Source organism: Rana temporaria, chromosome 11, assembly GCF_905171775.1.
Source record: "Rana temporaria chromosome 11, aRanTem1.1, whole genome shotgun sequence".
Lineage (NCBI taxonomy): Eukaryota > Metazoa > Chordata > Amphibia > Anura > Ranidae > Rana > Rana temporaria.
Window position 1 is genome coordinate 21,275,614 of NC_053499.1, and position 72,089 is coordinate 21,347,702.

The window sequence follows — 72,089 nt, forward strand, 5'->3', positions numbered from 1 at the left end:
GGAACGAATCATTTGAGTTTCCATTATTTCTTATGGAGAAACTTGCTTTGATATACAAGTGCTTTGGATTACAAGCATGTTTCTGGAACGAATTATGCTCGCAATCCAATGTTTTACTGTATTTGCATACTGAGAGCCATTTACACCATTGAAAAAAAAACTAGCTAACTTTTTCTTGTGGACATTAACTTCACTTTTTTTTTTTTTTAATCCGTCCTGCAATATAACGGAATGTGTATTGATTTAGTGACTGGTTTGTGATTTCAGGGCAATCTACAAACTTCACCCCAGTTTCCCTTGTCATTGGCCACCTGGCTGTGTGGGACTTGCAGGAAGTCCACATCTATTCACTTGTTAAATGAAGATTCCTGTATGCTTAGTAATTGAATTACTGACATCAGTAGCATAAACAAACAGAACTCACAGTTGGGATAGTTGCCGACATTCACACATGATTTGTTTTTGACACTTTAGTAGAACAGTAGCAGACTACAGTAAGTAGCAAACAAACAAGCCATCCCTCTAAACAGGCAAACAATTGTGAGCTCCATTAGGTTTTTTATGCCTCTGAACAGGCTGTTTTATCTACAGTTAAAGCCACTCCACCAAATTTAAAGGAGAAGTGTGGTATTTAAAAAAAAATATACCACCATGCTCACCTATGTACTGTAGATGCAGGCTCATCCCAATGCTGTAGCTGCCCCCCACTGCCTCTACAACAAAAACTGAGTAGTCAAAGACTGCTGATCGCTCTGTTCTCAGGTCCACTCTGAGCAGAGAGCGGTGACTGTCAGTCACTGCTCTTCCTCTCCAGTGCTCACTGGAGCACCGCACTATGGTGGGGGTGGGAGCAGCTGGCACAAGCTCTTAGAAGTACGCTGAGAGGCTGAGCCAGCTGCCAGTCAGGCTTCAGGGCAGATCTTGAAATTATTGTTGGGATCCCTGCAGAGCCTGGACTGCCTCTGTGATGTAAGCTGACAGCAGGTTTTAGCCCACTGTCGGCTGAATCTGGGTCACAGGAATACAAACTAAGTGCACTCCTGTGACCCACAGGAGAAGTATGGGCAAAAGAGATTTGGCCATATTTTTCCTTTATTGACACGCCATTTTTAGCCGTATCAGTTGGCAATCTCATGTTGCAGAGAAATGTCGACTATACAGGTAAAATAAAAATTAAAAACGATTGCGACTCTTAAAGTGTTACTAAACCCAGGACCCTGCATTCACTACATCTGGTCTCCCACAGTACACAGAACATGGACATATAATTATTTTACTAACTATAAACTGCTAAATACCTTTTCTCATCAGCAGTATATAGCAGTCTTGTGACTTCTATGAGTGTCTGGTTAAAGCTTGTAGGATGAGTTTCTATTCTCCTCTGATTGTCCTATGATACCACCCGTGATGCCGCCCATTGTGATGGGAACCAGAGAAGTTTCCTGCGCTGCAAGTTGTGGATAATGCGCATGCACGAGATCTGGCGGTCCATGCTGGTTATTTATCAGCACGGTATCCGGAAAAGTATCCTAGTGGGCTTCACCTGACCACAAGCAAGATGGAACAGCACTACAGAGAGAAATATAAGGATAGTATTATAAATTAAATAAGAAATATAGCGGGGCTATTAATGAGATTAGTGATTGCAGTATTACATTAAGATGATACTAATAGATGCCTTTAGAAAAAAAATATGTAATATGCCAGTGGAACTCCGCTTTAATAAAACATGAATATAAACAAACAAAAAAAACTCTTTTGCTATCACTATTGATCCCCCAAAGATAACAGTCGCTGCCCTAAAGCTGGTCATACACTGAATTGTTCAATTAAAGTTTGTTCACCACCCAGCTCAACACACTGCCAGGGGGGACAGTTGTCAGCCAGGTATTATATACACAACAAACAGAGGAGATTCCTTCTTCCACGCTGTTTAGCATGTGTAGGGATTTGCTGCCCTCTACTGTCTGTATTTGTAAATAATGGAGGTGCTTGTTACAGAATTATGTATAGCACTTCCCGTCTCTGCTTCATATATATATATATACATATTAGGGCTGCGGAAATTAACGGTTGATTAATCGTTAATTTTTTTAATCGATCAAAATTCTTTTGATTGGTACTCACCTCTCCGCCAGCTTCCGGGTCTTTAAGGAGTTCCGTCGGAGATCCGGTGACGTCACGGACACCGGCGGGGCTTGCCGTGTCCATCTGAAGGGCTCCTTTGCTGTGCCTTCATATCTGCATGCCGGCGGGACCTTACTATCTGCCACACGCAAGGGCTGTTACACTTCCCTCTATCACTTCCCTCTATCAACCTGGGATTCTACAGCCATCCACTGGGAGTTGTGATAGTTCCCTTCACGGAACATCTACATACCGACGGACTGATGTTAACCCCTCCTCATCTGGATTCAGCAGTGGTATCATTGTACACATTTTTATACCAGTATCATACTTAGCTACATGTTTTTATGACTGCTTTTGCTACCGTTTGGTATTACTCGCACCATTTTTACAGTTTTACGTCGATTTTATCTCCAGTGCAATATTTATTTTGTTACCTACTTGAAAAATAAAAAAGTTTTAATGCTATTCCCATCGAGCGCTGTCTTTGTGTGTTTTTTGTATCCCGCTATCCATTTTTCCATTGGTTGGTAGCTGCACTGGGAATCGGCCTGCAAGGAGATCAGCTAAAAGTAGTTGGATCTGTATGTGCGTTATAATTAATTGAAATTAGTCGATTAATCGATTTAAAAAAAATTAATTAATCGAACACGAAAATTGTAATCAGTAACAGCCCTAATACATATATATATATATATATATATATATATTTTTTTTTTTTTTTTTTCATTTGATCAATACAGTTAACATCCGAAAACACAATACAAATACATTACATCACTGCCAAATGCTTATTCTGTCATATGAGAATTATCAGAACTTTAGTAACCTCTTAATTTGTGATATGGAAACATAGGGCTATATTCAGATAGCCCGGCGTAACGTATCTCAGATACGTTACGCCGCCGTAACTTAGGGCAAGTTCCGTATTCATAAAGAACTTGCGCCCTAAGTTACGGCGGCGTAGCGTATGTGGTTTGGCGTAAGCCCGCCTAATTCAAATGTGGATGATGTGGGCGTGTTTTATTCAAATTACTTATGACCCCACGTATTTGACTTTTTTTGCGAACGGCGCATGCGTCGTCCGTGAAAGAATCCCAGTGCGCATGCTCGAAATTACGCTGCAAATCGTCAATGCTTTAGACGTGAACGTAACTTACGTACAGCCCTATTCGCAAACAACTTACGCAAACAACGTAATCTACGGAAAATTAGACGCTGGCCCGACTCCATACTTAACATAGGATACGCCTCATATAGCAGGGGTAACTTTACGCCGGAAAAAGCCTAACGTAAACGACGTAAAAAAAATGCGTCGGGGGGATGTACGTTTCTGAATCGGCATATCTACCTAATTAGCATATTCCTTGCGTAAATCGACGGAAGCGCCACCTAGCGGCCAGCGTAAATATGCAACTAAGATACGACGGCGTAAGAGACTTACGCCAGTCGGATCTTAGCCTAATTTCGGCGTATCTTGCTTTCTGAATACAGAAAGAAGATACGCCGGCGCAGCTTTGAATTTACGCGGCGTATCAATAGATACGCCAACGTAAATTCTTTCTGAATCTAGCCCTCGGTATGCAAAAAAAATCAGACGACCATTCATCCGATAATCTCATTGCGTCTACCAGGCTTTGGACAGTTGTCATTAGATAAGGTGTTTCCATTGGAACATTACCTAAGATTTTTTCTTGGATTTCCCATCACTGTACTGTGTCACATTCTGTACTGGTGAAAATGAATACCAGGTAATATAGAGAGGGTGAATTTACCCGGCAAGGACAAAAACTTGACAGAGGTTCTAATCCTTCCCTACTCCATACAAACTAAAAAGAAAATTTAGCTATACATACACTTAATGAAGACAAACAAGACAATGTGCTATATAAATAATTCTCCATTTATTGTACATGTTGTATTTGTATATTTACCAACTGTTTGTCACACTACTCAATAAAATATAATGTCGCATTTTACCCTTTCTTCAACCGCTAGCGGGGGTTAAAAGCGACCCCCCACGTTAAAATGTAAAAACACCCCACTGTGTCCCCTGCATCTTTCAATATCTCTTTGTCACTACTGTGTACCCCCTCTCCACAACTGCATCACTGAACCCCTTTACATTACACAGCACCTCTTTCCCTTGACTGAAACACTACACTATATGGACAGTATATTTATTGCAGGTCTAAAAGAGGAACCTTTCAGAATGAGGGACAAATGTATTTGATTCCAGAAGAGGGACAGGCACTCTTAATAAGGGACAACTAGAGGGGAGGGGAGCGCTGCAGTCACCGCTTAAATCGTCCCCAGGGCCAGTTCAGCCCTGCTCCTGGCTCTCCCTGGCAATTTCAGGGGGGGGGGTAAACGACCCTCCTTGCCCTATGTAGCGGACGCCCATATACAGAAATACTTACCGGCGACCCCAAAACAATGACTATTTTATGGTATAAGGAAGTATATTAGAACTCATCTAATGAGGGCAGACAGTAAAACAAACACTCAGATTGCAAAAATGCAAACTACACTTTGTACTAATAGTACATTTCTTGTTGTTTGGAGGGCAATCATTTGCTCTCACATCCTGCAGCCAACTCTTGCAAATCCAAAGGACAAGTTTCTCAATGGTCTGATTCATCGGTTTTTGACACTTATTTAGCACATCAGTTTCATTGACAATGACATAATCAGAATACATTGCCATAACAGGGACATCTCACTTATATCCTTCATTCATTAAAAAGTTTTATAGAGATAAGTTGGGCTGGTTCCTTGGTTATACATGTCTAGGATAACATACAGTATTTATAAAAGTAAAAACAGTTTCACTAAAATATCTGCAAGCGAAAAAAAATATCAAAACCTAGAAACAAAAATGTTATGCAGTATATTGCAGATTACTAGTCTGTAGATGTGGTGGCTACATTAGTTTTCTCTTTCAAGCTTTTTTCCTTTTACTTTTACCTTTTATTGCTGAGAATAACACACTTCATGTCCTTGGTAGTTCAGTATTTTTTTTTTTTTTACGGATACCTTTAAAAAGCAGGTACCCCCCCGAAATGTGCCCAATGTGGCACCGGAGGGGAAGGGGGAGGCAGACCTGTCCCTAGAATGCCACAAGAGATGCACAGCAGCTAGATACCCCCCTTTTGCAAGGGGCCTAACGAGTATGGCCCCGTACACACGACCAGTTTCCTCGGCAGAATTCAGCTTCCGACCGAGTTTCTGGCTGAATTCTGCCGAGAAACCCGGCCGTGTGTACACTTTCGGCCGAGGAAGCCGACGAGGACCTCGGCGAGGAAATAGAGAACATGTTCTCTATTTCCTCGTTGTTCTATGGGAGAACTCGGCCCGCCGAGGTCCTCGGCGGCTCCAGGACTGAACTGGCCGAGGAACTCGATGTGTTTGGCACGTCGAGTTCCTCGGCCGTGTGTACGAGGCCTATGTTGTATTTGTGATTCAAGAAATTCTGGCCAAGAAAACCATGGCCCAGATTCTCAAAGGCGTTACGACGGTGCAACACCATTTGCGCCGTCGTAACTCCTCATCTGGCCCCGGGTATCTATGCGACTGATTCTTAGAATCAGTCACGCATAGATACCCATTAGATCTGACAGGCGTAAGGCTCTTACGCTGTCAGATCTTAAAAGCAATTTTTTTTCCCGCCGCTAGGTGTCGCATAGTCGTTTTCCCCGTCGTCTATGCAAATGAGGTAAGTACGCGAGATTCCCGAACATACGCGCGGTCGACGCTGAGAATTTACGTCGTTTCCGTAGCGTACGCGACGCGTAAGGTTGCCCCTGCTATTATGAAGGGCAACCAATGTTAAGTATGGCCGTCGTTCCCGCGTCAAATTTAAAAAAAATTACGTCGTTTGCGTAAGACGTCCGTGAATGGCGCTGGACACCATTTACGTAAACGTCTAAGCAAATGCCGTTGGGGTGACGTCATTTAGCGCAATGCACGTCGGGTAATTTACCCGACGGAGCATGCGCAGTACGCTCGGCGCGGGAGCGCGCCTAATTTAAATGATGCCCGCCCCATTTGAATTGGGCGGGCTTGCGCCGAGCGATTTAACGATACACCGCCGCAAGTTTACAGGTAAGTGTTCTGAGAATCAGGATGTAAACCTGTAAACCTGCGGCGGTGTAACGTAAATGTATGAGAATCTGGCCCCATGTCTTGTAAAAAAAAAATGTCCTCATTAGTTTTAGCACTACTACTACATCACACCTTAAATACAATACATTTTAAATAGGCTCGATCTACACTTTCCCAATTAAATAAATGTTTTGAGATGGGTTTTAGATGCTTTTGGAGTAAGGCTACAGTATAGCATTACCAATAGTTTTGTTGTCTGTGCGAGTCACTGAATTCATTATTTATCTGGCAAAAAAAAAACTGCTGGTTTCCCCTGCTAGCGATGCAGCTCTGCTTTCATGCTATTATTAGGTGACCTTGTGCTCCACAAATAAAAACTCCTTAAAATATAAATAGTTGTCATCTGTCTGATTTCAAGGGCAAACCTAAGCTCCTTAAGCAATATATTTTATTTTATTCCTTAGAGTTTTTGCAGTTCAAATTTTCATGTTCTCCATAAAGTATTACAAATATTTTACATATAGAAATAGCAGTGTCTGCAACGTGTATATTTCGGCATTTTTTTTTTTTATTGAGCAAACTTCATTGTTCGTACAGCTACAGATAGTTAAAATATAAATATTACTTTCTGGAGTTTTCTTTCAGTAACTATAAAATGCATTTCATCTGCCTGGTTCACACTGCCATGACCTAAATGGCGCGTACACACGATCGGACATTCCGACAACAAAATCTTGGATTTTCTTCTGATGGATGTTGGCTCAAACTTGTCTTGCATACACACGGTCACACAAATGTTGTTGGAAATTCCGAACGTCAAGAACGCGGTGACGTACAACACGTACAACGGCACTAAAAAAGGAAAGTTCAATACCAGTCGTGTTAGTAGAAGTTTGGTGAGACGATTCGCGCTTTTCAGCCTCATGCTTTTCAGTCTGATACAGCATGACGAATGTGCTATCTCCATTACGAACGCTAGTTTTAACCAGACTGAGCGCTTCAGTCGCATACTTTATTTAGAGCATGCGTGGAATTTTGTGCGTCGGAATTGTCTACACACTATCGGAATTTACAAGAACGGATTTTGTTGTTGGAAAATTTGAGAACCAGCTCTCAAATTTTTGTTGTTGGAAATGCTGGCTTCAAAGTCACGCGCCTTTATGACGCATACACACGGTCGGAATTTCTGACAACAAATGTCTGATGGGGCCTACACACTGTCAGAATTTCCATCCAAAAGCTCCCATCGAACTTTTGTTGTCGGAAATTCCGAGCGTGTGTACGCGGCATAAAGGAGCGTGACTTTGAAGCCAGCATTCCAGCACGACTTCAATGCAATGCAATAGCCGCATTTGATGAGCACAATATCGGCAATTGATAGGCACAGTGTCAGCAGTTGATGGGCACAGTATCAGCAATTGATGGGTACAGTAGTGGCAATTGATGAGCACACTGGCAGCAATTGTTGGACGCAGTAGCGGCAATTGATAGGCACACTGGCAGCAATTGGTTGGAACAGTGTCAGCAATTTATGGGTATAGTGGCTGTGTTTGATGGGCATAGTGGCTGCATTTGATGGCACAGTGGCGGCAATTGATGGCACAGTGGCTGCGTTTGATGGGCACAGTGGCTGTGTTTGATGGGCACAGTGGTTGCTTTTGATGGGCACAGTGGCTGCAATTGATGTTTTATTTTTTTCAGTTTGTTTGCGCCCCCCCCCCCCCCCCAAGAAAAAATTGAGCACCAGCCGCCACTGATGGGGACCCATTATGGTGTTTTGCTCGCATAGTTAGTATGAATTACATTTGGTTTATGTTATACAGTAGATTTGGTGCAATTAAGACGCAGTTCGTATTTATCAGTTTTTAAAACGAATGTGTATAATAAAGGATTGTAACTACAGTACATCTGTGTTCTATGAATATAACTATCCCAGTAAAAAAAACAAAAAAGCATAAACAAAAAGAACAGACAGGTGTATCTTTTAGAAATTGCAGAGAACATCCACCAAAATTGTTATCACTCACCTGCTAACGAAACATTTGAACATAAACATAATGCATGGTAATATAAGTTGTCAACGACTTTGTAATTGCTACAACACAACTTCCGGGTTCATTTAACAGTGGCTCATTGGTAAAGCTATGTAAATTAGGTCTTTAGGAAGACAGACCTTGCAAGACAGTGTTAATTGCCAGAAACAGCCCTCACTCTTATTAGTGGGTGACAGAAAGTCTCTTGGGAGATAATATTTATAGTCTTTCTTTCTCTGATGTTTAAACTATTAAAAAAGCTAAACTTTGTAAGCTTTGTTATATGGTTTGTCCCAGCCCCTATAACTGTCACCTTTGCTGCACAGCTTGTTTGCCCTGTAGGTAAATATAAATAAATAAAAGCAGTATACTCATATACTAAATAATACTGGAATACAATAGTTTTCACAATAGCGGTGCTTTTAAAAATATTGCATAGAGCTGTATTCTTCTGATAGAATTGTGTATCTTCATATTATAATTATTATTAATATACAGGATTTGTGAGTTTGTGAAGAATTTTACTACATGAAGACAGTACAGTTTCAATACAATTCAATCAGAGGGCATTGCAATAGATGCTAATAGAATATTTTAGGGATGCATCGATACTTTTTTTTTAGTACTCACTGATGCCAATTATCGATACCTACCGCAACTGTTGAAAAGTTTTTACAAATGAAATAAATAGATTATTTTTTTTAATGTTGCGCTTATATGTTAATATGTTAATATATATGTGTACAAATGTTCACTAACAAAGCAAGCAAAAATGTGTTTTAATTGTTTATCATTTATAAAAATAGACGTGAACAAAAAGAAAAAAAAAAAAAGGAAAATAATAATTAAATGGAGGAGATCAGGGAGTTAATTAGGGCTTATTACAGTAAATCAAGGGTTAATAATGGGTTAAACAGAGAAACATTTGTTTTTCCCTTTGATCTGCAGATGAAGAAACAGAAAGATACAAAAAGAAACAATGTTTATTTTTATTTTAGTGTTTCAGCAGCTGAGCAATGTTGTTAATAAACACTGCCGGACTTCTTTTACACTTCAGCTGTCAACTCACTAACAGCTCAAGAATTTAAGCCTGAAAGTATCGGTTTCGGGTATCGGTGCAATTGCACGAGTACCGATACTTGTGCAAATACTACCGATACTTGTATCGGTGCAACCCTAGAATTTTTGTGTGCTAAAAAGCTGCTGAAAGTCTAACGGTGTCAAATAAACTTTAGTTATTACATTTTGCAAACCAAGAGTGTTCGATTGACTCGGGTGCTGCCTTTTCACCTCTTAAGCCTCGTACACACGATAGGTTAAACCTATGAAAACGGTCTGATTTACGTTTTCATCAGTCCAAACCGATCGTGTGTAGGCCCCATAGGTTATTTAAACTTAGGTTAAAAAAATGAGAACTTGCTTTAAAATTTAACCTATGGATTGCTAACCGATAGGTCAAAACTGATCGTTAGTATGCAAAAGCATCGGTTAAAAACCTGCTCAGAATCAAGTCGACGCATGCTTGGAAGCATTGAACTTCGTTTTTTTCAGCACGTCGTTGTGTTTTACGTCACCGCGTTCTGACACGATCGTTTTTTTAACTGATGGTGTGTACGCACGAAGGACCATCAGTCAGCTTCATCGGTTAACCTAGGACAACTGTCCTTCAGACCATTTTTATCGGATGGACTGATCGTGTGTACGAGGCTTTAGTGTTGTTGTGTGAGGGAGTAAAGGAGGCTCATATTAAAAAGATCTATCATTATAATTTTTATGGTACACTTCTGTCCCCCATAAGGACATGTCCCATGGTGCGTGCCTTCCTGCCCTAGATATGAGGTCTGTCCTGCCTCCTTCCCTTCCTGCTGCAGCTGATCTGACATTACCTGTGAAGGAAATGGCTGATTTAAAGCTACAACTTGTCTTGCCCTGTGAGCACTTTCCTGAGAAAAGGAACAGCAAGATGAATGCAGAGGGAGGGGGATGTGTCAGCCTCTGCATTCCTCTTGCCATTGTTTGTAACTGGAAAGTGCTCACAGGTGAAACAAGCTGCAGCTATTAACCATCCATCTCCTTCAAATCTGTTTTTGGATTGAACAAGGCAGGAGAGTAGGAGGCAGGTCAGAGATCATAACTAGGGCTAGAAAGCACTTAGTCAGTTCAAATTCCAGGGGTTGGAAACCAGCAAGACCGGATATGACGTCAGTGAAAGACGGATATGCAACCTCTTTACGCATTTATGCATTTCCCTCTTTACACACATCATCGGGGAAGCTTCCTGATGATGTGTGTAACACAAAATGAATAGAGGCTGCGTGTCTGTCTTTCACTGACGTCCTATCCGGTCTTGCTGGTTTCCAACCCCTGGGATTTGAACGCATGTCCTGGCTGATAGAACGGCGTGCACACTCATTTCAAGCTGTACATGTTGGTGTTAACACACAGCACATCTAAATGTAAGTGGGCATTTGACATTTATCTGCTTGTATCCACTTTGAAAAGCTTGTTGCACTAAGATCTTCCCTATGTTTTCTCCGAGTTATATTGCCAAAGATAAAGGGAACCATCTTCATCTATGCTGTTGGTTGCACGAAACCTACCATTGCTCTGAGTTATAATTTTTAGCTTTGGTAAGTTTGCATTTCTCACGCACAATTTGTGGTGGAGCATCACCTGAAGGGCAACATTTATATACAAATATTTTTTTTTCTTTTGTATCACAGTGATTGGACTTCTTTTTCTTGTGAAGATTTTTTAGGAATTTATTTATTGATCTATCATCACTACATTTATTGTATTTTTGTTTGTTTGTTGATTTTGAAAGTTTCATTAAAGGTGGTTACACACGTTGATATTTTTTAAATTGATATATGAGTCAGCGCCACACCTTTTTATTATCAATCAATTTAATCTGAGTGGTTTATTCCCCTTTAAAGGGACAGCTTCACTCAACACTATTTACTAATTCCCTGGTGCCATTTGTTCTTGTCACTTTAAACACATATTTATCATGCCTAATTCCTCAAATGTTCAGAATGTTCTTGTATACAAAAGCGTTAAAATGTATCCAACTGTCTTCACCGCACCCCATTCATAAAGATTCTGGGACCCCCCAGCACCGACATCCACACCATGTCTCCAAGGAAGTTCTTTGTGGGGGGGAACTTGAAGATAAACGGGATAAGAAAAGCGTGGGAGAGATTATCAATACCCCGAATACCGGTAGGATCACCTCTGAGACAGACATGGTCTGTGGAGCTCTTTCCATCTATCTGGACTTTGCATGACAGAAGTTGGATGCCAGGTTTCGGGGTAGCCGCCCAGAACTAAAAAAAAAAAAAAAAAGCGCAGAGGTGATCAAAAGCCACCAAAAGAAAGCTGTTTGTGGGAAAAAAAGGACGCCAATTTTGTTTGGGAGCCACGTCGCACGACCGCGCAATTGTTAGTTAAAGCGATGCAGTGCCGAATCGCAAAAACTGTCCGGGTCCTTTAGCTGCCTAAGGGTCCGGGTCTTAAGTGGTTAATGGCTGCATTATCTTTATTTTTCCGGTATTTCTAAATGATTTTACACCTGGTACTCCTGCTAGTAACACATTTTCTATCTAGACTGGCAACGCTCTATACTGTATCTATAGAGGAGCAGCATTATCACCCTAGGCTGCTTGATCCTTATTTGGACTACAGAACATCTTCTTTTCTCTGTTACATGGGTGGAAGTGATTACTAATTCACACATAAGTAGCATAAGAATCCTTGGGATGTCAGTGGAGCAGAGGCGCTCTGGATTCCTGTATTTTTTTTTTGCCCTTATTAAACAGGTTTTTCAAAACATGTTCATTAACATATTTAACAGACCAAAAATAAGAAAATAAGAGACCTTTGAATATAAAAAGTAACATAACTGAAGTGACTCAAAGCTACCATACGTAAAACTAAGTATTATTACAAATTAATTGTATGTGTTCAATGACTACCTCCTCTATACACAATCTATATGAATGTTGTCATTAGTCTTGCCTCACATACAACTACGCTTCCATTCTGAAATACCTGGATGCAATTATTGCAAATCTTATCTTTTGGCACAAAGTGCAGACTTCCTTTAAAACATGAAGTCATGCTTCTCACATTTTTTACACACCTTTCTGCTTTGACGTGAGCTATGGACACTTGGTACCAGGTACTGTTTCAGCTCCGTGAACGAGTACAAATTAGGATGATGTACCTATTAGGTATGCAGTGTCTCTGAAGCCCTTGCCTTTTTTTCCATTGCAACTAATATCAAAATTAGTCACTAACAATTAAAGTACATGAACAAGTACAAATCCGGATATCTGCACTCCCTTTATCTTCAAAGCAACTCTTTATTAAATCAAAAACTGTCCAAAAAAAAACAGCAAACATGAACAAAAGTACACACGGCGGAGAGAGAGGTAATGCATTTCACACTTACTGTGCTTCTACAAAACCCTGTGGCTGTATGTAACTATAAGGCAGGCTTGAGCTGGCTTGTACACAATTTTTGGGCAATATTTAGCTATTTTACCTGGACACCCTGGTTGAAAACAGCTGCTCTAAACCAAACAAACACTGGGACACCTAAATGCTGGGACGAATGCTGGGATACTAAAGGGTTGATATACTATAACTGATACAACTCTGCATAGAAACCAATCAGCCTACAGCATTTAAAGCCTAACCACCTCCCGTCTGCCATATAGAAAAATGACAGGCCCAAGGTGACTCTCTTGTTCTGGGAGGGGTGGCTCCCCTTCAGTCCACCTGCCCCTATCTATCCATTAGAATGCATGTGCGGGACGCTCATTGTTTAGTGTTAGGACCACAGATTACAGGGTGCCTTGGTGCGGCTCTGTGACTCACGCATGCGTTTGCAAATGTGTGCGGACAAAACCCCTGTTTTTAACGCATACTGTTAGACAGGTTAATTGGTTGTTCTGCAGGCTGGTCGGTAAGGAGGCTTGGTTTTTCCCTGGGCATTCCCCAGGTTTTGTTGTTATCTGCTTTAGCCTTCCAATGCCACTTACTGCGATTGCCAGCTATAGATGGGGGCGGTGGACATGTTTATGTTTCACCTGTGGTGCTTATTTTGGTCCAGCAGTGCACCAACACCTTTGCAGCCATTGGGCTACATGCTGGGTGTTTGGTGTGCTCCTGTACCTTTAAGGAGGGGTGGCTCCCCTTCAGTCCACCTGCCCCTATCTATCCATTAGAATGCATGTGCCTCCACTGTGGGGACGCTCATTGTTTAGTGTTAGGACCACAGATTACAGGGTGCCTTGGCGCGGCTCTGTGGCTCACGCATTCGTTTGCAAATGTGTGCGGACAAAACCCCTGTTTTTAACGCATACTGTTAGACAGGTTAATTGGTTGTTCTGCAGGCTGGTCGGTAAGGAGGCTTGGTTTTTCCCTGGGCATTCTCCAGGTTTTGTTGTTATCTGTTTTAGCCTTCCAATGCCACTTACTGCGATTGCCAGCTATAGATGGGGGCAGTGGACACGTTTATGTTTCACCTGTGGTGCTTATATTGGTCCAGCAGTGCACCAACACCTTTGCAGCCATTGTGCTACATGCTGGGTGTTTGGTGTGCTCCTGTACCTTTAAGGAGGGGGTGGCTCCCCTTCAGTCCACCTGCCCCTATCTATCCATTAGAATGCATGTGCCTCCACTGTGGGGACGCTCATTGTTTAGTGTTAAGACCACAAATTACAGGGTGCCTTGGCACGGCTCTGTGGCTCACGCATGCATTTGCAAATGTGGAAATAAGGTGGGGTGGTGGCGCTGCCTGGTGCACGTACTCACTAAACCCAATATGTGGTGTCTAGGTGCAACCTGTAAGGCTATGAGTTGCTGAAACCCAGCTATATAATAGGGCTGGGAGTCAGGTCAGGAAAGATGTATAAAATAAGTGCTGAATCAATGCACAAATGCTAAAATGAACTGTGCTATAGTATACAGGTAAACACCATATATCATAGGCTACACATACAACACATGCATATGGCAATACAGATGATATATTAAGCAATAAGCAGCAGTGCAATAATGTAAATGTCCAATGGGATCCTGCAGCAATATAAACGGCAAAGTAAGAGGCTTTTACACAGCTAGTGTGTAAGATATTCAATCCATATCCGGAAAGCCAAACAAAACATAGAAATCAATAAACAATGGTAGAGCTGCAATATATATAGAGTCCAGGGAGGCTGTTAGCGTGTAGAGGGAGTGATCCTAGGTCTATTGATACAAGGTGGTCCCGGTGCTCCCCTCAGGGTTCCCCACTCACTAGATGATACTCCCCGCTTGGGGTAACAGGCATATACCACAAAATCCCTCGTTTGCTACTCCTCTCCTCTGCTCACATGTGCTGCTCCCTTCCAGGTGGTTCTCCAGGTGTTGGCTATCCAGCAAACCATGTGTGCCACTCAGTACCTCCGTATCTCAAAAAATAGAGAGGGGGACTACAATAGTGCAGTACCGTAGTGTAAAATGTATTAAAAGTAAATAAAAAATATAGTAGCCAGTATATTATACTCCCAAGGAGTGGCTATATATAAAAACAAATAAGAACAAAACACAACAAACAGAAATGAATTGCGTCGGAAAATACTGGGTACGAAGCGTTTGAGCAGCGGTGTGTAGCGTGCGCTCCAGCTACAACCACCTAGACGCTAACCCGGAAATGACGTGTGTATGCGTACGCCTGAGATACGTTTCGATTGGTGATCGTCTTCTGAGGCGTGCGGCGTGCGGACAAAACCCCTGTTTTTAACGCATACTGTTAGACAGGTTAATTGGTTGTTCTGCAGGCTGGTCAGTAAGGAGGCTTGGTTTTTCCATGGGCATTCCCCAGGTTTTGTTGTTACCTTAGATTTAATGGCTGCATTATCTTTCTTTTTCCGGTATTTCTAAATTACTTTACACCTGGTACTCCTGCTAGTAACACATTTTCTATCTAGAGTGGCAACGCTCCATACTGTATCTTTAGAGGAGCAGCATTATCACCCTAGGCTGCTTGATCCTTATTTGGACTACAGAACATCTTCTTTTCTCTGTTACATGGGTGGAAGTGATTACTAAATCACACATAAGTAGCATAAGAATCCTTGGGATGTCAGTGGAGCAGAGGCGCTCTGGATTTCTGTATTTTTTTTGTCCTTATTAAACAGGTTGTTCAAAACATGTTCATTAACATATTTAACAGATCAAAAATAAGAAAATAAGAGACCTTTGAATATAAAAAGTAACATAACTGAAGTGACTCAAAGCTACCATACGTAAAACTAAGTATTATTACAAATGAATTGTATGTGTTCAATGACTATCTCCTCTATACACAATCTATATGAATGTTGTCATCAGTCTTGCCTCACATACAACTACGTTAATATTCTGAAATACCTGGATGCAATTATTGCAAATCTTATCTTTTTGCACAAAGTGCAGACTTCTTTTAAAACATGAAGTCATGCTTTTCACATTTTTTACACACCTTTCTGCTTTGACGTGAGCTATGGACACTTGGTACCAGGTACTGTTTCAGCTCCTTGTACGAGTACAAATAAGGATGATGTACCTATTAGGCCGCATACACACGGTCGGTCAAAACCGATGGAAACGGACTGAAGGTCCGTTTCATTGGTCCAAACCGACCGTGTGTGGGCCCCATCGGTCAGTTATCCTTCGGTCCAAAAATTTAGAACTTGCTTTAAAATTCAACCGATGGACGCCTAACCGATAGGTCAAAACCAATGGTTAGTACGCAAAAGCATTGGTTAAAAACCCGCGCATGCTCAGAATCAAGTCGACGCATGCTTGGAAGCATTGAACTTAATTTTTCTCTGCACGTCGTTGTGTTTTACGTCACCGCGTTGGACTTGATCGTTTTTTTAACTGATGGTGTGTAGGCACATCAGACCATCAGTCAGCTTCATCGGTTAACTGATAAGAACGGTCCTTCGGGTATGCAGTGTCTCTGAAGCCCTTGCCTTTTTTCCATTGCAACTAATATCAAAATTAGTCACTAACAATTAAAGTACATGAACAAGTACAAATCCGGATATCTGCACTCCCTTTATCTTCAAAGCAACTCTTTATTAAATCAAAAACTGTCCAAAAAAAAACAGCAAACATGAACAAAAGTACACACGGCGGAGAGAGGGGTAATGCATTTCACACTTACTGTGCTTCTACAAAACCCTGTGGCTGTATGTAACTATAAGGCAGGCTTGAGCTGGCTTGTACAACATTTTTGGGCAATATTTAGCTATTTTGCCTGGGCACCCTGGTTGAAAACAGCTGCTCTAAACCAAACAAACACTGGGACACCTAAATGCTGGGACGAATGCTGGGATACTAAAGGGTTGATATACTATAACTGATGCAGCTCCACATAGAAACCAATCAGCCTACAGCATTTAAAGCCTAACCACCTCCCGCCTGCCATATAGAAAAATGACAGGCCCAAGGTGACTCTCTTGTTCTGGGACAACGTCATATGATGTCAAGATTTTGCACTCTCCAGCTTTAATAAACCAACTCATAAACATGATCAGATTTTCGGACAAGCGGTCGTTCGTTTTATGTTTCATACTAGTGTCATGCCGAAAGTGAAGAGGTTAATCACCATACGAAAATTCTTGTACGACAGAATTCAACTTTAGAAGTGACGTAATGTGTTGACTAGTTTTGTATGTGTTCTTTTGTTTCTGAGCATGCATAATCTTGCTCTTATGATTTTTTTCGGACGAAAACCATACTAATAAAAGAAAATCGTACGTTGTGTTCACATCCAACAAAAATTTTAGATTCTGCACATCCAGTTCTTGTCGTACAAAAAATCGTAATCGTAGTCGAAAGCAACATACCAACGGTCCGAAAATCTGCAGATCGTTCGTTGGACGAAATTTTACTTCCGATTTTCGTATTGTGTGTACGAGCCTTAAAAGTATGTGAATAATTTATTGTCCACAGTCTGGGTACAGGTGCACACTAATTTTTCATAAGAAAGAAAGAAAGAAAGAAAGAAAGAAAGAAAGAAAGAAAGAAAGAAAGAAAGAAAGAAAGAAAGAAAGAAAGAAAGAAAGAAAGAAAGAAAAACATGCCCTGTGGGGGGTTATTTACTAAAACTGGAGAGTGCAAAACCAGGTGCAGCTCTGCATAGAAACTAATCAGCTTCAAAGTTTTATTGCCAAAGCCTAATTGAAAAAACTAAAGCTAGAAGCTGATTGGCTACCATACACAGCTTCACCAGATTCTGAGTGCACCCGTTTTAGTAAATAAACCCCCTTGTTACAGTCTTATATACATATTACAACAAAATATACTGTTTCGTTTTTCATCATACATGATTGACCTTTTTTTTTTTTTGAAGCGGGAGCTCCCTATAAATATTATTTACATATAAATAAGTATGAGGCCCTTTTTCAATTGTAAAATGACTACATAGATGCTCAAAAATACTTGCCCAGTGACTGATTTCTACATTGCTTTAAATGCTTGCTGAAAATACTTGTTGGTGTTTTGTTATTCCATTCTTCATTGTTATGCAAATCATATACCTGTTGGAAACCTGCAACTGGGATTCAGCACTTAATCTAGTAAACAAAATTCTATTGCATCTGTTGCAATCAACCTCTTGTAGTGACACCCCCACTGCTCATGTTAGAGAAATTTCTATATTGCAGTGTTGTCACTACAAAAATACTTTTGGAGAAGATGCGTCTATTTTTATGCCCATGTAGAAGGGACCCAAAGAGGTCAAAAAACAAAAGTAACTTGTTCCCATAGTAGTGGGTCAGGTCACTGTGCACAAAGGAAGCTAAAGCTTTTTTTGTTTCTGTGAACTGATGCTAATGAGTTACAAGACAGTGGAAAATCCTGGCAGCAGAGATGTCAGCATTTAACCTAATCACTACATGAGACAAATTACACGGAAAACAAATGACTTGCAATCATGCTACAAAGATAAGATCAGTTAGGGGTCTGAAGATGTTGACAAGTGACCAGTGGCCTGTGAATTTTATAGAATGGTGTTTTTCCCATGTAGCAGCTTGTATAATGACAAGTAGCTTCAGTAGCAAACACATTGACCCTGACAATGGTCAGGAAACCCGAGTTAATAAGCAGTGGTTGTGAAACGTAATTATTATTTTTGGCCACATATTTTCATGTAAAAAAAAAAAAAAACCTTTTATCGCTATATGCTAAGGGAGGAAATTCCTGGTTGTTCCAGGAAACACAAATAAATGATTACATTTTAAGTGTTGACACTACCTTTAAGTTTAAGTGATTTAAAAGCAACTAATTGTGGATCAACAAGGGTTGCACTTTATAGATATTCAGAGGATAAGATAACTTAACTATTTTAAGGAAACCTTACAAATGCCCCCCACAGAGACTTATTGTCTGTACCAAATTATCCATTTCATGAGAACCCAGTTGAAAAAACAGGTGGATATAACCACTAGGACCCTTTTTGAAAACCGTTGAATACGAGGACCTGAATCACGGGGAAGGATATACCCTATTCAATAATCAGGGTAACAAACCTTCCTACCCAACGGCTTGGGAAGCGGACCTAGGGGAAATAGTGGAAGAGGAGGTGTGGACAAAACATTCAACCATGGTGCACAAAGGCATACTCAACACCTCGTTGGTAGAGGCAAACTATAAGGTGCTAGCGCGTTGGTACCTTGTCCCTACAAGGCTAGAAAAACTATACCCCGATACTTCACCCCTTTGCTTTCGGGGGAGTGAATAGGAAGGAGATATGTATCATGTCTGGTGGTCTTGTCCGAAGGTCTGACGTTTTTGGATCAGAATATTCAACCTGATCTACTCAGTGACAGGTTTGCTGACCTGTTTGCCAGGTCAGCAAACAACCCTGTTTTGGCTTCTCTAGATATATTTTGTCCTGTCACTCAGTAGATCAGGTTGAATATTCTGATCCAAAAACGGGTTGGTTTCTATGTAGAAGTGAGCCTGATTTTGCGCTTTCCAGCTTTAGTAAAAAAAAAAACATTGTTTACTTAAAGGGGTTGTATGGGTTCAGATTAAAAAATAAAAATAAAAGTTCAATTTGCACAGAGTGGCTCCGATCGTCCTCTTCTGGGATCCCACGGCAGTTCTTGCGGATCCTCCCCGCAAGAGCTAACCCCCTCTGGAAAAAGTTCTCCCGAGGGGGTTACCTTGCAGGCGCGCTCTAATGTTATACACTCGGCGGCCGTAGCCACCAAGTGTATGACTCGGCCCCGCCCCCTGGTGCAACGCTTCATTGATTTGATTGACAGCAGCGGGAGCCAATGGCTGCGCTGCTATCAATCTAACCAATGAACGAACCCACGGAAGTTCGGGGCTCAGGTAAGTAAAATGTGGGCACGGAGGGAGGCGGGGAGAACAAGGTGTTTTTTCACCTTCATGCATAGGATGCATGAAGGTGAAAAAACACGAAGGTTTAAAACCAATTTAAAAGTGGGGTATGCCTGTATGCTGTTTTGAAAATGTAATAAAAACTATTGGAACAAAAAAAGCAACTAATTGTTGCTACAAAATTGCCATGTGACGTGGACTTAGGCTGGGTTCACATATGTGTAAATTAGATGCGGATTTCTCGCATCCAATTCGCATAACATGCGAGTGTGACCAGCTCTCAATGTCGCCGGTTCACAAATGTCCGGGGCTGGTGTGGAGCGATTGTAGAGGGTCCTGTGCGTTTTTGGGTCTGGTTCAGGTGCGAATTCAGGAAAAAAATCGCACCTGAATCGCACCTGAACCAGTAAACAGACACGCACCAGACCCCAGGCATGAACCTGCGGCCACACATATGTGAACCCTACCTTAAAGTTGAATGACAGGCCTACATAAAGAACACAAATTTATGCCGCTCTGTATGCAGTATTACGCCATTAGGGGCCTATTCGCACCAGCCTGGTCCCTTGTGATGCAATAACATGCATTGTGTTTCATCTCTGTGTTGCTGTCGTGTACCATTTTACAATTTACCACATGATCAGATGTGTTGTTTTAACTTTTTTAAGCAAGCACAGGCCTATTATACTCACATATAACTGCTTTCCTGTAGTTTTTACTTCCAATTACTGTTAATAAGGTCACTTGCCTGTCAGGAAAGAGGTGACCTTTGCCCTTGCTTAACCTGATTTACACAGACTGAGTTTAGTACCATTGGTTTCACTAAACAATAAAGTATCTAAAACAGAGGGATTATATCTCCAAATAATCTGGATATGATTTAGTAAACTACAATGGTGTCTATATATACACTGAGCAAAATTATAGACGCAACACTTTTGTGTTTGCCCCTATTTATCTTGAGCTGAACTCAAAAATCTACGACTTTGTACACAAAGGCCTATTTCTCTCAAATATTGTTCACAAATCTGTCTGTGTTAGTGAGCACTTCTCCTTTGCCCACCATTTGCCTCACGCAGTGCAGCACATCTCCTTTGCATACAGTTGATCAGGTTGTTGATTGTGGCCTGTGGACTGTTGGTCCATTTATCTTCAATGGCTGTGCAAAGTTGCTGGATATTTGCAGGAACTGGAATACGCTGTCATATACGTCGATCTAGAGCATCCCAAACATGCTCAATGGGTGACATGTACGGTGGGTATGCTGGCCATGCAAGAACTGGGATGTTTTCAGCTTCCAGGAATTGTGTACAGATCCTTGCAACATGGGGCCGTGCATTATCATGCTGCAACATGAGGTGATGGTCGTGGATGAATGGCACAACAGTGGGCCTCTGGATCTCGTCAGGGCCCTTTCACACGGGGCGGATCAGTAATGATCCGCCTCCGTGTGTCCGTAAGCTAAGCAGGGATCGCTCCGTATATCCCCGCTGACAGGGCGGTCCCTGCACACTGTGGGGGGATCGGATGAACACAGACCGAAAATAGGGTTTTCTTCCGGTTTTCTTCCGTTTTCTTCCGTCCGCAAAATCGGATGTTTGCGGAGGCGGTTGATTACGGGTGTTTCAACATCCGCTGACACCCGCAATCACATAGGGACCAATGTATGTCCCTTTTTCATCCGCAAACTATATTTCTGTGCATTCAAAATGCCATCAACACAATGCACCTGTGTTCGTTGTCCATAGCATACGCCTGCCCATACCATAACCCCACCGCCACCATGGGCCACACTTGAGAAAAAAAAAACAAGACTTTACAATCACTTTAAGTTGCAAGTAGTGTAATTACCTGAAGTTTACATAATCAATTATGTTTACCGACATTTAAAGACTTTTTCATGAAATACTCAAATTGTATGCTGGCCAATGTTGTTCTTCATGAGTGTTAGCATTGAGGGTTTGCTAGGATCTCCTTCAGAGCTGCACATGCATATGGAATACAATGCAAAGTCACTGGGCATACATTGTTCATTAGATTGTAAGCTCTGATGAACAGGGCTCTCCTAACTCCAAGTTGTATCTCATAACGAATCACAACTGTACTGTCTTTATTTATTTTGCTACACAAACTGTTGGGGATATATACAGTAAATCCTGTATAATAATGATAATATATAAAAAATATATAGTGCACATGGTTATAATTTAACAGACTTCACAATCACAATCTTTTCAGGAGGGTATGTCATAGCTCTGACTGTCCTAAAGGAGAATAACACTGTCAGAATATCATTATGGTAATTATTAAATTATGCCTTAGTTCAATAATTTCAAAACTCCACTTTAAATAATACTACTGAGTGAGTTAACATTTGTTGGACTATTCAATCCCATGTTCAGCAAATGGCCTAAAAATGATAGTGGAGCGCCACCTAGTGATAGAGAAGGGGTTCACACATTCTCATGTTAACATTCAACCTCTATTAGCACAAGCAATAGACAATTGCATAGCTCTCTGACTTTCCTAACATGCAATACAACTTAAGTCTTTCTTTACAAATGTTATTTGTTTTGTGACATCAGCAGAAGGGAGTTCTCATGAAAGAGATGAATGAAAACCAACAATCAGCACAGTCTACTAGGAACGGGTTCAGAAAGCTGCCACAGCACTGTAGGCTGCAATTGTGTATATAAAGATTTTAGCTATCGCTTTATTTAGGTGGTCACTTTAACCACCTTTTATGACAAATCAAAATGAGACTCTTAGAACTATTGTCTTGTTTTGAATTATTTTTTTATATATACGACATGGTGGGGCCCTTCAATATGTTTTAAAGGGTAATTGTACTTTGAGATTTGTCATCATAGGCCCAAAATAGTCTAAGGCCCCGTACACACGACCGAGTTTCTCGGCAGAATTCAGCCAGAAACTCGGTTCAGAGCTGAATTCTGCCGAGAAACCCGGCCGTGTGTACACTTTCGGCCGAGGAAGCCGACGAGGACCTCGGCGAGGAAATAGAGAACATGTTCTCTATTTCCTCGTTGTTCAATGGCAAAAGTCGGCCCGCTGAGTTCCTCGGCGGCTTCCACACTGAACTCGACGAGGAACTCGATGTGTTTGGCACGTCGAGTTCCTCGGTCGTGTGTACGGGGCCTAAGGGTTGATGTTGTGTACATCCAGCCTGTCTGTAGTCTGCACTGCACATTATAGAGAACACCATGGGCCAGATTAAGAAAGGAGATACGACGGCGTATCTCCGGAGATACGCCGTCGTATCTCTGAGTGTGCGGAGTCGTATCTATGAGACTGATTCATAGAATCAGTTACGCATATATTTCCCTAAGATCCGACCGGCGTAAGTGTCTTACACCGTCGTATCTTAGGCTGCATATTTACGCTGGCCGCTAGGTGGCGCTTCCGTATAGTTACGCCATGAATATGCTAATTAGGTAGATACGCCGATTCAGAAACTTACGTCCGGCCGGCGTATTTTTTTACATCGTTTACGTTAGGCTTTTTCTGGCGTAAAGTTACCCCTGCTATATGAGGCGTAGCCAATGTTAAGTATGGACGTCGTTCCCGCGTCGAGTTTTGAAAATTTTACGTCGTTTGCGTAAGTCGTTCGCGAATAGGGCTGTACGTAAGTTACGTTCACGTTAAAAGCAATGACGATTTGCGGCGTAATTTCGAGCATGCGCACTGGGATTTTTTTCACGAACGGCGCATGCCGGGGTCACCATTCATTTAAATAAAACACGCCCACATCATCCCCATTTGAATTAGGTGGGCTTACGCCGACACACATACGTTCCCCCCGCCGTAACATAGGCACAAGTCCTTTCTAAATACGGAACTTGCGCCCTAATTTACGGCGGTGTAACGTATCTGCGATACGTTACGCCCGCCGATAGATAGACAATTCTATCTGAATCCGGGCCCATGACTACAGACTAGGACTGTTAACAGTAAAGAAAGCATCTGCTATGAAACATCTTTAGTGCCTGGAGCTATCAATAGAAATATATCTATATTGCACTAATGTAATCACTGAAGAAATAGATAACAAACTAAGCCCTACCCATCCCCATCATATGTGATTTTGGACAGCTAATACACATATGCACAGAATGCATATCTTGAGGGATACTTGATGCCTTTCCTGTTCTAGGTCCTGGTCTGCAGTTATGTTGCTCTCCAAGCTGTACAATGCAGAATGCAGACAGGCTAACTGTAAAGAAAGCAATGTTAAAACTGTCTTGGCCCTGTGGTGATAGTCCTCAAGGCATGGAAAAAAAATCCAGAAGTTAGAGTTCATATTTGCAAAGTTGATTGGATCTTTTTTTTTTTCTTTAAATTGCTTCTGTGTTTTAAAAGTACAATATCTTTCAAAGCCTATACAGGTCTGGTGTGTCTTATTTTTTTTTTAAATAATATGTAAAAAAGAGAAGCTTGTCAGTGTGATGTGTCACAAGACTGCACATTCACTGCTTTTTCATTCAACCCAGCAGTCGGAGCCGCTGTACTAACTATCAAACATTAGTACAGTGATCTCCCCTACTAAGCTGTTGTGTTCTGACATGGAGATGCCTGCCCCCCCCCCCCCCCACCAGAACACCACCAGAATGTATGGGCTTAGTTCTATTTTAACTATGATCCTCTGTGGTACTATCACAGCGCACTAAGACTGATATTACGAGCTAGCAGGTCATCGGGAATCGGTACATCGACAGAGAGCCTCTTTGATTCCCTTTGAGGCCCCATACACTGTTGAATTTTGTTTGCTTGCAATGAGGGAATGTGAGAGTAACATCTCACTAGAGCTGCCATCCATCCAGGACTCACCCAGACAGCCTGGGTTTTGAAATGTGTACCCGGGTTTCAGACTGCCACAACCGCCGAGTGCATAGGGGTGCGCACGGGCCCCATCCCCATATACAGACAGGAGAGAGAAGAGAGAGCTTCATCTACTCCTCCTCCTTTCATCCCTACCCCTCTATATGCCCACCCACCCTCCATTCCCCATTGTTCTGTGCCTCAGAAAAGGGATGTGTGGGCTGGAAATTTGAAGCTCAGCAACCAGCAGATACATCATGCATAGCTCCCAACTGTCCCTGATTTCGAGGGACTGTCCCTGATTTGGAGCAATGACCCTCTGTCCCTCATTCTCCTCATTTGTCCCTCATTTTGGTCTGATCTATATAGATGTATATAAAATGCACTTTTTATCTATCAAAATGTGTTTCCAAGTGCTAAACCTTTCATCTGATTTCTAAATGGCTGCATTTGTAAATTCCAAAAGCCAATATAAAGAAATAGTAGTGGTAAAAAAAGCACTTGTGGGTTTAACCAATCTTATTTTTTTCGTACAATTCTCCTTTAAGGGGGCGTGGCAATGGGTGTGTCCTATGCCTACATACTTTTGCTGATAGGTGTCCCTCATTCCCATCTCAGAAAGTTGGGAGGTATGATCATGGGTGAAAGGTGTCGATGAGCTCACCATCTAATGTCTGTGACTGAAGTCTCCCCCCTCCCTTCTCTCTTCTGCCTCAGAGAAAGTGAGTACACGAAGGCAAGAGGGATGTAAGGGGTGCTCCGTGGACTCTGATATAAGGGGGTCTTTGGGAACCCTAATTTAAGGGGGAATTCTGGAAACTCTGATGTAAGTGGGAGGTTTGGGGAGCAGAAACCTTCTTACATCAGAGTTCTCCTTTACATTAGAGTCCACAGCGTTCCCCCTTAAAAAATGATTATTGATGTGCGCCATTAAAGTGTTCGGGGTTGGCTTGAAAAAAAGTTGTCAACCCTACATCTCCCTATGGACAGAGCGATTCCACAGAGAATGGCAGCCAGTCTCCTAGCAATACTGTCGATTTGCCCCCCAGCATCAAGATTGACCATGTGACACTAGCCAAATTCTCTATATAAGTGGACCACAATACCTGTTTACTAACACAACATAGTGCTCTGGTACTGAAGTAAATGCTTTCAGTTTAGTCTACCAACATGCTTGCCGGTATACCTGATTTAACCGAAAGGTGAAACAAAGCATCAACGCCAGACCCAAAACAACCTGTCTGTCATTGCCCTCACACAGAAATGTTCAGACAAATGACCTGTTCAGACAAATTAACTAGACCGAACGTCAATGATTTAGGAAGACACTAATGAGTTAAAGCAGTGAAATGTAAGGCATATGCTTTTTCAGCCACTGCTTTCCTGAAGTCACTGGTCTGACACGGTGAAAGTTCATCTGCGTTCACAAGTTATTAGGATGTTACAGTTCTTGCCTGAGGTCACATGTACTAGGTGCAGTTTTCCCACAGTGATTTTAAAGGAAGCACCCTGACTAACATACAATTAAAGTCTTTACAAAGCTAACACTTCAGTGATTAAGACCAGAGCATTTTTCTTCTACTAGAGAAGACTAGACTGGAGGGGGGATTTACTAAAACTGGAGCATGCAAAAACTGGCGCAGCACTACATATAAACCAATCACCTTCCAGGGTTTTTAAAGGGGTTGTAAGCCCTTGTGTTTTTTCACCTTAATGCATCCTATGCATTAAGGTAAAAAAAAACAACTTGTAGTGTCCGCCCCCCAGCCCCCCCGTTTTATTTACATGAGCCCCGAATTTCCATGTGTGCAATCCCGTGTCTCTCTCTCCAAGGCTTCTCAGCTCTTCATTGGATAGATTGATAGCAGTGCAGCTATTGGCCCCCACTGCTGTTAATCAAAGCCAATGAAGCGAGCGCTGGGAGGCGGAGCCGAGTCATACACTCGGCAGCAGTGTTGCTCATCTTCCTTTAAAAAAGTAATTAGTTACAGTAACAAATTACTTGTCCGAAAAAGTAATTGAGTTAGTGACTCAGTTACTTCATTGGCAAAGTAATTAGTTACTCAGCAAAGTAACTGACTTTTTTTTTTGCCGGCATATAAGAAGACACTGTGCCATCTGTAAACATGCCTCACTGTGCCTGTAACATGTGCCTCACTGACAGTGAGGCTGTTACAAAATCTCCAGCAAGTGGTCATCAGTAACAGGATCACAAATTTGGTATGGACACAAGGAGAGGGAGTCTGTCGGTGCTACAAATACTTGCTGTAAATCTTCATTATGACATGGGCTTAAGGGGACAAGCTAAGAAAAGGGTGATTTGGTGAACAGCTGGTCCCAGCAATCACTTACAGGCAAGATTTAGACCTCCCTCAAAACCTCAAGAGAAGAGTATATGGACGACTGTAAGGCTTCAGCGAGAAGGGTTTGTAGTTGGTGCTATATAGTCCATCAGATTGGACCCTGCAATTTTCTCCTCTTTTGCTATTACAAAGACATGTTACTGACTAAATGGTTTATTACACTGAATCTAGACACACTTGCTGAGTGAACATCCATGACAGCACCCCTTACTGACTATTACACCAAAGACTCCCTTCCTGAGGTTTGCCGAGGTCAGCTGAGCCTTTACGTGCATTTCTGAACGGTGCCCATTGGCTTCACTCGGCGCCCCCCCCCCCACCTCAGGCCAAACATGGTACTGCACACCGCTTTGGCCTGAATCCTGCTCGTTTTGTGAGACAACACTTGCAAACCGAGTTAGGATTTTTTTTAAATACAGTGCTTGTATTGCTAAACGTTCGTTAACCACGTTACTCGCAATCCGAGGTTCCACTGTATATGTAATGGTGTACTATGGAAAACTAAGCACACTCTTGGACTCAGAGGCTAAAATTGTCCCAGTTAGTAGAAATAGGTTCATTCACTAGGTAAAGTTTTTGACCAATTTGCCATGCAAACTCCTTTCTGTCACACTATGGTGGAGATTTACCAAAACCAGTGCAAACAGAATCTGGTGCAGCGCTGCATAGTAACCAATTAGCTTCCAGGTTTTATTGTCAAAGCTTAACTGAACAAGCTGGAGTTAGAAGCTGGGCCGGATGCACTCACAGGATGTACAGCGATGAGTGACTGTATGCAGGCGGAATGCAGAATTTTTTCGTAGCGGTAAAGGATCCAGCGCCCACGCTTCTTAGCATAGGTCTTGTTCTGCGCTCTGTCATTATGTGGAGGTGGCTGCCTTGGTAGGGGCAGGGCTTTGCTTCCTTGTGCCAAAGTCTCCGGTAAGGAGAGCAGTGAGCAGCATGGCAGCGAAATGACCAAATCTCACTCCAGATCTTTGCTGTGAATGTATGTTTTTTTGCCACAGATGTGAGGCCCCGTACACACGACCGAGTTTCTCGGCAGAATTCAGCCAGAAACTCGGTCGGAGCTGGATTCTGCCGAGAAACTCGGTCGTGTGTACACTTTTCAGCAAAGAAGCCGACGAGGAACTCGTCGGGCCGAAAAGAGAACATGTTCTCTTTTTCCTCGTTGTTCAATGAGGAAAGTCGGCCCGCCGAGCTCCTCGGCGGCTTCCACACTGAACTCGCCGAGGAACTCGATGTGTTTGGCACGTCGAGTTCCTCGGACGTGTGTACGGGGCCTGAGACAACAGCCACCTGATCTGGCATAGGCAATAATTTCATGTCTGTGGGTGTCTACAGATGGGGTCAGTTGGCTGGTGAACAATTAGACAGTTTAAAAAAATCTATGTTCCAATGACATAGCTCCTAACTGTCCCTGATTTCGAGGGACTGTCCCTGATTTGGAGCAATGTCCCTCTGTCCCTCATTCCTTTTCATTTGTCCCTCATTTTGGTCTGATCTATATAGATGTATATAAAATGCACTTTTTATCTATCAAAAAGTGTTTTCCAGTGCTAAACCATTTCATCTGATTTCTAAATTGCTTCATTTGTAAATTCCAAAAGCCAATATAAAGGAATAGTAGTAGTAAAAAAAAGCACTTGTGTGTTTAACCAATCTTGTTTTTTGTACAATTCTCCTTTAAGGGGTGTGGCAAGGGGTGTGTCCTATGCCTGCATACTTTTGCTGATAGGTGTTCCTCATTCCCATCTCAAAAAGTTGGGAGGTATGCAATCATTATTGTTCAACCCTAATATATCAGAGTCAGCCTTTTCCCATCTGCATCCTCCAGCTCCTCCTCCATCCTCTCTGCATTCACACAGACTTGTAAGGCTGGCAGCACTCTGCATATAGCATGCTTCAAGGTTGGTTGGGTTGTGCCTGCACATAACCCCACTCTTTAATCTACAGAAAACTTTAGCCTCACATAACCTCATATAAGTCATAAGGAAGGAATGTACACTGCTTCTGAAATTAAAGCTGAACTCTAAGCAAACAGATAAAAACATTGGTGAAATATTTATCAGGGAGCTATTTTACCTGCCAAAGAATTTATATAACTTTCCATATAGCTCTTATGCCTTGTACACACGATCAGGCTTTTGCCTGGCCAAATCACATCGGAATCCCGACGGAATTCCATCGGAGAGAAATAGAACATGTTCTATATCTAAACACCGATGGAATTCATCTGAATTTCTGATGAACAAACTCAGATGGGGCTGCACACGATCGGAATTTCCAATGTAAAAAGTGCGTCTGACTTTTTCCATCGGAAATTCCGATCGTGTATAAAAGGCATATGAGTTACACAGCTTTTCCACACAGTACAACTCTGTCCTCCGGAAAGGAGACTTGGTTTTCTCGATTGCAGATAAAAGAGAAGTATGTTTTTTGTGGAGAGGGCAGAAGTGGCCGGCTCAGGCTCTCAGCACCCCTACAGTCGGCTGTAGGTCCAGGGATCTGGGTTGCGCTGGTCGTGATGACACCGGAGCCTGGACCGACTGAAGCCCGATATCTGCTGAAAACGGGTCACAGGAGTGCAAAACAAACTGCACTCCTGCGATCTATAGAAGTAGAATCAAACAAGCTTTGGCTGTACTTCTCCTTTAAGAAATATTTTCAGGTTTTGACTTTCCCCCAGCCTGTGACTGGACAGTAAAAGATAAAACAGCAAACTGGTGAGCTCATCTCTCTGTCAGTCTGCATACCTCCCAAATTTCTGGGATGGCAATGAGGGACACCTATTAGCAAAAGTATGTAGGCATAGGACACGCCCCCTGCCACGTCACGCCCCCTTAAAAGAGAATTGTACAAACAAAACTATTTGTTAAACCCCCATGTGCTCTTTTACCACTACTATTCCCTTATATTGGCTTTTGGAATTTTCAAATGCAGAAATTTAGAATTTGAATGAAAGGTTTAGCACTGAGAAACACTCTTTGAAAGATAAATAGTACATGTTATATACATCTATATAGATCAGACCAAAATTATGGACGAATGAGGAGGAAAGAGGGACAGGGGGACATTGTTCCAAATCAGGGATAGTCCCTCAAAATCAGGGACAGTTGGGAGCTATGAGTCTGCTCCCCCCTCTCTTAATAGCATGTTCCTTAATATCCCATGAGCACTATAGTACACCTGATTGGCTCATTAGGCTGCTTCTTCCTCTGTCAGTCTGAGATCTGCTGTACAGGGTATTTCAGGAGGCAGATGCTGAGTCAAATTCAGGTCATTAACCTACTTAAAGTGTAAGTAAACCCCACTTTCATTTTCAGCCAAGGAAGCTGCCATCTTTGCCTCTGTTGAATCTACAACTGCCATGATGCTGCACATGCCATCAGTTTAGACACCAGCCATTGGATGGTTTGACAGTTTGGTTGAGAGCACAATCAATGGGAGTGTTACATTTCCAGAAATGAAAGTTTTTTTTTTGGATGGGTTTACTACCGCTTTAAATAAACACATTTATTTAATTATATAATAATAATTACAGAGCTGCATTCATTTGTGTATGTTATATGTACATGGAGATGAGCTTTAAATGTATCAAATTATAAGAATTAAGACCACCAGATCATTGTAATAACTAGCTTGTTTAACATGTATATAAAGCTATCATTGCAGTGACTAAACCTGATTCATGAAGCCAACAGTAAAGAGCAATCATATAAAAGGAAACTGAAAAAATTTAGAGTACCTCCGGAGACTTCCCTTGAAGTGATGTAATACAGATCAATATGCTGGGACTGTCACAATCATTACTATGATAATCTATGTATTACCTTATCTACGAAGCTGATAAAGGATCTTTAGGATCTATAAAAGGCAGGGGATTGGCTTTGTATTTACTACAGCCCAGAGGCAATTAGGCAAAAAGCACTGCTTGCTTTAGTCTGCCTCTAGTAACTTTAGTGACACTCAGTGTTGCCTTTGAGCTCTCAAATTGCAAATTTCCAAAGCAGAGAAGATGTGGAGGAGAATGTCTCAGATATTGGTTTCTGTTGTGCTGATGGAGCTGTGGTTGGTGCTGGTGGTTCAGACACTGCCACTTTTTGACGAAGGACCACACGTGCAAGGTGACTGGAGGGAGTCTATAAGAATCAAGCGTCTGCAAACAAGCAGAAGGCATGGGCAGGAGAGCTTTTATCTAAGGATACATGATGATGGCAGAGTAGATGGAGAAAGACATCAAAGCTTTCACAGTAAGTTACAAGCAAACTTCTTTTATATGTACACTAAGTATTACAATGCATGAAATTGATTGGGGATTCGGTACTCTTCTAAAAAGTGCAATATGAATTAATTTTGCTATTGTGTTTTTTTTATCATTAATTATTATCTCATGCTTACACAGTGAGTGAGAAACTTATATAGCGCTGCACATGCGAACTGAATCGCCTCTGGGCGTGTTCTTCCAAAAAGTATGATTTTATTGAGTAGAGTTCATTTATCAGAGCATGTTCCAATAGCAAAGTGAATTTTTACTTAGCTTAGTAAATGAGGTGAAGTTGTGCTGAATTCAGTCATTTAATCGTGTATGTGCAAACGATCCTGTTCTGTTGAATTTTTTTTCTATGCACATGATTGTTCATTCTTTTGCAAAGTAAATTGTCACGTCTTTCACTACAGAAAGTAAAAAATTCACTTTGCAAAGAGAAATTTTACTTTAAAAGTGAACATGCTCTACTGCTCTAGATCAGTGTTTCTCAACGCCAGTCCTCAAGGTGCCCCACAACAGGTCATGTTTTCAGGATTTCCATTGGATGAAACGGCTGTGGTAATTACTAAGGCAGTGAAACTGATCAAATGACCTGTGCAAAATAATGGAAAGCCTGAAAACATGACCTGTTGGGGGCGCCTTGGGGACTGGAGTTGAGAAACACTGCTCTAGATTATCAGAAATAATAGGGGTTGATTTAATAAAGACAATTAGGCTGTGCACTTTCCAAAGTGCAGTTGAACTGTGAAAACGCGGTTGCTCCAGAGCTTAGTAAATGAGGGAAAAGCTTCACTTTGCAAAGAATACCCAATCATGTGAAAGAAAAAGAAAATGCATTTTTGCTTGCACATGATTGGATGATGGAAGTCAGCAGAGCTTCTGTTTATTTACTAAGCTCTGGAGAAACTGCTCTTGCAGAGTATGACTGCACTTTGCAAAGTGCACAGTGTATATGCCTTTAAGTAAATCAACCCCAATGTCTGGAGAAATGACAATTCGTATTCACATGACTACGCTTGTGTCTTGTTAAAGATGACATATTTGAATTTTGTCGTTGTGTTAGAATATGAATGGTTAGTAAGCCATGGCAGTTAGATAACAAATTAATTTGATTGTTTTTTTATCTGAAGTTTTCAGATTATCTGATCTCCTTCTATCTTTTTTATTTGTTAAAAAAATAAAAATAAAAATAAATAAACTGATTTTCTTTTTTTCAGGTTTACTTGAAATCAGAGCAGTTGAAATAGGTGTAGTGGCCATCAAAGGTTATCACTCGTCTCTGTATCTGTGTATGGGAAGCGAGGGCACACTCTATGGAATGGTAAGTGTATTTAGATGCAATATCATTCACTTCCATTGCATTGCTAGGAAATCTGTAAATACAGCAGGTTTCTATACCTAGATTTATGTTGCTAGAATATTGAGTGATAAAAGTTCACCAATAGAGTTCATTAAATCAAGCATGTAAGGCCTCATTCACACGAGGCGGACTCCGTTACTACGGAGTCCGCCTGCTCCCGCCAGCTCAGCGGGAGATCAGTCTGCAGATCTCCGCTGAGCCAACGGATGACAAGCTCCTCTCTGCTCACTGAGCGGGGAGGAGCTTGTTGGGCACCGCTTTCTCCTATGGAGCGATCTGATGAAAACGGTATTCCCGAGTCTGGCTCGGGGTGGAATTTCAGGACCAAAAGCGGTAACCCTGAGCCAGACTCGGGATCGCCTCGCAGAGTCCACAGGCACAAGTTACTTACCTTGTCCCTGGATCCTGCGATGCCTCCCCGCTGTGTGATCGAGCTGTGTCCTCCTCGCTCGATTCACAGTGCCGAGTGCCGCCGTGCTCCGTTCCCTGCGACGTGGGACGGAGATCGGTGCCAAATTTAAAAAAGGAAATAAACATAACACATACAGTATACTGTAATCTTATAGATTACAGTACTGTATGTAAAAAATACACACCCCCTTTGTCCTTAGTGGTCTGCCCAGTGCCCTACATGTACTTTTATATAATAAAACCTGTTCTTTCTGCCTGGAAACTGGAGATTGTCCATAGCAACCAAAAATTGTCCCTTTATGTCAAAAGTGGTTTTAACCCAGCTAGAAAACAGCGATAATAACTTAGAATCACTTGCAGAATTGAGCGATAGCGATTTGTGGGGAAATTCGTCATCAAAAAATTAAAAGTAATAATTTTTATTATTATTATATTATTTGTTATAATTATTTATATTTATTTATTGTATTATAATTTATGATTTTGTGTTTCAAATTTTATTATACCCGGGATGTCTACTAGACTCTTGTTTGGACAGATTTAAGTGAGTTATTCCTAAGAATTGCAGGCCTACAATATAAAACGCCAAATTTCCATGCAAAATAATGGTACCGCTTTCAGCACCTAAAATCTGAATTAATCATACCGCCAGGGAGGTTAAAGGAGACGTACACCCGTTTTCAGCAGACATCGGGATGAAGCCCACCGTCTAATAAATAAAAATTATTCAGCGCTGGAATGTAAATATAAACTAAATGCAAGCCAGCACTAAGGTAAATTCAAATAAAACACCTCACATTGACATAAAATAATAATAGTGCAGCGCAAAACAAACAATTTTAAACTATACATACAGAAAGTTAAAACTTCTGGCGCGTCCGAGTCACGGCGTTTCCGAAAGAAGCCGAACATGCAGATCTGCTAGTCGGCTCTATACGGAGCTGGTAAATACTTACAGTCCGCATATTGTACTGATCAGTAACATTGTAAGAGTAATTGAGGTCAATGAGTCATATGCTGTATGTCTGACTGCTCGTTCTAATAAATCAATCACTAATACCATTACTCAGCATTTTATACATTGGTGTCAAATTGTCCTTTAAATAGATTTATCATTTGGCTCTTCTAGTACCCTTTGCACAATCTTTCTCACACCTCATGTTCCATTTTTGTCCCGGTAATGACAGGTGAACGAACTCTGGTTCACTGAACAATACATGTCGTTGGACAGCAAGGCAACTGCACTCTGCTAGTAGTGAAATTGTTCAAAGGTACTAGACACCTAACAGGGTTTGCTGCAGTATTTCTCAGTCCAAAATATTTATATATCTAAATATATGTAAAAATAATATATAAGTCACTATTACCTGCAATTTCCAGCTACAAATATTCTCATTGTAAACAATATATATACACTGTATATATATTTATATGTATATATATTTATATTACAGTATATATACTGAAGCTACCAAGTTGTTGCAGCAACTAATACTGGAGACTGGAGATATTCCCTAGTATGGCTATAGATGGCCAAAACTTTTCATAGAATGACTGATGGGTAGAGATCTACTTGATCTCAAATTAGTCATTATAGCACTGGAATTTGCTGCGATCCTTGCTTGGCAGTAAACTCTCAGGCCCCGTACACACGACCGAGTTTCTCGGCAGAATTCAGCCAGAAACTCGATCGGAGCTGAATTCTGCCGAGAAACCCGGCATGTGTACACTTTCGGACGAGGAAGCCGACGAGTTCCTCGTCGAGCCAAATAGGCCCCGTACACACGTCCGAGGAACTCGACGGGCAAAACTCATCGTTTTGCTCGTCGAGTTCTGTGTGAAGCCGCCGAGGATCTCGGCGAGCCAACTTTCCTCATTGAACAACGAGGAAATAGAGAACATGTTCTCTATTTGGCTCGACGAGGAACTCGTCGGCTTCCTCGGCCGAAAGTGTACACACGTCGGGTTTCTCGGCAGAATTCAGCTCCGATCGAGTTTCTGGCTGAATTCTGCCGAGAAACTCGGTCATGTGTACGGGGCCATAGAGAACATGTTCTCTATTTCCTCGTTGTTCAATGAGGAAAGTTGGCTCGCCGAGATCCTCGGCGGCTTCACACAGAACTCGACGAGCAAAATGATGAGTTTTGCCCGTCGAGTTCCTCGGACGTGTGTACGGGGCCATACACAGTTTTTCCCTTTGCTCCATAACATTGGAAAATGATTTGATCTTTTCACAGGGAGATGCCTACAGGCCCCCAACAGGTCATAAGCTTCCCATTAGATGCACACAGTGCTGGAAATCAGAACTGTGGTTACGTTTTACAAAGCTGTCCATCGCTCTCAACTGTCCCTGATTTCAAGGGACTGTCCCTGATTTGGAGCAATGTCCCTCTTTCCTTCTCATTTGTCCCTCATTTTGGTCTGATCTATATAGATGTATGTAAAATGCACATTTTATCTATCAAAAAGTGTTTTCCAGTGCTAAATCTTTCATCTGATTTCTAAATGGCTGCATTTGTAAATTCCAAAAGCCAATATAAAGGAATAGTAGTGGTAAAAAAAGCACTTGTGTTAACCAATCTTGGTTTTTGTACAAATTCTCCTTTAAGGGGGCGTGGCAAGGGGTGTGTCTTATGCCTGCATACTTTTGCTGATAGGTGTCCCTCATTCCCATCTCAAAAAGTTGGGAGGTATGACTGTCTATGGATAGTTTTATACTCTACAACAAATATAATTGCGCTTTGTGAATGTGCACAAAATTGCATGCTTGCAGTGTCAATTATTGTTAATGACAACCCAAATGTGGCAAAACAGATGTGCATTCTTCGTGTGAATAACGCGGCAAACCATGAGGTTAAAATTGTGCAAAGCTCAGAAAGGTGCATGAGCTACTTTGCAGTGCTTGTCATGTAAAGGGCAGCCCACTGAAATGAATGGGCTGCCCTATGCGTGTCACACAACAATGTGCGCATCCATTAAACACTATCATGTGAATGCAACCTTAAAAGGAAACTGTAGTGACTATTGGTTAATTGCCTGATGAGAACACATGTTTGTAGAACAATTATTTATTAGAAAGATTTCCAGTATCTGCATTTAGCATTGTATTGCAAAGCAACATTTTAACTTAATATAAAGCTGTGACCAGGCTATGGACATTCAGGGATTTACATATTCTTAGCAAGCAGTTCATTAGCTTAAAAAAGAAGCCCCGCTAAGTCCTGTAACTGCAGACACTGGGGAGCAAATAATCCTCATATTTAAAGCAAAAGCACTGAAACTGTACATGCTGTTCTCTTAGCAGCGCCCCCTGTTCTCTCCTTGCAGTGGTCTTCAAACTGGGGCCCTTTGCTTGCCTTTATCCGACCCTTTGGGCACTACTGATACCAACAATGGAACATTTCTCCTACTGACACCAATAATGGTACACCATTTCTCCAACTGACACCAACAATAGGGCACTATTCCTCCCCCTAATACCAAAGATGGGGCATTATTTTTCCCACTAATACCAAAGAGGGGGCACTGTTTACTCCCACTGATGCCAAGACAATTTCTATTCCCACTGTCTACAGTGTGGCCACCCCCTAAAGTCTGAAGCACAATAAACTGGCTCCTTGTTAAGCGAGTTTGAAGACCCCTGCATTAGAGATCAGAAAACTGGTGGGCTGCTGAATCATTGCTGGGGGGGGGGGGGTCTTTGCCATCTAAAGCAAGGACTTGAATGCAGCAACAGACTTCAATGGAGGCTTAACCATTTACTGCTTGTTAAAATATGTAAATGCCACAAAGCCCATAGTGTGGCAAAGGTTCACTTTATAATAAATTTCAAGTGCATAAGCAGTTCTACAAATGAAAAGATGTCTTTACTGACTGCAGAACCTAAACAGTGCTGTGGTAATAAATGCATGTATAGCTAGCCACCATCTATTGCTTCAGATAGCTTCTAATTTCATTTCAAAATGAATACTAAAGCTTTGCTTTTCAATTTGCAGAATATCTTTTCTCCTGAAGAATGTTCTTTCAGAGAGGAACTTCTTCCTGGTGGATATAATATGTATAGATCGAAGACGTACGGGATTGCAGTCTCTCTACGCAATAAGCAAAAGCTGCAATCGAAAGGAAAAGGAAATCCTCCACCACTGTCCCAATTCTTACCTGTAAGACACGGGGTACAATCAGACCTCAACCAGTATCGGATGGATGAAGAGGATGAAGATTATGGTATTCAATATGATGACAAAAAGAATTCTCCAGATTTTCACAGCATGGACCCCTTTAGACTCATAAACCATGACAAAAAATAGCAACTGGAGTTTTGGAATATACTGAAATGGAATGTAAAGAAAAAAAAAATTACAATTACGAGCAAAACTTACAAAGGGAACCTGTAAAGATGGCAAAATGACAAAAAAAGAAGTTACTGCACAATACAACTCCAAGGTCATCTTACCACCTTGTTTTCATCGTGAAGAAAGGATAGAACAAGTCAAAACCTAAAGACGTAAAACTTTTGGTACAGTTTTTTGCAGACCACACAAGAATTTTGTGCATATTTTGTGGGCATTCCACTAGAAGACCTATACAAACCCATTTCAGCTGCTAGCTTACATGCACTACGATCATTCAAAAAAAATGATCAAACACCATTTTCTGGTCCTTGGGGTCAAAAGATATCTTCGAACGGTGATCCAGTGTTGCTGGAAATTTTATCGCTATACATAGCTTACATACAATTTTCAGCATGCCTGATAAGTGACATATGGGTACCAAATCTGAGTATACCGTAAAGATTGCTTTAAATTTTCTATTCATGTCCATATGTCAGAATGTTTTAGATAATATGTTTCTGAATATCAGAAGAAATGGCAAACTATATTATTTAGATATCAGGAGGCAGTTGGCCTATATCGGAGCCAGAAGACAAGTTTAAGGCCCCGTACAGACGAGCGGACAGTCCGATGAAAACGGTCCGCCGGACCGTTTTCATCGGACATGTCCGCTCGGAGATTTCGGTCTGATGGCTGTGAAAAAACCATCAAACCGAAATCCGCACGGACAGACAGCGCGGTGACGTTGACGCCGCCACGTCACCAAACCAGGAAGTAAAATACTTCCACGCATGCGTCGAATCCATTCGACGCATGCGGGAGATATCTGTCCGCTGGTTAGGTGTACTAACCAGCGGACATGTCCGCCGGACAGCTTTCCAGCGGACATGTTTCTTAGCATGCTAAGAAACATTTGTCCGCTGGAAATCTGTCTGCTAGCCTGTACACACGATCGGATCTGTCCGCTGACACTGGTCCACGGACCAGTTTCAGCGGACATGTCTGGTCGTGTGTACGAGGCCTAAGGAGTCAGGAGACACGTGGTATCACCAACAAAGCTAAACTAGGCTCAAACACTTGTGTACCACAAGTACTATTTTCATACTTACCAACATTATGGTTCGGTTTCCAGGACACTGCTAACCCTGTGCATGGTCTGTATTCTGTCAGCCCACTTTCCTGGGTGGGCACATCCAAATCAAGGTTATTATAAGGGTTCGACCTGCCCCGACCATGCCTCTAAATATGTTGGGGTTGCTAGTCATGTCCACTTTACAGGTTGGATGTGCCCAGTCCCTGTCTTTAAATTTGCACCCTGATTCTCACAATGAATGGATTTTTGAGTTTCTGCACATGTGCATTAACTCGGAAAAGGTGGATGCTGTGATCACAGGACATGTCTCTGGACACAGCATCGGCGGGACAGAGGGCCAAGATAAGGGACTATCAGAGCAAATCAGGCAGTTGGCTGCCTGACTCTTGAAATTTGTCTAGCTCTTGGATAATAGACCTTGCATTTGTAGATATGTTGTTATATACATGTATAGAACAAATAATATCATACACATGTCTAGTGAGAATATCATAATGATGGCAATTATGGTAAACCCAACTTTTATAGACTGCAATACAGGGATTTCTTGAAAAGGATGAAGTCAAAGAAACAAATGATTTAACCATAGGAAGGAACCATTCAGATGACTGCTTCAATTTTCCATCATGAATTAAGAACCCTTTTTACACTGCCAGTGCCCGGGCATCGACGGTAAAGTGCTGCTAGTTGTAGCGGCGCTTTACTGTACTTTTCTTGGTGCTTTCTCGTGCGCTAGTGGGACGTTTTTAACCCCTGCTAGTGGCCGAATAAAGGGTTAAAAGTGCTTTGCAGGCGCTCCGGTGGCACTGCCTATTGATTTCAATGGGCAGGGGCGCTTTGCCAGCGCAGTGCTCCAGTGTGAAAGCACTCTGGCTTTTACACTGGGGTTGCAGATGAGGCTTTTTTCAGGCACTTTACAGGTGCTAGTTTTAGCACTAATGCCGCGTACACACGACAGTTTTTCAGGTTCTAAAAAATTAGTTTTTTTTTTATGTCATTAAAAACGATTGTGTGTGGGCTTTTTTTTAGAATATGCTCTATCTTTTAATGACGTTTTTCACGTTGTCGTTTTTCGGGTTGTAAAAAATGGTCGTGTGTAGGCTTTAACGACGTGAAAAATCCGCGCATGCTCAGAAGCAAGTTATGAGACGGGAGCGCTCGTTCTGGTAAAACTAGCGTTCGTAATGGAGTAAGCACATTCATCACGCTGTAACAGACAGAAAAGCGCAAATTGTCTTTTACTAACACAAAATCAGCTAAAGCAGCTCAAAGAGTGACGCTATCCGAATGGAACTTCCCCTTTATAGTGCCATTGTATGTGTTGTACGTCACCGCGCTTTGCTAGAGCAATTTTTTTCACATTCGTGTGTAGGCAAGACCGTTTTAATGATCAAGTTGAAAAATACTTTGTTTTTTCTAGAGCCTAAAAAACTTCGTTTTTTACAACCCGAAAAATGATCGTGTGTACACGGCATAAAGCTCCTGACAAAACGCCTCCAGTGTGAAAGGCGTCTTAGTGTAAAATGTAGTATTTACATGTAGGCAACTCTGAATAGGAAGCATATAATACACACTACATTTATAAGCATTTAATTACTCTCATATTATCAAATGTCTCATATGATATTCCATGGAAATTAACATGTTGCAGAAGGGCCAATTGTCCTCTTCTATAAGACGTAGATCACATATAGCTGAGCTATAAGTACTACATTTAGACAAACACAGCCTGTTAGTTTTTTTTATTTTCCGGGAGTCTGCAGCAGATTGTTAGGCAACTTGAACAATATTAATCTTATGAGATCATTAGCACAGATATGCTATAAATCACAGGATCTTTAAAAATTAGGGTATTCAGGGTTTTATTGCTTATAAGAATGAGATTGTGCCCCTTCTTGACAATGCTTCATTCACATAACAGTTTTAAACAACAGGTTATTTGCATGTCCCTGAGCAATCAGAATCTCACATCACAGTGTAGCCACCCAGGAGCAGGAAGTAAGTTATCTGTAGGATTACCAGGTGAAAATAAGAGCAAAAAGCCTTAAAAAGAATTCAAACACTATATCTAAGGATTGGTAAGCTACAATATATTTAATTTTTGTTTTTGGGTTTAGACTTTGGTTCTATTTACACGTGTCTGTTTTGATGCAGCAAAGTTTGCATTCTGCTGCATGAAATGCATGTCAAGTAGAAATTCCATTCTTTCCTATATGGTTGGATCACATCCATGGGCACACCTAAACATGTGTGTCATTATGCGTGATACATACACATGGAACAGTGGATCTCCAGCTTTAAAGTATAATGCCACAGAGGCTCTGCTGGGTTTTTATTGCTGCCTGTGTTTCTTTTGGGGACATATATCTTACATTCTTGTTGTGTCAGTGGAAACGGAAGTAAAGAAAATCGTTCAATGGGGTTCAGAGCGCAATAAAGGGCAAACTGTGAAAAGCCTCACCAAACAGTCACGTATGGGCACTTTTTGGTACCTATGGGCCAGATTCACGTAGAATCGCGGCGGCGTAACGTATCGTATCGTAAGTTACACCGCCGCAAGTTTTCATCGCAAGTGCCTGATTCACAAAGCACTTGCGAGAAAACTTCCGCCGGCGGCCTCCGGCATAAGCCCGCGTAATTCAAAGGGGCGTGTGCCATTTAAATTAGGCGCGCTCCCGCGCCGGACTTACTGCGCATGCTCCCTTTTGAATTTCCCGCCGTGCTTTGCGCAAAGTAACGTCATTTTTTCGAACGGCGATGTGCGTAGCGTACTTCCGTATTCCCGGACGTCTTACGCAAGAAGGAAAATTTTTTAAATTTCTACGCGGGAACGACTGCCATAATTTATACAGCACATACGTGTGCTGTGTAAAGTTAGGGCACCAAAAACGGCGACTAACTTTGTGACGGGAAACTAGACTAGCAGCGACGTAGCGAACGCGAAAAACCGTCGTGGATCGCCGTAACTACTAATTTGCATACCCAACGCTGGTTTACAACACGAACTCCCCCCAGCGGCGGCCGCGGTATTGCATCCTAAGATCCGACAGTGTAAAACCCTGTCGGATCTAAGGGATATCTATGCGTAACTGATTCTATGAATCAGTCGCATAGATACTCTGAGAGATACGACGGAGTATCTGAGATACTCCGTCGTATCTCGGCCTGTGTGTATAAGGCCTCGTACACACGACCAAGTTTTTCGGCAAAAACCAGCAAGAAACTTGCTGGGAGATATTTTTTTGCAGAGGAAACCGGTCGTGTGTACATTTTCGTCGAGGAAACTGTCGAGAAACTCGACGAGCCAAAAAGAGAGCATGTTCTCTATTTCCTTGACGGGAATGGAGAAAATTGGCTTGTCGAGTTCCTCGACAGCACAACAAGGAACTCGACGAGGAAAACGATGTGTTTCGTCCGTCGAGTTCCTCGGTCGTGTGTACGAGGCTTCAGTCTTACCTGGGATCCTAGACTTAAAGTGGTTGTAAAGGATCTTTATTCTTTTATTTAAAAAAAAAACAAATATGTTATGCTTACCTCCTCTGTGCAATAGTATTGCACAGATCGGCAAATGAACCTCCTCTTCTGGGGTCCCGCACCAGCTCTCTCAGCTTCTCCTCTTCTGTGTCTGCCCTCATAGCAAGCGCTTGCTATGGGGGCAGATGTGCGGGTTCACTCTCGATCCAGACTGTGAGCCTCTGTAGACACACACAGCGTGACTCTGCCCTACACCTCGCTCTCTGCTCATAGGATTTGACAAGCAGCAGGAGCCAATGGTTCCTGCTGCCACAGCAAAACTTGTGAAAGCGAGGAGAGAGAGCCGCTACAGTTGGGCATAGCCCTGGATCGAGTGAGCCGTCTGTATTCAAGAGGATGAGGGGGTAATACTACTACAAGTATTTAGACTTATTTTATTTTTTTTACGTAATGCAGGGAATGCAATATGATAAAAAAAAAAAAAAAAATCTTGGCTTTAGAACTACTTTAAATTAGGTTTTAACTTCTGTCCAAAATTGCATTAAACGCTACCCTTTGTACTATTACCCTTATTATTTACCAGTCTAACTCCAAAACCTCAGTGGCCAGTAGAGTCTGTGGCTCTGGAGTGGGCATGGCTTAGTGCTGACTTAGACAGAAGTCAAGGCGCAGTATACAACCTGCGATCCGGGGTCTTACCCTGGCACATTAAAAGGTGTTTGTAGGTACATGCAGGCATCATAAGGTGTCTGCATGTTATAAGTATAGAGAATTGCACACCTTGTAGGACCTGGCAGGTTCACTTTAAAATACATTAACATATAGGTAATTTCAATGTAATATTAGCATACATAAAAGGATTTTGATTTTGTTACTATGAGCAACTGCTTTTGAAAAATATTCACCCAGCAAAGAAAAAAAAAATTACAGAAAAACACTGTGCATATGTAACATTTAAACTATATTTTTATTGTTGCTTTTTTATTAAGATGTTTCTTCTCTAAGCACTTGTTTTTTAAATGCACTATTTATATTTAATTTATTTTAACATACATTTATTTTTTACTATATTTATATACTATATTTATAGATGCATTTGTATAGTTTTCTATATCAATTCAGATTTTTTAAATACTTTGTTATATGCTTGTGTCTCTTTGTACGATTTTGTAAATAAAAGGCCATTCTTTAATGCAGTGTTTGTGCGTTTCTAATTTTCTTTTGCATATGTTACCCATACATTTAAATGCATCCGAAAGCTTTTTAACAATAAACCGTGGGGTTTGTACTGGGAAAGGATGTGCGCAGGTACGTGATAAAAAAGAATCAATTGAGGCAAAAAGAAATGTCAGAATTTTGTGGCCAAGAAATATATGCCATGTTTAAGTGAGAACTGCATCAAGATCGCTAATTACTAACATTAAAAGAGACCCTCTTGTCAGACCATTCATTTAAACAAAACTCTTCCCATAGAATTATATGTGCATAAAATATAGTGTGTAGAAAGATGTGTAGAAATTCAATTGCTTCTGGGTGCTGACATATTAGATGACACGCTATAGCAGGGTTGTCAAACTCTATTTAACTGCAGGCCACATCAGCATTATGGTTGCCCATAAAAGGCCGATTATATCTGTATGGCCTTGTACAAACGACCGTTTTCCTCGATAGAATCCATTAAGAAAATTGGTGGGAGAGCTTTTTTGCCGAGGAAAACGGTTGTGTGTATGCTTAGAAACCCCCGCATGCTCAGAATAAAGTATGAGACGGGAGCGCACCTTCGATAAAAGTAGGATTTGTAATGGAGATAGCACATTCGTCACGCTGTAACAGACTGAAAAGTGCAAATTGTCTCTCACCAAACTTTTACTTAACACGCAGTAACATGAGATTAGCAAAAGCAGCCCCAAGGGTGGCGCCAGTGGAATCGAACGTCCCCTGCCGTTGTATGTGTTGTACGTCACCGCCTTTGAGAACGATGATATTTGGTCTTGACCGTGTGTACACAAAGAAAGCTTGTCAAGTTTCTCCACAAGCCTAACAAGGAACTCGTCGAGGAAAACGATGTGTCTTTTCCGACGAGTTCCTCGGTTGTGTGTACCAGGCCTAAGACTATAAAAGTTTATCCCAGCCTTCTATTTCTCACAGAATAGGTGCAGGAACTCACCCACACCCTCCCCGTCAAACCGCATCAAACAGTGGGTGTGGCCAAATTTCCCTAACAATGGGAGGATGTTAAAGAGGCAAAGTGCATTATGTGCGGAGTTAAGGGATGTGCTATGTACAGGGTGCAGATTTAAGGGGTGCGCTGTGTACTACATACAGAGTTTAGGGTTTAGTGTTGTGATATGCACAGTATGAATGGTTCAGCTCTCTTCCACATTTCACTCCTCCTCAGGTGTGACCTCTGTACCACTTTAAAACATCCCCCACCTCTGCACTTCACCCTTCACAGCTCTCATACCTCCCCCGCCCAAAGAAAAAATTCCTCTTGTACCACCCTCTAGGGTGCTACTAGTGTAAGTGTAGGCACATGTATGTTTTGACTTATAGTTAACTTGTGAATCTTAATTGGGTCATGGGTTTACTGCAGGTCAGGCTGGATGACTCACAGAGGCAGGTCTCTGGTGCCTCCCCCTGGTTCTGGAAGTTTTGAGACATTTATAGAAGTTAGAGGGCAGAGGCCAGGAGGCTTGACCTGCATACTCAGAGGAACTTGGCCAATCCTCAGGCACTGGGCCTGGCAGGGTGACTGAGCCAGCCCTTAAATATTAATGAGTCATGCCAGCAAGGGAGTCGGGTGGAGGATGAAGTGCTGAGGAGTCCTGGGGCTGGCTTGGGAGGATCCTGACAGCATTACGGTTTCCAAAGGAAACAGGCTTAAGGAAGCAGCATGAGCAAGGAGAACAGTAAGTACATCAGCACACCCAGGGATTCACAAGAGGAGAGACTGTCACATGTAGCAAGCCTTTCTGGAAGACAGTGCTGTGCTTAATCTTTCCTTTCCCTTGCCCTGGGAGATCTTTAAAGCATCCGGATGGGCTGGTGAAGAAGCAGCCAGGTGGGCTGGTAGTTCCTGCAGGCAGTAGAGCTGGGTTCAGTATCTACACTGGAGTTGGAGATACTCTGGTATGCAGCCTACAACACTTTGTGCTACTTTTCAAGGCACTGAGAGTTCCTAGTCCTTAAGGGGCTCTTACATCTTTAATAATCAGAGGCTGGGGGGATTGATACTAAATAAGCAGATAACTAGAATCATATTTAGCCAAATCAAACATAAACATGAAAAACACTCAATATTATAAGGCGAAAACATATAGTTGAACATATAAAGGATGATAAACAAAATAGCCACAGAAAAGCTTGTTTCTTGTCTATCTACTTAACACTAAATATGAAACTATGGGACAAATGTATAAAGCAGTAAATGTGACATTCACTAAACATGCAGGTGAATCTTCCTGATCAATGTATTTTAAGACTGAAAAACACCTTTTCATTGCATGTAGGCAGGTGCAGTCTACTTTCTTCACTGCAGGTGGCACTCATCAGTAGCAGCCCTGTAGCTGCAGAGGTAGCAATCTGGTTGGATGTTGCCATCCCATGTGACTCTATCAGCCATCTTGGGTCAGGCAGGGACCATTTAAGACCCTTGCTCCCAGGCTTGGTGCACATTTTGCGAGTTGGTAGAGAAGGTACAGATACCCTGACAGTACTAGCGGTAGGGAAAGCATCCTGATGAAGTGGGAAAGTGTAGGGTCTCAACTCCTGTGGACATCATCCAACATGGGCATGAGATGGCCAGGCCGCATTGTACCAGCCCTGTTTGGATGGGCTGCCTTAATGCAACTTGCATGTAGTAATGCAATGTAGAGGGACAGAGAAGTGTGAATGATCCCTTACTATACAGAATATACAGGGGATGATTCACTGCCAGTGAATGTTTGATGAATGTCACCTTCTCTGCTAAAATATGCACCCATACATCACTTACAACCTGCAGCAAACTGTTAAAGTGTGCAAGCATACAAGCACGGAGCTTCATCAAAATTTGCAGTAAAAAAATAAAACAAAGCCATTTTGTTAGCAAACGAGTTACCTTTTATAAACTCCTGTGCCTAAACTACTTATATTGCTGTTTACTTCAAAGCAGAAACATCTCGTAACTTTCACAAGATGGTACTGAGCAGAGATCAAAGACAGGATAATGATGATTGTGTTGCTTTCTGCATTACCTCTAATCATGTGCAATTGATTACAAAGCAATCTGTACTGGCTGCCTCTTAAGACTTTGACCTCTGTACATTGGTTTGACTCCATCACTACCTTATCCATTAAAAATCTGCTTTACTAATGAAAAAGGGTACAAAATCAGAGCTGCGATGTTTACAAAATGATCTGGACAAACCCCAACATGTAATGTGAAGTAAGCGTTTCCCTAGCCTAGCATTAGTCGCACCAGGTACTTATTTATTATTCTCAGGTTTCAAATTAGTTTCAATTCTCAGTGTAATCATTTAATTTAATAATAATCTGTAATGGCAAAATTTCTAAAGGAATTATTATAGCAATATATCCACTCTTTCAAGTTTTTCCTGATTGTGACGCAGCTTGCCTATCCACCCCCTCCAAAACAAATTCTTATTGGCCAACAAAGCAACCTAGTGTATGGAAAAGCCATTAGGAATGTGGGGGATGGGAGCAAGTGTGCAGCAATTGGGTTACACCTTTAGGTACCTGCACTGTATATCTTTTATTGTTAGGCTACTTTCATACTGAGGCACTTTACAGGTGCTATAGCGTCTTGCAAGCAGTATCTTTGGGGCGCTTTAGGAGCGGTGTGTACACCGCTCTTAAAGCGCCCATGCCCAATGAAATCAATGGGCAGTGCCGCCAAAACGCCTGTAAAGTGCCGCTCTGCGGGTGCTATTAATCCTTTATTCGGCTACTAGCGGGGGTTAACAGTGCCCCACTAGCGACCGAAAAGCGTCTCTAAAATGATGGTAAATCGCTGCTAAAACATTTTCCCTCCCCAGTGTCATGTGACTCTTTAGTGTTACAAGGTCTCACATGTGAATGGGGAGCAGGTGTGTTAAATTTGGTGTTATCGCTCTCACTCTCTCATACTAATCACTGGAAGTTCAAAATGGCACCTCATAGCAAAGAACTCTCTGAGGATCTGAAAAATTAATTGTTGCTCTATATAAAAATGGTCTAGGCTATAAGAAGATTGCCTAGACCCTGAAACTGAGCTGCAGCATGGTTGCCAAGACCATACAGTGGTTTAACAGGACAGGTTCCACTCAGAACAGGCCTCACCATGGTCGACCAAAGAAGTTGCACATGCTCAGTGTCATATCCAGAGGTTGTCTTTGGGAAATAGACGTATGAGTGCTGCCAGCATTGCTGCAGAGGTTGAAGGGGTGGTGGGGGGGGGATTATGCATAAGAAAGCCTGCAGTTTGCTAAAGACAAGCAGACTAAGGACATGAATTACTGGAACCATGTCCTGTGGTCTGATGAGATCAAGATAAACTTATTTGGTTCAGATGGTGTCAAGCGTGTGTGGCGGCAACCAGGTGAGGAGTACAAAGAAAAGTGTGTCTTGCCTACAGTCAAGCATGGTGGTGGGAGTGTCATGGTCTGGGGCTACATGAGTGCTGCCGGCACTGGGGAGCTACAATTCATTGAGGGAACCATGAATGCCAACATGTACTGTGACATCCTGAAGCAGAGCATGATCCCCTCCCTTCAGAGACTGGGCTGCAGGGCAGTATTCTAACATGATAATGACCCCAAACACACTTCCAAGATGACCACTGCCTTGCTAAAGAAGCTGAGGGTAAAGGTGATAGACTGGCCAAGCATGTCTCCATGAGAATCTGTGGGGCATCCTCAAATGGAAAGTAGGGGGGCGCAAGGTCTATAATATCCACCAGCTCCATGATGTCGTCATAGAGGAGTGGAAGAGGACTCCAGTGACAACCTGTGAAGGTCTGGTGAACTCCATGCCCAAGAGGGTTAAGGCAGTGCTGGAAAATAATGGTGGCCACACAATTGTACTCACTTTTGTTGCCAGCAGGTTTAGACATTAATGGCTGTGTGTTGAGTTATTTTGAGGGGGACAGAAAATTTACACTGTTATACAAGCTGTACACTCACTACTTTACATTGTAGCAAAGTGTAATTTCTTCAGTGTTGTCACATGAAAAGATAGAATAAAATATTTACAAAAATGTAAGGGGTGTACTCACGTTTGTGAGATAATGTGTATATATATATATATATATATATATATATATATATATATATACACACACACACAGCGGGTAAATAAGTATTGAACACATCACCATTTTTCTAGGTAAAAATATTTCTAAAGGTGCTATTGACATGAAATGTTTACCACATGTTGATAACAATCTATGTAAGAGCCGGTTCACACTCCCGCGGCACGACTTCGGGGGCGACTCTGCAAGTCGTCCTGAGGATGACTTCAGAGGCGACCAGCAAAACGACTTCTGTATAGAAGTCAATGCAGGTCGCCCCAAGCCGCCCCCGAAGTCGTGCAGGAAACTTTTTCTAAGTCGGAGCGACTTGTGTCGCTCCTATTAGAACGGTTCCATTGCATTGAATGGGACGCGACTCCCGCCTGATGAGTCGCCCCAGTGTGAACCGCCTCTTATCCATACATACAAACAAACCAAAACAAATAAGTTGTTACAAATAAGAAATTAGGGTATGTGTAATAGAATGGAATGACACAGGGAAAAAGTACTGAACACGCTAACTGAAATTTATTTAGTACTTCGTACAAAATCCTTTGTTGGTAATGACATCTTCAAGATGCCTCCTGTATGGAGAAACTAGTCGCATGTATTGCTCAGGTGTGATTTTGGACCATTCTTCCACACAGACAGTCTTCAAGTCTTGAAGGTTTCGTGGGCCTCTTCTATGAATTCTGATCTTTAGTTCTTTCCATAGATTTTCTATTGGATACAAGTCAGGTGATTGGCTGGGACAATATAGCAGATGTATTTTCTTTCTTTGAAACCAAAAGTTTCCTTGGCTTTGTGTTTGGGATCATTGACTTGCTGAAATGTCCACCCTCGTTTCATCTTCATCATCCTGGTAGATGGCAGATTTTTATCAAGAATGTTTGGTACATTTTTCTATTCATCCTTCCTTCAATGATATGAAGTTTGCCAGTACCGTATGCTGAATGTTCCCCCCTCCAAACTTCACTGTTGGTATGGGCTGTTTTTTTTGGGGTGATATGCTGTGGCATTCGACCTCCAAACATGGTGTGTATTATGGCATCCGAAGAGTTTAATTTTGGTCTCATATGACCAGACTATACTCTTCTAGTATTTCACAGGCTTGTCTTAATCTTGTGCACCAAACTTTAAACGAGCTTCAACATGCTTTTTCTTCAGCAATGAAGTCTTGCATGGTGAGCGTGCATACAGGCCATGGCGGTTGAGTCAAAACAAAAGAAAAAATGATCGCACGGGCTCCCAGTTCAACACTATTTGATAAAACATATAAAAGATACAAAGTAACACTAGGCACTCACATGCCAGTGTGTGTCAAGCTTTAGTTCCGCTTCAGTGGTCTAGGCTCCTGGCTGGATCCCGGGGAGACTGGCGGTGGATGTTTCCAGTGTGTCAGCGTGCAGCCGCCGACAAGCTGCACGTGAGCCACCCCCTCACAACAGAGATCTTCCAATGACAGGGAGTCCGGCTCGCGTTTGTGATCACGTGACGCTCGAACAGTAACAGCTGACAAGGTGCACACTAAACTCCATACATACTAGGAGCCGTGCGCTCTGTTTTTTATTTTGTTTTTGCAGTTGTCAGTTTCCCGCTGGTATATGGAGCTGCACGGCATGGTGTGCATCTCACTGTGTTAACCCCTTCCTTTGGTGGATTCTAGAGACAATTTAGCTCAAAGGAGTTACCCTTCAGTGGGACTTTTTTTGTTTGTGACTTTACTTGCCCCCCCAAAGATCTTTGACGTTAGTGCTAGCATCATATGTCTGTCTTAGTTTTTCATGGCAGTTGAGTGCATTACTTATTGTTTTCTTTGAAACAATTGTACCTGCTAATTCCAGGTCTTTCTGAAGCTCTCCACAAATGGTCCTTGGCTCTTGGACAACCCTTCTGATAATTATTTTATCTTCTCTGTCAGAAATTTTGTGAGGAGCACCTAGTCGTGGCTGGTTTATGGTGAAATTATATTCTTTCCACTTCCGGATTATAGCCCCAACAGTGCCCACTGTAACATTCAGAAGTTTAGAAATCCTTCTGTAACCAATACCATCAGTATGTTTTGCAACAATAAGGTTGCAAAGGTCTTGAGAGAGCTCTTTGCTTTTTACCCATCATGAGATGTTTCTTGTGTGACACATTGGTAATGAGACACCTTTTTATAGGACATCAGTTGAGACCAGAGGCGTATCTAGTGAAAATGGCGCCTATGGCAAGCACTGAAACTGCGCCCCTGTCGAAAAATTTGAAACCCATCTTTCAGATAACCTTAACAAAAAAAACAGCTAACAAAACTAGTGATATTTATCATCCCTTGTGATACCTTCGGTAGTGACAAATCCTCTTTATGGAGAAATCTGGGGTTTATTAGACCTCTGATCCCTCCTCTGCCCACCAAGGCCAGGTAAATGCAGAACCAATACTGGAAGTGATGAAATCTTCATCACTTAGGCCTCATTTTTCACAGAGGAGAGGGAGAAGCTGATATTCCTCCTTCTTTGTGCGCTGCCAATCCGACCAGATGGAATGGGAGAGCCTGGGAGAACAGGGAGCGCTGTGGCTGAACGCAGCAGGGATAGCGCTGCCATTGTCCATTAGCAAAGGTGCTGAAAAGGAGATCCTGCCTATGCTCGGGACGAGGGAAGAAAAGACCCTCAGACCCTGGTAAGTGCCTTGCTGCCCAGCCACTTATCAGCGCCCCCTTCATATGGCGCCCATGGCACTTGCCATGGCTGCCATACCCTAGATACGCCACTGGTTGAGACTGAACAAGCTGATATTAATTTGCTCTGACAAAGGGCAAGATTGCTTTCTAATAACTGATAGATTTCAGCTGGTGTCTTGGCTTTCCATGCCTTTTTTTCAGCTCCCTTTCTTCATGTGTTCCATACTTTTTCCCTGTGTGATTTAATTTTATTACACATAGCTTATTTCATAGATTTCCATCAATGTATGAATTGCATGTTGTTACCGACATGTGGTGAAAATGTCACGTCAATAGCACTTTCATGCCCTGTACACACGATCGGATATCTGATGGAATGTAATCCGATGCATTTCTTCGTCGGATCTCCGATGAAGCTTTTATCAGTCTTGCCTACACACCATCAGTCAAAAATTCAACGCGGTGATGTAAAACACTACGATGTGCTGAGAAAATGAAGTTCAATGCTTCCAAGCATGCGTCGACTTGATTCTGAGCATGCGTGGATTTTTGACCGATGGAGTTCCACACAGACGATCGTTTTTTTTTCTATCGTTTTTTTATCCATAGGAAAATTATAAAACATGTTCCATTTTTTTTCACCGATGGAAAACAAACCGATGGGGCCCACACACGATCGGTTTGTCCGATGAAAACGGTCCATCGGTCTGTTTTCAACAGACAAACCGATCATGTGTGTACAGGGCTTTAGAAATATATTACCTAGAAAAATGGTGATGTGCTTAATACTTCTTTTACCCGCTATATATATATAGCCGGATTCAGAAAGACTTACGATGGCGTAAGTCCGAATCCGCGCCGTCGTATCTTTAAGTGTATTCTCAAAATGAGATACGCTTCTCAGTTGCTAAGATACGACCGGCGTAAGTCTCCTACGCCGTCGTATCTTAGCTGCCTATTTACGCTGGCCGCTAGGGGCGTGTACGTTGATTTACGCCTAGAATATGTAAATCAGCAAGATACGCCTATTCACGAAACGTACGTACGCCTGTTGCAGTAAGCTACGCCGTTTACGTAAGGCGTTTTTCAGGCGTAAAGATAAACCACCTAAAAGATGGCGCAACTAATGTTAAGTATGGACGTCGGAAAAGCCGTTGAATTTCACGTCGTTTATGGCGTTTGCGTAAGTCGTACATGAATTGGGCTGGGCGTAGGTTACGTTCACGTCGAAAGCATTGACTATTTGCGACGTGATTTTGAGCATGCGCACTGGGATACGTCCACGGACGGCGCATGCGCCGTTCGTTAGGCGCGTCATTTACGTGGGGTCACGATTCATTACCATACAACACGCCCACTACCAGCCTACTTTGAATTACGCGGGCTTACGCCGGCCCATTTACACTACGCCGCCGTAACATAGGACGCAAGTTCTTTGTGAATACGGTACCTGCCTCTCTAAATTACGGCGGCGCAGTGTATGTGAGATACGCTATGCCCGCACAAACTTAAGACAGTCTTTCTGAATCTGGCTAATAGATATCTATATATCTATATATACACTGTATATTGTCAATAAATTAAATTTTACCTACCAGTCACTACAAAGCAACGTTTATCATTTGTGATTTACAAGGGTCAACTTAAGACAGGTGGGAAAAAAGGTACAAATTCAGGTAATTGTATGTTGCCAGAAATGGACTTCAAAAACTAATCCTAAACTAGCACCCTCTAGTAAAGCCTTCACTCTTCAAAGCCTTCGAGTTAGATGTCACTTCTGGCTATGTAATCTTTAAGAAGTTATCCAGGTGATTTCACAAATACCTGCTCTTAATGCCATTGTCAGCCACCTTTCAGCCTGACAATGTAGTGCATAGTTACTCCAGATTAAGGAAGCAGCTGAGCATTTCAGACCTCCATCCGCAAACCGTTTAGCTCTGCACTGAGGCCGGCACTAGATGAAACACAGGGATATATGATCCTGAAATCTGAGGAAACCAACGTGGGAACTAGACCTCACATCTTCCTAGGAGTCACCACACAACATGTAGCAGCTTTTCATGATCATAGATTTGGGGGATTTCAAAAGGCAGTTTATAACCCCAGCATTCCAAACCTGTGTTCTAAATTTGACATCATTTTGATGGTTTATTTAAATCTGTTCAAAGGTTAATCTACACTGGTAACTATTTGGATTGCATAATTATTATGTAAAGTATATTGCCCCTTGTGTAAAAAAAAAAAAAAGGTTGGATTTTTTATCAAATGGCTCTTTTCAACACAAGATGTATGAATTTTTGTACATTATTTCATTCATGTTTGGAGAGTTAAAGCGGCGGTTCACACGATTTTTTAACTGTACCTTATCCCCATCAGCGCTATAAAGAGATGCTCAAATGAAAAGAAAAAAAAATGTTGTTGCTGGATTTACCGTAGAATCAGTAATGATTGTGGCACTTCCTGGTCTTCCCTCCCGCGGGAGTAGGCGTGTATCTTGTTTCCCCTGAGGCGCAGTGTCTCCTGGGAGCAGTGTCATGCTTCCTATAATTCAGTGCGGAACTCCGCCCGCGCAATCCCGAGAGTTTAGTTGCCATCACAACAGGGCGGGAACTTCCGACGCCGCCGCCCGTTGTGATGGCAACCTCAGTGCGATGATGTGACGGCAACTGCGCCATTAACACTGAGCATGCGCGGGAACAAGCGGTGAATGCTGGAAGCTCAGCATTCACCGCAGCCATGAAATCAATGCTTGTGGGCTTCACATGCCCACAAGCAAGATGGAACCGGCTAGCATCGTTTTTTATAAGTTCTTTTTAAACATGAAAACGGACATCAGGGGAATTATTAGACAAAACAACTGAGTGTTGTATTGTTAATAATCAAGTATCTGAATGACTCAAAAAAATAAATAAATGAATGGTCGGCGAACCTCCGCTTTAAATGGTAGCACTGCACCTTATGTTATAAAAGGGCAACCATGGGGAAATGAAAATACAATGCATAAAACATTGTTTGATAAATCGTTTAAGTGTTTCACTGTTTCTTAGAGAGTAAGTAAACCCTGATGGCTTTTACTTCCTCTTTATTTCCCTGCAAAGGTAAAGCATAATGGGCTATTATGTATCACATAGTAGCCCATTATGTGTCACTTACCTAAAACCGAAGCCTGCGATGTGACCGCTGGCCACACTGGCTGGAAGCGTCCACCTTCACCCCTCTTTCTTCCTGGGGTGCGAACTCCAGCTCTGTGACTGGCCGGAGTCATGTGACGTCTTGCCCGAGTGTGCGGGAGCCGCCAGTCACGGCATGACCCCTTTAGAAAGGACACAATCGTGCCCTTTCTAAAGTGTGCATGTGCCAAAGACATCAGTGCACTGCTTTATTGTAAATATCTCCTAAACCATGGAGGTTTAGGAGATCTTTTCAGCACCTTAATATAGGCTTACCTGTAGGTAAAAGCGGTTGTACAGAGTTTACAATCACTTTAACTGTCTAAGAGGATTTATATCCTTTTACTTACAGTGGAGTCTACTGTCTATACTTTACTAAAGCTTGCTGTGGTAATTTCCAGCATCTCCCTCTTTTGTTAATAGATTTTGTGGGAAGCCCTTCCGGTTTTGTTTTTTTTGAAGGGTTTGTTTACTGTAAAGGTGACGGAAAAGGGGCAAACTGATATAATAATTGTCCACATATAAATGGTATCCTTTTTTGAACAGGGGGTATGCCAGCTCCCAGACAATTTTCACACTGGTTCCAATATATGTGGGGCAATCACGGGGCTGGAGCTGGGAGTCTTCATAAATCTGGAAGGTATACACGTACCCAGTGGTTCGATCACACAGTTTATTCTATTGTAACCCATACCTGCTTACTTACTTGGGATATACTGCTTGAATTGCAGTTGGCCAGTAAAATGAACAAGGCATTCGTCCACACAAATGTTTTGGTTCAGAATAAACACTTCGCTGGGAAAATGTATTTATTAAGTGACTGGCTGTGATTGGACAAAGCCGATCATGTGGTAAATTTCATTGGCTGTTTACCGTGTTTGGGGACACGATGTGTCCGAGGGACTCACGCCGTCCCCAATTGCCACGCCGCGGGTGCATGCTAACAGGTTATTCTACCACTTCTTAGCTGTCATTATGCTTTAAGCCGGGCAGGAAGTGGTTAAAGTCTGCATGTGGGCAAGTGCAGTCTATTTTCTCCACTGCAGGTGGCACTCCTCCGCAGTGACAATGCAGGTGGTGAAGAAAGTTGAGAAGAACCCAAATCCTCTGTGGTTTCCTTGGTCACAGGGAGGCAGCATCCAACTGGATGCTAGCACCCCAGGTGACTTTGGTGGCCATCTTGGGTCAGGCAGAGTCTATTTAACATCCCTGGCGGTATGATTCTTTCAGAAAAAAGGTGCTGAAAGCGGTACCATTATTTGCAAGGAAATTTTTAGGAATAACTCACTTAAATCTGACCAAACAAGAGTCTAGTAGGCATCCCGGGTATGACATTTTTTTTTAAAAACAAAATGATAAATTATAATATAATAAATAATTATAAATAATTATAACAAATAGTTATATAATTATAATAAAAATTATTCAATAATGTAATCAACTCAAAATCACTGAAATTTGCTCAGTTGCAGAATTGTCGCTGTCATTACTTTTATTTTTTTATGACGAATTTCCCCACAAATCGCTATCGCACAATTCTGCAATTGATTATAATTTATTATCGCTGTTTTCTAGCTGATCTAAAACCATTTTTGACATAAAGGGACACTTTTGGTTGCTATGGACAATCTACAGTTTGCAGGCAGAAAGAACAGTTTTTATTATATAAAAGAACATGTAGGACACTGGGCAGACCACTAGGGACAAGGGGGGTGTGTATTTTCTACATACAGTACTGTAATCTATAACATTACAGTATACTGTGTGTAATGTGTTTGTTTACGTTTTTGAATTTGGCGCCGTTCTCCGCTCCCGTGCGTCGTAACGTCGCAGGGAACGGAGATCGGCGGCACAGGAGGACGCTGTGTGAATCGAGCGAGCACCTGCTCGGTCACACAGCGCGGTGGCATCGCTGGATCCAGGGACAAGGTAAGTAAACACTGTCTGTGGATCCAGCAAGGCGAGCCCGAGTCTGACTCGGGGTTACCGATCGCAGCACAAAAATCTAACCCAGAGTCAGACTCGGGAACACCGCCAGGAGGGTTAAGACTGTGGCTCCTGGGTTTGGCTCGCATTGTGGCAGTGTAGGGACAGGATACACGTCTGTCAGGGACAGTGCTTAGACTCAGGGAAAGGTTCCAGAGGAGTAGGAAAAGTGAAGGAACGTGACATCTTTCCTGGAAACCTCCAAAATTGGGTACGGGCCAGGAGACTTCCATCTTCCATCTCTATTATAGCTTGTGAGTTTTCTTGGTTGGGTTGCCTTCCTGAGGGGCCTATTGCTGGACTTCCGTTACAAAACATTCCTGTTTTTACTAATAATAAAAAAACTATACAGCGCTTGCCTCAGCACACCTGATAGTCAAATTGGTTAATCTATATGTGAAAACATTCTGTGCTATTGTAATCCATAATTGAATGTGTGACTACTAAACCAATATAGAAATCCATAAAAAAAAAGTTCATACATTTTCAAAAAATCAATATGTTGATTAAGATCAATAATAAATTAAGAAATAAGTGGTGACTAATATGATATATAGTGACTAGTGATAAATGAATAAATACAATAATATAGTGACTTGTGATACATGTGCAGACAGAGTCTTTTAAAGTGCTCTTGTGCTCCGTGCTCCAACGGTGACTTTCCTCTTGTGAGGCGTTATGGTTCCGCACTCTCCAGATAGGATGGACTCCTCTACCTTATGGCAAAGAGGGTCAGCTGTGCATTTAGGTCTCTTTGGGGGGACCGATTTCTTTGAATCTAATTACAAATACACAAAGTCTGACATATTTTTATGAATGCAGAGGATCCCTTATTTTGACCTTTTTTTTCCCACAGTTATGCTAAAATTGTGGAAGAGTAGCAGTCATTTTATCTTTCGGGGGCTGTGCTCTTTCAGAAAATGTATGGGATTGGAGGGTTGAAGTATGTATGCATTGCATATGTACAGTATATTAGACTTAGGCCCCGTACACACGGGAGGATTTATCCGCGGATACGGTCCAGCGGACCGTTTCCACGGATAAATCCTCTCGAGGATTTGCGCGGATTTTGATGCGATGGAGTGTACTCACCATCGAATCGAAATCCGCGCCGAAATCTTCTGGCGATGACGTGTCGCGCCGTCGCCGCGATGATGACGCGGCGATGTGCGCGACGCAGTCATATAAGGAATTCCACGCATGCGTCGAATCATTACGACGCATGCGGGGGATCCCTTTGGACGGATTGATCCGGTGAGTCTGTACAGACCAGCGGATCCATCCGTTGGGATGGATTCCAGCGGATAGATTTGAAGACATGTCTTCAAATATTTATCTGCTGGAAATCCATCGCATTGGGAGAAAAATCCGCGGAAACAGATCCGCTGGATTGTACACACCATAGAATCTATCCGCTGAAACCCATTCGCTGGGATTTTTCAGCGGATGGATTCTATTGTGTGTATGGGGCCTTAGTTATATTTTTTTCAGTTAATTTGTTAAAAACAAAGCTTTGACTCGGATGTATGCGTTTTGTAGGACAAAAATATGTCAATAATTATAAAAATTTGGCGCGCATAAAATTTTCAAGTGTTTATGAGGTCGATTTATAAAACATTCTATGGATGAATGTCAGAAGCATTTGTGCATGCTGATGCAACGACCCAATGCTGCATTTGTCCCCCGCCATCTCTGCAGAGAGAACTGAGCAACCAAACACCGCTGATTGCTGAGTTCTCCACCTCGGCTCTGAGCATAGAGCAGTGACTGTCAGTCTACATCTCTGCTCTCCTCTCCAGTGCTCACTGGAGCTCTGTTTTAAAGAGGGGGCAGAAGGGGCTAGCTCAGACTCTTAGTGGATCGCTGAGACGCTGAGACAGGTGTTGGTTCAGGCATCTGGGTGGATCCCGTTCATATGGTCAGGATCTTTCCCCAGCCTGGGCCGGCTGAGGGACATCAGCCAACAGCAGGCTTTAGCCCAATGTCGGCTTAAAACGGGTCAGAAGGTACTGCGCTCCTGTGATCCATAGGAGAAGTATGGACAAAAAACTTTGGCCATACTTCTCCTTTAATGCACTCTCTGTTTTAGGTAAAACATGTTTTGCAGCTTAGCTTTCTGTCCTCCCCCACCTCCCTAAAAACAAAAACATAAAACTAAAAATAGCGGCGCTCTACCGTCGGATTTGCCGCGGGATTCGGCCGATAGCAGTGCAGTATTAACCCCCCGCTATCGACCGATAAAGGGTTAATACCGCCTGCAATGCGCCTCAACAGAGGCGCATTGCGGGCGATATTGCCACAGTTTCCCATTGTTATAAATGGAAAGGAGCGGTGAAGGAGCAGTATACATACCGCTCCTCTCAACGCTCCAAAGATGCTGCAAGCAGGAGATTTTTTTCTCTCTTGCCATCACATCGCCTCAGTGTGAAAGCCCTCGGCTTTCACATTGAGGTTGCTGGGCAGGAGTTTTTCAGGCGGTATAGCAGCGCTATTTTTAGCGCCGTACCACCTGAAAAACTCCTCAGTGTGAAAGGGGTCTAAGTAAGTCCTTACTCAATCCAGCACTGTGCGTGGCTGGATTTCTTTTCTCCTCTCTTCCTATTCACACAGGGACTCGGGCAGCAGCAGGAGCCAATGGCTCCTTCTGCTGTGAATCACATTCTGTGAGGAGGAAGCAGGAGGCGGGGCCAAGCCGTGCTGTATGAGTGTTGCTCTATTGACACACACAGCTCAGGGAGCGAGCACGCACGTGTGCCACTAAAGCAAGCAGCTTGCTATGGGGGCACATGGAGAAGAGGAGGAGCCAAGATCACTGGTGGGGACCCCAGAAGAAAAAGTTTAGGGCCACAATACAATTTGCACAGAGCAGGTGAGCATACCATGCTTATAATTTTAATAACAAAAAAAAAAAACTGCCTTTACACTTTAATTCTTGTGCTGTTAGCTCCATCTAGTGACCAAAATGCAGTAAAGTTTTTTTTAATACCTCAATGAAAAAATATACCACATTTTAGATGGAGCTGACAATATAGGAATTAACCTATACCAAAAATATTGTGATATTTGATCCAGGTTACACAAATGCCTGTAACATTTGTCCAACAAAAGTTTTATAAATAGGCTCCTTAGACCACTTATGTCCTACATTAACTGATTTTTGGTGTCATTACATCTGTTAAAGTGTATGTATAGCCAAAATGTATTTTTTAGTTTTGGATAGTATGGAAGGGATAAAAGCCTTACTAGGTTATTATTTTATTTTATTTGCTGTCTTTGTACCATTGGGACATTTACCTTCACTTCTTATCCCAGAGATGCAGCAGGAAGTTAGAGGCAAACCAGTAATGGTGAACCTTGGCACCCCAGATGTTTTGGAACTACATTTCCCATGATGCTCATGTACTCTGCAGTGTAGTTGATCATCATGGGAAATGTAGTTCCAAAACATCTGGGGTGCCAAGGTTCGTCATCACTGCCCTAGAGAATATAATGGCTATTGTTGCATTTTTTTATAGTCTTATTTGCTGTGCTCTGTACAGTTGCCACTTTTTCTTCAAGCCAAACCCGAACACTTTAGCGGCACAGGGCACATCATTTTTTTTTCCGTAGTATACACTATAAGATTATAAAAGACCTGGGACACCTTTGGCTGCCCCAAAGAGAGTGATGATGCAGCACGCTGCAGCGAACAGTGGGTGTGGCCAAACTGCTCTTGCTGACTTAATGCCCCCCCCCCCACCCAGTGATGCCAAACCTGCCTCCAGCTCCCGATTGGCAACAGATTTTTGTGTGACTATCTCAGTTACTTGGGGAGCCACAGCCCAGTCTAAAAATGTGTCAGGGTTTCAGGCAGACTGAAACCCGGACACAAGATTCCAAACCCAAACTGTCCGGGTGAATCCTGGACAGGTGGCAACCCTAGTACCCTATATGTTTTGCTTTATGTTACCAAAGTATTTATCTTATCAACAGTTGCTAGTTGCTAATCTGCCCTCAAGTGTTTTAATTAAGTTCTTCCTTAAAGTGATACTAAAGTCTTGTTTTTTTTTCATTAAAAACAATAAACATGTCATACTTACCTGCCCTGCGCAATGGTTGTGCATAGAGCCCTGAGCCCCGGCCCTCCTCTTCTCTGGTCCCTCTTCAGCTCTCCTGGCCCCTCCTTCCTGTTGAGTGCCCCCAGAGCAAGTAGCTTGCTATGGGGCACCTGAGCCGTGCCGCAGCTCCCTTTGTCTATTCATACACTGAGCCACGTCTGGCTCTGCCCCTTTCTCTCCTCATTGGCTGACTGACATTGATTGACAACAGTGGAAACCAATGAGACAAAAAGAAAAATAATTGCGTGCTGCCACCTAGTGGTAAATGAAAAAAAGTGTATGGATCAACAATTGATAGAAAATGTGCTATCACCTATATGTTCTCACGTCAACAGCAAAAGAACTAAATAAATTAAATTACATGATAGGGCTCCCTATGGATAGAAAATAACTAAGACCCCTTTCGCACTGGGGCAGTTTGCAGGCGCTAAAAATAGCGCCTGCAAACCGACCTGAAACAGCGGCTGCTGTTTCTCCAGTGTGAAAGCCTCTAGCAGGGTGTAAAATTACCCCAACAGCGGCCGAATAGCGCTGCAAAATTTGCGGTAAATCGCCGCCAAAAATAGCACCGATTTACCGCCACCCCACCTCCCGCCCCAGTGTGAAAGGGGCCTAAGTGTCAAAAAACGCTAGTATATAAAGTGTCAGTGCCAATAGATAAAGTGCTAAAAAAAGGCGAAACAAACATAATGTGTAAACAGTTCATAAAATGTCCATAATAGATATATATGAATCCTCTTGTAAACAGTGCACACCAAATTTCGCTTTCAGATGTGCCTCACAACAGATCCCAATCTGTGACTTGTGCTCCCTTCACCAGGCGCAATGGAAGCTCACCTCCTGTAAAGACCTTACAAAGGTCAAACACACTCTAAAACACAGTGTGACACTCCTCCACAAATGGCTCCACATTGATCACCTGCAGCTTCTTCAAAGACTCTACGGGGGTCAAACACACTTTGCACACGGTGTACCCATTCAGAGCGAAAGAGAAATAGACATATAGAGATACGTAGATACATTCAGAGCGAGAGAGAGATGGTGTACATATATTTTATATAACGGAAGTAATGCACATAGGGGAGGTAATCCCCTCCCTGAGCCCTGGTTCTCTCTCAGTATCTCTATATCTGTACCCATCTCTCGCTCTGAATGTATCTACGTATCTCTATTTCTCTGTCGCTCTGAATGGGTCTCTCTCTCTGTCCCCCCCGCTCCGTGTATGGTAATACGTCACTTCCGTGACAAATTGTGATGGTTCACTGAAGGGTAGTGTCGTAAATCCCCTGGAACGCATCACATTTGCCGTTGGAGCACATTGCGCATGCGCAGTTGGCTGTCACGTGACTTCCGCAGCATTCTAGGATAGGCAGCAGAATATGACACTGCACCTGCACTTCAAAGAGAACAGTCGTGCACAGTTAATTTGCCTTTAGTAAATGAACACCTCTGTTCTCTCCCCCCTAAAGAACAGCTACTGAGGATTGGTGGGGAGTGAATAATATAACATGTTCTGTAGATGGATTGTTGCTGTGTGTGCTGCCAGCCCAGCCAGGGAGATTTTCATCATTGTCTCCTGATGTGTCAGTTGGACCTATGTGACAGCTATGTGCAGTAGACATATTTTTAATAAATATTGACAGTTATAAGTGTGTGTTCATCATGACACAAACAGAACTGGATTGTCATTAGGTGGCTAGGAGGTCAGAGCGAGGCTTGGCTAAGGAAAAGCCCAGTAGTGGAGCTCAGAGCGAGGCTTGGCTAAGGAAAAGCCCAGTAGTGGAGCTCAGAGCGAGGCTTGGTTTCCGGAAGGAGAGTAGGGGGGGTCGCTTTCAGGAAGGACGCACAGCACGTTGTCTTGTTTACATTTGGAAATAGCCGGTGTAATGTGAGCGCTGGAGAAGTGCTACAAGTGTTGTGTTGTCGGTGATGCTTTGTTGTTTCTTTGGTTAGTACAATCACAGTGCGGTTTGCGGTCTCACAGCAAAGGAAAGGTTGCTACAACGTTTCTGCTGTTGTCACCGATTTCACCCCCACAATGGGATCTGCAGAGGATCTGTTTGAAGATATCGTCATGTGTGAGGAGAGGTGAGCGAATATGAAGGGGATTGTTCATTGTTTTCTGCTTTGCTTGTGTAGGAATTGCTGCTCTGTCAGTCACATGTGTGACTTTGAACCCATTGAAACCGCTGTGTGTTATCACATGTACATGTTTACCACTTCCACCCCCTTCCTGCTGCCCAGGCAAATTTTCATCTTCCAGCGCTGTCACACTTTGAATAACAATTATCATGCCACACTGTACACACATAGGTGTGCGCAGCCTATTGCATTAGAGTGTGCACCCCAAAGTTTAAACACACACACACTGTCACAGGGAGGAGGCTCTGGTGGTGGGAGACAGTTGATTGAGACCATATTGCGTTATACACCCTAAAAACGGGGGTAATGTGTTCCTAATGTTGAACCTAGCCTTTAATATGATGGGGGAATTTACACTGGCCACTGGCACTCCCAACCACCCACCTGGTGCTGCCCCTGAATAATGCTAATGTACATGGGGTGATTAGGGTGTGCCCAGGCGCACCTGGCACACCCTGTGCGCATGCCTATGTGTACACATATGAAATAGCTTTCTTATGGTGGTATTTAGAGCCCCTTCACACTGAGCCGCTCATAGCCTCGGACGAAAAATGCCGCTAGCAGGGCGGTTTACCCCCGCTAGCGTCCGCGAAAGGGTTAAAACCACCCACCCGCTGAAGCAGCGCATTGATGCCAGTATAGCCACGCTGACGGTAAACACACCGCTCCTTCTCCGCTCCAAAGATGCGGCTAGCAGGACTTTTTTTACTGTCCTTCTAGCGCGACGCTCCAGTGTGAAAGCCCTCTGGGCTTTTACACTAGAGTGAATGTGACAGCTGTTTAAGACCCCTTTCACACTGGGGCGTTTTTCAGGCGCTTTAGCGTTTAAAAAAAAGCACCTGTAAATCGCCTGAAAGAAGCTGCATGTGCAAGCCCAAGTGCTTTCACACTAAAGCGCCCCAGTGTGAAAGGGGTCTTTGCGTTAAAAAAAAAAGCGCCTGAAAGAAGCCTCATCTGCAATCCCAGTGTGAAAGCCTAAGTGCTTTCACACTGAGGTGCTGCGCTGGCAGGGCATCCAAAAAAGTCCTGCAAGCAGCTTCTTTGCAGCGCTTTAGGAGCGTTGAATACACCGCTCCTAAAGCCCCTTTCCCATTGAGGCTCTTTTTTTTTTTTTTTTTTTACGCCAAAGCGCCTGAATAATGCCCCAGTGTGAAAGGGGTCTTAGCGGAGCTTTACCAGCATTTTTCGGGCGCTGGCAGTGTGAAAGGGTTCTGAAAGCATTCAGGCTTGATCTTGTCTTGCATACAAACGGCAAAGAATTGTCTGCCAACAAACGCAAAACTACGTGGGTTTTGTAGCTCTTTAACGTCACCCTTTGGGCAATTTCTGCTAATGTTGTTGTGTTATGGTGAGCATGTGTGTTTGTACTTTGGAGTTTTGTCCGACGGACTTGTGTACACACAATTGGATAATCCGACAACACACAATTTTGGCAGACAATTTTAAAGCATGCCATCCCACTTTTTCCCGCGGAAAATTCGACAACAATTGTCCGATGGAGCGTACAAACGGTCGGATTTTCCGACAACAGCCTGTCATCATACAATTCTCGTCGGATAATCCGATCATGTGTACGAGGCTTTACACTCACCTTGCTTTAGGATTCACAAGGCAAGCAAAATGCCATTCATTCCAGTGAATGCAAAAAAGTGTTGGGGGGGGGGGGGGGGGGAGGGGAGAGTGCAGCCATGAAACTGCAGGCTCCACATTTTTGGCATAGATAATGCAGAGAGCATTGTGGAGTAAATACTACAGTAAACAGTGGAGAGTGGATAGCTCTGGCCCCTTAAAGTGCCTAATCACGGTTGCATACCGTTGCATCTGGACCATTGCCAGGGGAGCCGTCCCTGCCGGGAGAACACAGTAGTTATTGCTGGTGACTATAGGTACTGACAATAATTGTATGCTAAACATCTCATATGCTGGTTGTACCCCAAGTAGATCGATGGATTGACTTGGGTACAATAAGCCTGCCCACAGATGGATCGAATCTTGGCTGGTTCCTGCTGAACCGGCCGAGGTTCGATCCATCTATGGCCAGCTCCGTGTTCCCCACGCCAACCCATGGTTGCAGGAAAGAAAATAATCTATGGGCTGCTTTAGCACTCTGTGGTCCACCACTGGATGAGAATTGGGTATTGCAGTGGTAGGGGAGTTGGGCTGTCAAGCGTACTCGGTATGTCTGTTCCCGCTTGAGTGCAGCTTTCCCCATCACAGGCATAGTTATACTTTAGGATTGATACAAATGTACGTGTGCACAAGTGGCATCCATGCATGAGCTTTGACACCTTTGTTCTAGTGACAGTAGATCTTCTGCCTCTGTACCCGACAGATTAGGTGAATGGGCCGTATCATCCGGAGAGCAGTGACCAGGGTGGGCAGCTCTGGAAGTGTGTGAAGTTAATAAGAAACCAAACAATCCTTGCCGCTATCTGTTTACATCATCAACATCTGTCATGTCATGTGCAGAATTTAGGTATAGTAACATCCTGTATGAAAGCGTGACTGCACTCATGTACTGCTGTTCATTACAAAGCGGTTATGAAACGTGGTGCTCCTGCCTTTTGCCCTAAATTCTTTAAGCATTATTTCATTTAGTGTTTTTAGTACTATGAGAAGTTTCTGTCACACTTAACATCGATGTGATCATCATGACACAGCCAAGTTAGGTCTCCTCTGTAATAGTTACATAGGGTAAAAAGTCCATCGCGTTCACCCTCCCCATATACAGAAAGCATCGTCCAATTTCCTCCAACAAAGGGGATTTTATTTATATATATATATATATATATATATATATATATATATATATATATATATATATATATATATATATATATATATATATATATATATATATATATATATATATATATATGCCCAGATTCACAAAGCACTTACGCCGACGTATATCAAGTTACGCCGACGTAAGTGCAAATGTGCGCCGTCGTATCTGTGCGCCGGACTCACAAACTAAGATACGCCTAAAAACAGGTTTAAGCCCACCGACGTAACTTGCCTACGCCGGCGTAGCGTGGGCGCACATTTAGGCTGGGCGCATGGTGCCGCTCCCATTGATTAGCTATTCAAACATGCAAATGAGGGAAATACGGCGATTCACGAACCTGCGTGCCCCCGACGCAGGCTACGAGAGGTGCGCGTAAGTTGTACGTCCAGCGTAAAGTTATGCCCCATAAAGGAGGTGTAACCCAGCAGCAGACATGCAAAGGTCTGCACCAAGGAACACAAGCTGGCGCATTTTACGTTGGACGTGTGTCTGGCTGGACGTAGGTTACGTTCACGGCGTACGCAGTGATCCGGCGTATCTTAGGCAGTTGTTCCGACGTGGTTGTGAGCAGGCGCAGGGGGATGCGTCCACGTTACGGCGCATGCGCAGTTCGTTATAAGTACTTTTCTCGCGCTCGGCCCATCATTTACATGGGGTCACGCCTCATTTGCATGGGTTACGCCCACTTCCACCTACGCCGGCCTGCGCCTTTGATACCTTTGATGCGCAGCGTTGGGAGCACTGCCTTTCTGAATTCCATGCTTGCCTCTCTGCGCTGCGTCGGCGTAGCGTATATGGGTTACTCTACGGCGGGGTAATGTGCGCCGTGCTCTCTGTGAATCTGACACAAAAAAAACCTGTACAATATGGCCCAAACAATAGGTGCTGGTACTCAACCACTACCCCCCCCCCCCCCCCCACAACACACACCCTACAAATTGCATCGAATATTGGGTGTGTGGTCAGTCAGATTTCACGAACAGTAGGGGGGTCTTAAAGTGGCATTAAATACCAGGATTGCATTAGATACAGAGTGCAGAGTTCAGGGGGTTACACACATATATGCAGAGCTGTCACTTGTAAACACAGAAACCAGACTTCTGTGCTTACAAGTGATTGTGGTGACCAAGGGTCTGAACCAGAGATGGAAAGCCGTGTGTGTGCATGTGATCAGCTGTGAACAATCACAGCATGAACTAGGAAGTGCCGGTAAATGGCTTTCCTCGGTTCACACTGATAAGGAGAGCAGATTGGGGGTCTGCGCTGATAATTGGCACAGCCCCTATCAGATGTGACACAACAATGCCAGTCGTTGCCCCATCAGGAACGCCTGTCAGTTCCGATAACAGTGCCCATCAGTAACATCTGTCAGTACCTCATCATTAATGCTGCTCATCAGTGCCATCTATTGGTGTCCATCAGTGCTGCCCATCGGTTCCCCCTATCAGTGCCCATCGGTTCCGCCTGTTCGGGTATTTTTTTAATCTGTATAAAAAAAAAAACCCCAGTGTTGATCAAATGCAACCAAAATAAAGCTCTCTTTGTGGGAAGAAAACTATAAAAATATAGTTGGGGTACAGTGTAGCATGACTGCGCAATTGTCATTCAAAGTGTGACGGCGCTGAAAACTTTCCTGGGTAGGAAGGGGGGAAAGTGCCTGGTAATGAAGTGGTTAAAGGGTAACCCCACTTTGATGGGGGAAAAAAATTGCAAATAGAAAAAAAAGAAAATATATAGTGCACACAATTGTGTCATTTTTTTTTTATTGAATGTTATTAAAGCGGGAGTACACCCAAAAATCAACTTTCTGCCATTAGATCCAGCATACTGCTGACATCTGCAGTATGCTGCTTTTTGATTGACGGGCTGCTAAAGCGCGTCACGCTTTCCGAAAATGCTCTACACGGCAGGCGCAGGCGCCGTAAACACTTGAGTGTGACTTTGGGTATTTTCGGAAGGCGTGACGCGCTTTAGCAGCCCGTCAATCAAATCCGCTTGGCTTAGGAACGCCTATTCCCCGCTGGAATCCCCGCTCGGATGCGGATAACAAAGGCTGCTAAAACGAAAAGTACAAAAAAAAAAACAGCATACTGCAGATGTCAGCAGTATGCTGGATCTAATTGCAGAAAGTTGATTTTTGGGTGAACCCCCGCTTTAAAAATTATCTTTCCTTTTTTAATCTGTAGCGCTATCATTTTCTGTAAAATGCAATATGGCTACCTGGAGGTGTTCTGTACGCAGATGATGTAAGGAACGCCCCCCAGAAATGTAATTTCCTGCTTATGTGATTGGCTCACTGATTTTCACAGAAGTCTGCACTAAGATACAAGTCAGATTTTGGCATCCCCTGCAACAACAATTTTATTTTTGGTGAGGTACTCCCAAAGGGAAATCACGACTAGAAGGATGCAGACCCTGTCACTTTCCTCGTTAGAGGCCTGCAGCTGATTGATAGTTAAAAAAATCGCTCCCATACAGATTCACAGACAAACAAACAGCTATTTCTTCAGATTAACAAAAGGTAGGAATCTGCAACAAAGTTTGGTAAAAATCCTTGCAATGTACATAGATCATCCAGAGGGGAATGTTTTTTTTTTTTTTTTCAACAAAAGTGGAATTCCGCTTTAAGAATAACAGACATTGAACCTGTGAGAACATTTTCATATTCTGTCTGAATACTTGTGATATTCCACACATTCCTGAGTCATATAAGTGTGAATGACGGGGGCCTAAGACAATCAGACATTCCCTGGATCAGCAATCTGTGGTGGTGTTACTTATGAGGCCCCCAGGCACACAGAGCGTTGTCCCAGATCTAAACGTCTTTCCTCCTGGCAGCAGAGTTTTGGCAGAAATACTGCTTGGTGCATGTAAATGCGTTTAGGAACGTCAATCGCTTGAGCGCTAATTCACTTCATTGGTCATAATTATAATTTAGTAGGTGCTGTTTTTGTATTTCTCAAGGTGGTTGTTTGACCCTTTTCTGCTATGACTACATGTGGATTTCTCAAACTTGGTGGTCCCTATTTTTGGGGGGGGGGGGGCGCGGGGTTGTATTTCTAGAGAGCTGCTGAACCCAAGCCTTTAGGATCAACTAAAGACCTTGCTTTTCATTTTCTTGGGGCTTTTGTATTCTGACAACCGTCGCCCATGACTGTCTGAAAACCCGGACATTGACTGCATCCGATTTAGATGGAATCGCTGTTAAGCCGACCGTTTTCCATCTGGCTCTTTTGACTTTCAATCAAAGTTTATCGGGCCGGGTGGTACCAAGAAGACCACCCGAGGCTCAAATTTCAAACTGAACAAAAATTAAAGTGGTTGCAAAGGCTCAAGGTTTTTTACCTTCATGCATTCTATGCCCCCATCCCCCTAATACTTGAGCACATCCCGATCCAGTGATGTGCACGAGATCCTCAGCTCTCCCGGGTCTCTCCTTCCTCATTGGCTGAGAGAACAGGGACTGTGGCCAGGAGTGTCAGTGGGGTACCCTAGAGAAGAAGGGTCGGGGCTTCTCTTTGCAAAACCACTGCACAGAGCAGGTAAGTATGAAATGTTTGTTTAAAAAAAAAAAAAAACTTTAGCCCCCCCCTTCACATTGGCGTGATTCAACATGAGATTTGACATGTCAAATCACAGCCTATTACCAACAACCGCAGTGTCCCAATTTCCAAGCGTAGTTCCTGCACTACTTTTTGGGGGGAATTTTAATAGACACTGAAATGCTGGTTTAAAATCTTGCGAGTTCAGCTGATCTCGCACAATTTTTAGACCCGCGTTTAGTGTAAACGAGGGCTTAATGTCACTCTAAACCTTGTATGGCCAGCTTCATGCATTGTACTAGGGGTGTTTTTCTTCTTCTTTTTTTAAGTCTGATCAGCCTGGACACACGCACATCAATCCAGATCTTTTCAACAGGGCATGTTCACATTGGGGTGGTTCATTTGTGTGTGTGTAATATTATATTTTTTGAGGATTAATCTGGCAAACATTGTAATGCACTGCCTAGAAAAATGGTAATTTCCGGAACATGATAGCGGGCACTTACATTCTGGGGAAATAACTTGTTAAAAAATTTGAGATTTTTGTGGGTCTAGAGCCCATCTTTCTCAAGGCAAACCAGAGGAAACTCTAACAATAAATACCCCATCCAAAATACCCCCCACAACAGTGACATCATCATCACCAACAACAGAACAAAGAAAATAACAAACCAGGTAAAAGCATATTAAAATTGCAAGAAACATTGTTACCATTGGCAACTACCAGTTGTCCATACCATAATAATATCCTAGGAGACAGAAGGTTACCAGACAAGAATATCCATACTGGGTGCATAATACACATTGTAGTGTAAGCTAACTGCATTTGTCAATGAGTGGTGGTTATAATAAATGGTGAAAAAAGGAATATAAAGGCGCCCTTCTACCTTCTCACACCCCATTGCGCCAAAGAATAAACTGAAGAAAACCCTAAAGCAGCTACTTTAAATAAATAAATGGTGATATGAAATTATTTTGAGTGAACAAAATAGCAGCGCTAAGTTCAGTGAATGAACAAAAGTAAATATATAAATAAATACATACCCCTGTGAAAGAGCGTATCATACATATACTAAGAAAATGTGCTATATATATATATATATATATATATATATATATTCCCAGGGAATGGTTACACAGCGTTCCATTACGTTCGGACCACTGACTACCGAGTGTGCAGTGCTTTGAAGTGAAGAGGAGAACGAACGGAGCGGGGGGGGGGGGGGAGATTTATGGTTAACTTTGTGTCTGCCGAGACCATAATACATCGAGGTTATTCCGCAGGTTTTTCCGCAAGTTCGTCTCTGGTTTTGGAGCCCACTGCCGAGTTTACTTTTGAAGTGCCACTGTTTGTATTAATAGATGTGAGTGCAATGTGTGAAGGCCTCTTGTGCTGTTTTTAATAAATAGTTTTGATATACCGTACTTCACTATTGGAGCCATTTTATTTTTACATGTGGAACAACATTGAGGTATTGGAACACTGGTGGAGTCGCTTAATGCCTTTGGAGACTTTGCTGTATTGCCAAGCATGTGAGTGCGAGGCATGTCCTATTGGTAGGCGCAATTCCTTAGGGTGTGGAGTCACTGAGCACTTATGGTGTGGTGGAAGGTCTTAAAGCGGAGGTTCACCCAAAAAACAAGTATATAACATTACATTCAGTATACCTGACATGTACAGTTACAGTATGCCGTTTTTTTTTTTTTTTTGGGGGGGGGGGGTGTACATACGGTATTATCGGTATTTTCCTCCCGGCTTCCGGGTACTCGCTCCCGCGGGAGTGGGCGTTCCTGTGCAGTGCCGTAATGTCATTTGGGACTTCGCCCATATGATTGACGTGCCTGAGAAAAACTCCCCCCGGCGGATAAGGCGCGTCACGACTTTCCGAAAGTAGCCGAACCGCGAGTCGGCTCTATACGGCGCCTGCGCACCGACTAGGAGCCGTGTAGAGCTGACTGCGCAGGCGCCGTATAGAGCCGACTCGCGGTTCGGCTACTTTCGGAAAGTCGTGACGCGCCTTATCCGCCGGGGGAGTTTTTCTCAGGCACGTCAATCATATGGGCGAAATCCCAGATGACACTGCACAGGAACGCCCACTCCCGCGGGAGCGAGTACCCGGAAGCCGGGAGGATAATACCGTATATACACCCCCCCCCCCCAAAAAAAAACGGCATACTGTACATGTTTGAGGTATACTGATTGTAATGTTATATACTTGTTTTTTGAGTGAACCTCCGCTTTAAGCAAGATTGTTCAAGAAGACGAAGTGGACACTTGAAAGTTGAATCACTTGAAATGTAATCACTTATGGACTTGGTTTGTTACTACTTATTTTTGACCACTGGATGAACGTTTTGAACATTCAATTATATTTATTCAATTATTTTAGTTTTATATTTATGTGTAAGTGTAATTAATATATATATATATATATATATATATATATATATATATATATATATATATATATATATATATATATATATATATATATATATATATATATATATATATATATATATATATATATATATATATATATATATATATATATATATTTTATTGAGAGATTTTTTTTTTCTTAATATATGTACGATACACTCTTTCACAGGGGTATTTATTTATCGGCGTATAACACGCACCCTAACTTTAAGAGGGAAGTTTCAGGAAAAAAACTATCCACAGCCCCCTGCGTATAACACGCAGGAACAGTTTACCCTCTATTTTCAAGGTAAAAAAGTGAGCGTTATACACCAATAAATACAGTATATATTTACTTTTGTTCATTCACTGAACTTAGCGCCGCTATTTTGTTCACTCAAAATTATTTCATAATGAGTGGTGGTTGCCAATGCCAACAATGTTTTTTAGTGAGCACCCTGGAGTTTGCTACTTTTTCTGCAATATGGGAGAGAAAGAAAGGGTATGTGAGGAGGGATGGATCAGAGAAAGAGCTCACTTCTATGATGGTGGAGGTGAGCAGTGATGACTAGGCCTCACTTGGCAACATCCTGGGAGTATTCCAGTCAGGATTTAGGAGGTATGTAAACAGTTTATGCCTATAGCAAGGGAATTGTTAAACTTTAGGCTGGGTTCACATATACGCGGCTGCGGTTTGCAGTCCGCAGTCCGATGCATTTCTGTTCACCGATTTCAGGTGCGATTCCAGACCAAAACCGCACCGCAACCGCCCCGGACATGTGTGAACTGTCTCCATTGAAAGCCGTTCACTTTCGCATGTTATGTGAGTTGGATGTGGTTAAAAACGCATCAAATTTGCATATATGTGAACCCAGCCTAAGTCAGAGCTGCACAACATGTTATCCACATACATAGGAAATGGCACACTGCAGGGTTCTCGCTAAAAAGCATTGTTACCATTGGCAACCACTGTCCATTATCGGGCATACTATAATGCTGGGTGCTGGACCTCTCCCTTATAAGATCACCAGAGAAGACACAATGCAGCTGGGTGTCCCTATATGGCAAGGAGCCTAAATGTTAGTCAGGCATGAGATGGGGACAACTAGGCCTCTCACTCCTCCTTAACACTGGCAGCCATCTTACCTGAGGCAGGCCTTCCTCTGATCCCCACACAGCTCTTCTATGTCAGGATGATGGTGGATTCAGGAAATAATGT

General features: G+C 42.6%; 2 protein-coding genes across 2 annotated transcripts in view; both read left to right on the top strand.

The window, feature by feature from the left end:
• Positions 1-30,391: 30,391 nt before the first annotated feature.
• Positions 30,392-37,811, top strand: FGF19 (fibroblast growth factor 19). The gene is made up of 3 exons (XM_040327806.1): positions 30,392-31,104; positions 32,339-32,442; positions 36,888-37,811. The coding sequence occupies exons 1-3, from the start codon at positions 30,870-30,872 to the stop codon at positions 37,197-37,199; spliced, it is 651 nt and encodes a 216-aa protein (XP_040183740.1). The 5' UTR covers positions 30,392-30,869; the 3' UTR covers positions 37,200-37,811.
• Positions 37,812-61,760: 23,949 nt separating this feature from the next.
• The window catches only part of LTO1 (LTO1 maturation factor of ABCE1), a 22,426-nt gene continuing 12,097 nt past the window's right edge, over positions 61,761-72,089 (top strand). The window contains exon 1 of the mRNA XM_040328151.1: positions 61,761-62,064. Coding sequence (XP_040184085.1) covers positions 62,015-62,064 — 50 coding nt within the window. The 5' untranslated portion in view covers positions 61,761-62,014. The remainder of the gene's footprint in view (positions 62,065-72,089) is intronic.

Coding starts and splice junctions, on each gene's coding strand:
- FGF19 (XM_040327806.1), top strand. CDS start 30,870: ATGTGGAGGAGAATGTCTCAGATATTGGTTTCTGTTGTGCTGATGGAG. Junction 31,105..32,338: donor AAGACATCAAAGCTTTCACA/GTAAGTTACAAG, acceptor TCTTTTTTTCAG/GTTTACTTGAAATCAGAGCA. Junction 32,443..36,887: donor AGGGCACACTCTATGGAATG/GTAAGTGTATTT, acceptor TTCAATTTGCAG/AATATCTTTTCTCCTGAAGA.